The sequence below is a fragment of the Cryptomeria japonica genome, chromosome 5 (genome assembly GCF_030272615.1).
Source record: "Cryptomeria japonica chromosome 5, Sugi_1.0, whole genome shotgun sequence".
Taxonomy (NCBI): domain Eukaryota; kingdom Viridiplantae; phylum Streptophyta; class Pinopsida; order Cupressales; family Cupressaceae; genus Cryptomeria; species Cryptomeria japonica.
This window is the reverse complement of record NC_081409.1, coordinates 104,031,441-104,103,529: the sequence shown is the minus strand read 5'-3', so window position 1 is coordinate 104,103,529 and position 72,089 is coordinate 104,031,441. Positions and strand designations below refer to the sequence as shown.

The 72,089-nt window shown below is 37.4% G+C and overlaps 1 long non-coding RNA gene across 1 annotated transcript; it reads right to left on the bottom strand.

The window, feature by feature from the left end:
- Nucleotides 1-23,809: 23,809 nt before the first annotated feature.
- On the bottom strand, nucleotides 23,810-45,018 carry LOC131067518 (uncharacterized). Its single transcript, XR_009111822.2, has 4 exons — nucleotides 44,863-45,018; nucleotides 44,660-44,732; nucleotides 29,999-30,104; nucleotides 23,810-24,462 (listed from the first exon to the last, which is right to left on the bottom strand). It is a non-coding gene; the product is annotated as an uncharacterized LOC131067518 (long non-coding RNA).
- Between the last annotated feature and the right edge of the window lie 27,071 nt (nucleotides 45,019-72,089).

Here is a 72,089-nt window from a genome sequence, read left to right as displayed (position 1 = left end):
CCTCACATTCTTTCACCTTCCTCGGTGTATCCTCATGTTCTCCTCTTTCCTCAACTTCTCTGACCTCGGGTCGTTTTCCCCCTCCTCAGTCCTCCCCCAATCTGCTCCCTATCAACAACTGGGAGTCAAAGCTAGTTGTCAACCTTTCTCATGTCGTCAATGATCCTCTCGCTTTCAACTTTCTCAAGCGTGGTCTTAACTTTGCCTTGGCTCCACGTTCTATTCCTCATGTTGACTTCCTTATTGATATTGAGAATGCGGCACTCCCCATCGAGGTTGCGGAAGAGGTTAGACAAGATTGCATTGTGGCTCTTCAGCATGCCAAACCCCCCAAATGTAACATTCCCAAAGATGAGATTCTTGCCTTCAAAAATCTCATGAGCAATAATGACCTCATCATTTCTAGAGCAGATAAGGGTAACGCCACAATCATTATGAGCAAACTAGATTACCTTTCCAAAATGTGGGACCTTCTCTCAGATTCTAGTAGCTACAAAATTATTGTCCGCAACCCCGGCCCCAAGATCTTGAAGAAAGTTAAATTGGCTATTTCTAACTCCCCCTTTGATGACACTACCAAGCTGCATCTTCTTCCTTCTAAGTCACCCCCCGTATCTATGGGGTTCCAAAAATTCACAACGCCAAGATTCCTTTGAGACCCATTGTTGACACCATTGGGTCTCCTACGTAATTACAAATTAGCCTCCTTCCTAGCCAAATTAATCTCTCCTCTTGTTGGTAACTCCAACTCTTACGTCAAAGATTCCAACCATTTTGTCTAGTTCATCAAGGATACCATGTTAGAGAGTCATGCTATCCTGGTGAGCTTTGACGTGGTCTCCCTCTTCACTAAGGTTCCCATTCCTGATTCCATCGAGATAGTCAAACGCAAGGTCAGTGCGGAGATCACTTCCTTGGTAGAACTACACTCGAGGTCCACTTACTTTTCTCTCCAAGGCGTGTTCTATGAACAAGTTGATGTTGTGGCCAAGGGCTCACCTCTCTCACCTGTTATAGCCAACTTATACATGGATCATTTTGAGGAAATGGCCTTGCAATCCTTTCCCCTCAAGCCAAAGTGGTGGAAGTGGTACGTGGATGACACCAATGTTTGTTGGCCGCATGGTTTGGACAAGTTAGAAGACTTTCATGCTCACCTTAACAACATTTCTCCTTCAATCACCTTCACCAAAGAGCTCGAATCCAACAACCAATTACCTTTCATTGATGTCTTATTCCTCAAAAAACCTAACGGATCCCTCGATCGTTGGGTGTTCCGCAAAGCCACCCATATCAACTTATATCTTCACTCTTTACATCACCACCCTAGCCAAAAAGTTGGGATCCTCCAAACCCTTGCCTTAAGAGCCCATTGAATTTGTGACAATGATAACTTAAACCAAGAGCTCCCCCATCTTCACCAAGTCTTTAGGTGGAATGGATACTCTAACAAGCAAATCACCAGAGCCTTCCACCAAGTCAAATACCATTTCCTCTCCATCTCCAATCTTGTGGCCGCTCCACCTTGTTCACTCCCCTATGTGTCCTTTATGTTCAAGGCATTTCTCACAAGATCTCAAAAATCCTTTCGGAAAATGGTCTTCGTTGTGCTTTCAAACCTTGCTCCACGTTAAAGAAGCGTGTCCCCCCTTCCCCCTCTTAAGGACTCTAGGGATACCTTTTTACAGTTAGGAGTCTACAAGGTCGTTTGCTCTTGCGGCACCCCCTACATAGGTGAAACGGGCCGATCTTTCATCACTAGAATCAGAGAGCATGGTGTTGACACCAAGCACGAGCGGGTCCTAAATCACCCCTCATAGAGCACTCCTTAACTACCAAGCATCATATTTGCTTAGAGGACACTCCGATCTTGTGTAGGGAGGACAACTTATTTAAAAGGAAACTTAAGGAGGCTATCGAAATCATTAATCATATTTCCAATCTCAATCGCAATGATGGATTGAACCTTAGTCTCTCTTGCCATATGTTACTTTCATTCCTCAAGAGCCATCAACGTCCCCCTTTGTGACCTCTCTCATCCACTTTTACTTCGCCCCTCTCCCTATTTTCCTCTATTTATTTGGTCATTTTTGTTTAACTTCCTCTTTTTTTTGTTTCCTTTGTTTTTATTCTATTTCCTTCGCTCGCTCTCTCGTTTGCCTTTTCTTTGTTGTCTTTATTTATATACTTTGTGTATCACTACACGTATATACATACATATATACACATATACCTACATACATACACACATACATACATACATATATGTATGTATGTATGCATATCTATGTATATATATGTATATATATATGGCTTAATTTATTATTATTTTGTATTAAATTCTTATATTAGTAATTATTTATTTCATTTATTTATTTTTGGTCCTTTTTAATTTTCCATCTTTGGTTGCTCTTTGCTTTTTTGTAATATCTCTTTAGTTTATTAAGTTCTCCCCCTTAGTCTTTAGTTTATATATATATGGTTTAATTTATTATTATTTTGTATTAAATTCTTATATTAATATGATTTATTAGTATTTATTTATTTTTGGGCCTTTTTTATTTTCTATCTTTGGTTGCTCTTTGCTTTTTTGTAATATCTCTTAGTTTATTAAGTTCTCCCCCTTAGTCTTCTCTTCTAAATTTGGTTTTTAGTCTTTCATCTTGTAGGTTGTTGGTGGTTTATTTTCTTGGTTTTTTATTAATTCTTCTTCCTTGCTCTCTGTGCCCTTTCCTACCTTCCTCCCCTTTTATTCCTCCTCAGATCTGCAACTCACCATCTTTCATCTCCTCTAATTTCTTGATCATCCTAATGATGAATCACAGAGAGTGATTCAAAACGTTGATAATAAAAATTGCCCACACAATCGAATCCAAAAACATTTTAAGTGTATCAAAAAATGAACTGTGGAAATCTCATAGCTCTAAACATCAATTTGAGCAGCAACTTTCAAGGACCTTGATGCAGAGGCCTACCCAAAACTCCTAATAGCAAGCCCAAATCAGGTTAGGCTAGTGACCCTTCAACTACTCACAAGGGCCCTGCAAGGAAGGACTCTACACCTTGAATGGAACTACATACACATTCCCTAGTCTTAGGCCTATTCAAGATGAGTAACAGGCTTCAACTCTTCAAACAGGCTTTACCGGTGATCCCCACTCCTTGGGATTTGGAATTTGATCAACACACAACATCTAAGACATCTTTCAAGCACTGGTTTTGATCTTGGGCATCAAATCCTTATACCTCCTTTGTAAACCTACCCCTTCGGCTAGTAGCCCTTCTAGACTGGTGTTTTGGCCTTAACTCAAAAATATTCCACACACCCATACAAACAACTTAGCATTTCGGACACCCTTTTGGAAGATATACTGATCCCCAAAATTGTTTGGTCAAATCTGTAAATATAAGGTCTCCTCCTTCAGAGACTAAGAGACCTAATAGGGGCGATTAGCCCTTTTTTCCAAAGCAACTACCTTTTCCGGTAGACCAAAGGAAAAATCAACTTAATAGGCATGTGGGGGGTAGTGAGAAACTTCTAATTCCAGGGTTGCACGCCCGGATTCCATCGCTAAGACAATTTATGATGACTGTCCTAAAACTTGTCCTAGGTAGTCACATAGAGATGCCAACCTAAACTTGTTCATTTCTCCACACAACAAAATCTTCCCTGCAACCAAACATGAAAACACTAAAATACAAAGGCTTATCTTGCATCCCTCCAAAGGGAGACTCTTCTAATGGACCAGACTGCAAGATAAAGCCATTTTGATTCAAAACCCTCTCCAAACCCTAAATTTTCGGGTTACAATTAGTAGAATGAAGGTTTCTCTCTACTCCCGAACAATTAAGACCTCAGACCACCACCAAAAGAAAACTAGTTCATCCTCCTATCTACTTCATGGATGGTGGAATTCAATTCAATCTGTACAATCACGTACAACACCTGAAAACTCAGAATTTTTGGGAAAACTGATTTGTTTGAATATTATTGCTTCATAAACTCCAACTCCAACAACAGCAACCTTGGGAATCGAGCCCACAAGGCTTATACAACTCTCCAACGGTTGCCCACAGAATTTGGAGTAGGTTGGAGCCGTTGAAAGGCTTCCCCCAACCGAATTACAAAAAGATGCAATTTTTGCAATTTTGCTCAAAAAGTTGTCATACTTCCTAAGGTTGGTATCCACACACATGGACCAACTAAACACACACAAAACATGTCTAACACCTATTAAACATGAATATAAACCATCTATTACCCCTCTTTACCACATTGTCCCAATTGGCTTCTCAAATTGCCTAATTGGTGACATTGGCTTACATGGTGGGGTTTATTTGCATACATGAAACACAAGACACATTAACACATCCTAATGATCTTAGTCTTCATCCTTAGGGTCATGAATAGCTTGTTGATGAGGTGCTCTTGCACCATACTCCCCAAGAGAAGAGATCCCAAGCCCACTTGAGATCAAGGTTTGTGAATCTGCACCATGATTGGATATTTGCTCACTTGTCATCCAAACCGCCTCAGAGTCTGGTTTATGTTGTCAAGCCACCAAGTACTCAATGTACTCCTTGTTCCTTGTCTTCTTTGTGACTCTAGTGTCAATCACTTTGCTCAACTTAGGTGATTCCTGCCTTGGAATGTCATTGTCTGCTGCAACCTACATTGGTTCCTCTTCTTTACTGTCAGTACCTTTGAAAAGTATCAGATCACACACATTAAAAATAGGTGATAATCCAAGATCAGGAGGAAGTTGGATCTCATAGGCATTTTGTCCACACTTCTTCAATATTTGACATGGTCCAATCTTCCTCTGCATGAGTTTGGTGTATTTGCCTTTCGGTAGTCTTTCCTTCTTCAAATGTACCCATACCAAATCCCCAACACTAAACTGTACATCTCTCTTTTTCTTATCAGCATGAGCTTTATACTTCACTGCAGATTGTTGGAGATGAGACTTGACTTGGTCATGCACCTCTTTAATGGTTGATGCAAAGGCTTCACCATCTGCATTAATGGCTTCTTCTTTGGGTAAGTCTCTTAACTCCAAGACTCCCCTTGGGTGTATGCCATAAACAATCTGAAAAGGAGATTTACCAGTACTTCTATTTATCGTGTCATTGTATGAGAATTATGCATGTGACAAAATGTTATCCCACTTCTCTCCATGTTGCCTTGTTAAACACCTTAATAGGTTTCCTAATGACCTATTGACAACCTCAATTTGTCCATCCATTTGAGGATGGTAGGCTGATGAGAAAGCTAGGTTAGTTCCCAACTTCTTTCAAAGAACTCTCCAAAAGTGACCTATGAACTTCACACCTCTTTCTGAAACAATGTTTAGGGTCAATCCATGTATCTAGACTATATTTTTTAAGAATAGGTCTGCAACATATGATGCATCACAAGAAGTCTTACATGGCACGAAATGAGCCATTTTACTAAACCTATCCACTACTACAAAGACACTGTCAAATCCTCTCCTTGTTCTAGGCAAACCCAACACAAAGTCCATACTTATGCTTTCCCATGGCCTAGAAGGAATGGGTAAAGGCTGATATAAACCTACATTTGTAGACTTCCCTTTGGCTTTTTTATATATGACACATGTCTCCACAAACCTTCTCACATTTGCCTGCAATTTAGGCCAAAAATAGTGTCTCTTCACAAGGTCTAGGGTCTTGTCAAGACCGAAATGACCTACCATAGCTCAACAATTCTTCTCCCTAATAATATTAAACCTCATGGAACATTTAGGAATACACAACTACACTCCCTTGAACAACAATCCATCTTGTATCAAAAACTCAGAAAACTCAATATGATATCGGTCACTCAAAGTTTTACATGCCTTGTATATTTCTCCAAAATTTTCATCAGCAACATACATACTCTTCAAGGAATCAATACCAACACTTTCTATTTTGGTTTGGTTTACGATCAAGACTCTTTTGTTCAAAGCATCTGCAACTTTGTTCTTGACTCCCTTCTTGTGTTTGAGGGTAAATGCGAAAGCTTGTAGGGTCTCTACCCACTTCATATGTCGGTGATTAAGCTTCTCCTAACTATTTATGAAACTGAGTGCCTGATTATCAGTAAACACTATGAACTCCTTAGGCAATAAATAGTGCCTCCACTTGTTCAAGGACTGTACTAGAGCATACATCTCCAAGTCATAAGATGAGTATCTTTTCTTAGCATCATTTAGCTTTTCACTGAAAAAAGCAATAGGCTTCCTTCCTGACTGAGTACCGCTCCAATTGCCATGTGACTTGCATCACATTCCACCTGAAATATCTTGATGAAGTCTGGTAAGGCAAGGACTGGTTGTTCGGCAACCTTCTTCTACAATGTCTCAAATGAATCATCTGCCTCTTTGGTCCAACTGAACCTACACTTTTGTCCTCCTTTTATGGTGTCAAACATGGGTGCACAAACATGACTAAATCCTCTTATGAACTTCCTATAAAAAGTTGCTAAACCATGGAAACTTCGGACATCATTCATAGTCTTAGGTGTAGGCCAAGACAATATAGCACTCACCTTCTCTTGATCCATTTTCAACTCACCTTGGGAGATTACAAAACCCAGGTAGATGATCTCTTCCTGCATGAATAAACACTTATCCAAATTGATCATTAGTTGCTCTTCATATAACATCTTGAGAACCATGTCTATGTGTTTGAGGTGCTCATCCCTTGTGTGACTGAAGATCAAGATATCATCTAGGTATACTATGACAAATTTTCCTATGAATTCCACCAAGACTTCATTCATTAACCTCATAAAGGTACTAGGTGTATTGATAACCCAAATGGCATGACTTTCCATTCATATAACCCCTCATTAGTTTTAAAAGTAGTTTTTCATTCATCCCCTGGCCTTATTCTAATCTAATGGTATCCACTTTTTAGATCCATTTTTGTAAAATATTTAGCACTCCCTAAGCAATCAAGCAAATCCTCTATTCTAGGGATTGGGAACCTATACCTTATGGTTTTCTTGTTGATGGCTCTTGAGTCTGTACAAAGCCTCCAAGTGCCTTCTTTCTTGGGTGCAAGGACTGTTGGCACTGCACATGGGGCTTAGACTTTTGCCAATCAGTCCTGATTCAAGCAATTCTTCAATCTATCTTGCCATTTTTGCATTATGGTCTAGGGTGAGTTTGTAGGCTGCTTTGTTCGACAATATAGATCCAGGGATCAGATCTATACAATGACTGATGTCCCTCATCGATGGTAGGGATCTTGGCATTCCATCTATACAATGACTGATGTCCCTCATTGATGGTAGGGATCTTGGCATTCCATCTGAGATGATGCCTTCATACTTATCAAGCAACTGTCTGACTGTCGAGTCTAGGTGTTTTGGTCCTCCTTTCTCTTCTGCAAACTGCTATTTCCTTGTCACCTTGGGACTAGGCATGAGGGCATAGCAAACTGCACCTTTCTCTGCAATCTCCTTCATGAACTGTTTACCTTCTATTACCAGCACTCTTGTATCCTTCCCTTTTGATTCCACCTCTTCCTCTATCAGAGGCAAGAGTTCTATCACCTTACCATCCTTAGTGATTGAGTAGGTGTTCCTTAACCCCTCATGATGAGCTTTCAAGTCATACTGCCATGGTCTCCCAAACAAGAGATGGCATGCATCCATTTTGGCTATGTCAAATAGCAATCTATCCTTGTAAGATCCAATCTGAAACTCCACCCAAGCCTGCTCTTCCACCACTGCTTGTTGACCTTGGGTGAGCCATGAAATTTTATAGGGATATGGGTGAGGCAGCTTCCTAAGTTTTAGCTTCTCTACCATTTCAAGTGATAAAAAATTTCAGTGGAACCGGAGTCTATCAGAACCTTGCATGCCTTTCCTCTAGCCTTGCAAGAGGTTTTGTAAAGAGATTTCGTTTGTGCAGGCTCCTTGTCAGGTACCTTCATGGTGGTTACTGCTCTCCTCATCATCAGAGCCTCTCCTCTTTCAGGATATCCATAGCTATCAGGAGCATTTAGACTTTGATAAGTGCTTGCACTTGCCACACTTTGACAATCAGATTCCTGCACCAAATTGCTTCTCCTTTCTCCCATGGAGCTAGAAGCCTTCTCCGGACACCTATTGGCCATATGCCCTTCTTGATTATAGTTGTAGCATCTAGGAGGTCCTCTGCCTTGGGATCTCCCTCTAGAGGGTGGTCTTCTACCTCTAAAGCTTCCTCTTGGATTGTAGCCTCCTCCTTAATTGTAACTATTCTCTCCTCTATTGCCTTCTTGATTAGAGTCTCCCTGATAATCAAAACCATTTCCTCTACCTCTAAAAGGGCCTCTTCCTCCTCTATGTTGTCTCCCTTTACCTTTGCCATTCTGTCCCGCCTTCTCTTCAACTTCTCCTCCACCTTGAGTGCCAATTGAAAGCACTTTTGGACTGTCTCCGGGGTGTGGAGATTCAAGTCTTCTTGGATTGTAAACCTCAACCCATTGAGATACCTTGCCACCTTCTCATCTTCACTCTCTTTCACCTTAGTCCTCACACATAACTTCATGAACTCCTCGGTATAGGAACTCACGTCCATCTCCTTTTGTTTCAAATTCTGCCTCCTCCTATGCAATTGAATATTGTAATACATTGGGACATATGCTTCTTTCACCAAAGCAATCATCTTCTTCCATGTAGCTACTCTTCTCTTTCCCTCTTTCACCCTCTCATCTTGGATGAAAGTCCACCAAGTTAGTGCAGCCCCTTTCATTTTGGATTGGGCCCTCTTCACCCTCTGGTTGTCTGGTATGTCTTCACTTTCAAAAAAAGTATCCAAGGAGTCTATCCACTCCATCACTGTGTCATGCTCCATCTTGCTTGCAAATACTCGCAGATCCATCTTCACATCCATTGTTCTTCTCTCCATGGACTTGAGGACACTCATCAGGGGTCTCTGGTCTGCAAGTACCTCTAGTTCTTCCTGCATAGGGATCTCCTCTTCATCCCCTTCTTCTCCAGAGTCTTTCTCTCCCCTCTCCACTCTGTCCTTCAACCGGTCCATCTCATTTCTCAAGGCCTGATTCTCAGCCCTGACTGCTCTGCTTTCTGCCATCTGCTTCTTCACCAGAACATTCAACTCTGCATTGGTCATTCTAGAAGGTGCCTCATGCGATCCTTCTTCTTATGACATCTTGTCTTCTACTTCTCTTCCAAAGGACACTCCTTTGCTCTGATACCACTTGATGCAGAGGCCTACACAAAACTCCTAATAGCAAGCCCAAATCAAGGTAGGCTAGTGACCCTTCAACTACTCACAAGGGCCCTGCAAGGACTCTACACCTTGAATGAAACTACATACACATTCCCTAGTCTTAGGCTTATTCAAGATGAGTAACAGGCTTCAACTCTTCAAACAGGCTTTACCGGTGATCCCCACTCCTTGGGATTTGGAATTTGGTCAACACACAACATCTAAGACATCTTTCAAGCACTGGTTTTGATCTTGGGCATCAAATCCTTATACCTCCTTTGTAAACCTACCCCTTCGGCCGGTAGCCCTTCTAGACTGGTGTTCTGGCCTTAACTCAAAAATTTCTACACACCCATATAAACAACTTAGCATTTCGGACACCCTTTTGGAAGATATACTGATCCCCAAACTTGTTTGGTCAAATCTGTAACTATAAGGTCTCCTCCTTCAAAGACTAAGAGACCTAATAGGGGCAATTAGCCCTTTTTTCCAAAGCAACTACCTTTTCCGGTAGACCAAATGAAAAATCAACTTAATAGGCATGTGGGGGGTAGTGAGAAACTTCTAATTCCATAATTGCACGCCTGGATTCCATCGCTAAGACAATTTATAATGACTGTCCTAAAACTTGTCCTAGGTAGTTACATAGAGATGCCTACCTAAACCTATTCATTTCTCCACACAACAAAATCTTCCATGCAACCAAACATGAAAACACTAAAATACAAAGGCTTATCTTGCATCCCTCCAAAGGAAGTGTCTTCTAATAGACCGGACTGCAAGATAAAGCCATTTTGGTTCAAAACCCTCTCCAAACCCTAAATTTCCGGGTTACAGTCAGTAGAATGAAGGTTTCTCTCTACTCCCGAACAATTAAGACCTCAGACCACCACCAAAAGAAAACTAGTTGATCCTCCTATCTACTTCATGGATGGTGGGATTCAATTCAATCCGTACAATCACGTACAACACCTGCAAACTCAGAATTTCTGGGAAAACTGAATTGTTTTGAGTATTATTGTTTCATAAACTCCTACTCCAACAACAACCACCTTGGGAATCGAGCCCACAAGGCTTATACAACTCTCCAATGGTTGCCCACCGAATTTGGAGTAGGTTGGAGCCGTTGAAAGGCTTCCTCCAACCGAATTACAACAAGTTGGATTTTTTGCAATTTTGCTCAAAAAGTTGTCATACTTCCTAAGGTTGGGATCCACACACATGGACCAACTAAACACACACAAAACATGTCTACCACCTATTAAACATGAATCTAAACCATCTATTACCCCTCTTTACCACATTGTCCCAATTGGCTTCTCAAATTGCCTAATTGGTGACATGGGCTTACATGGTGGGGTTTATTTGCATACATGAAACACAAGACACACTAACACATCCTAATGATCCTAGTCTTCATCCTCAGGGTCATGAATAGCTTGTTGATGAGGTGCTCCTGCACCAGACCTCTTTGTAAATTTTAATAAATTACTTTCTTCATTAACTTTGAATCCTTTAGAAGACTATTTGTTTCCTCTCTGAATGTGCATTACCATTTCCTCAGCAGCCACAGGCCAGTAGTCCCCATCAAAGTATGGCAAGCCAGTTGCAGCGACTATAGCCTTCCATTCACCAGTAGACATAGAAAAGTAATCATACAGATTTGTTACATCCACAACAATGTCCTCATTGCCTTACATGGCATCGTAAGATACCTAGCCCATACACTTCTTCCAATTAATCTTTATATACTTTTGCCAAGATAAATAGTCACAAATTATTTGGAATTCACATTATGTATTGTTAACGTTTCATCTCATATCAGACAGTGGCAATACAATACACACAAAAAGATACAACATAGCCATGAACCTCTGGGAACATGTTAAGAGCATAAAGATACAGATAAATAAGGCAATAAACCATAAAGATAAATAGAAACATCACATTGAGAGTCAAGAGCATCCTTGCAATTATTGATTATTATAGGCATAGGATGTTCTTGCTAGCTTTAACCAAACTTGCCAGAATTTCATGATATAAAAAGGTACGAAGAGCTTCGCCTTTGATAGTTTTCACATCCGGCTTAAAATACTTCACAGAATACAAGTGGGAGAGATAGATGCGTTGCTAATTTGGATGGGAGCATTCTAACCTAAATTCTTGCACGTACATACCAAAAAGACAAACTTCTACACCTTCAATTTTTTGAAATAACCGAAGGACCTGTAGCCATGTGTCAAGGAATATTAGTTACATAGAAAAATATTTTCTTTCACTACAGCTAATAATTATCTATCCTAAAGGATAAAGGAAAGAAAAACAAAGATTCTCATTTTATAGCAACAATGTGATGACTCCATTTCTGGGAACATTCTTGTTTTGAGGCCATTGGTAACTCCATTGGCAACTTCTTGAAGGTTGATGATGCCACGTTCTCCATGGGTCAATGTCAGCGGGGAGTTGGAAGCATGTCCATAAGTACAGCAAACTAGCTAATGCCTACAATAGGTTTCATAAGTCAAATGATTCCAACCTCTAGGTTAGGAAAATCTCCCTCTAATGGAGTGGGTTATTCGACTGTTAACTACATAGGAACCACTCCACAGCAAATTACTTGGGATGCAAATGGGCACTTCTATAAGAATATGAGTGGTCAAATGTGTGTTAACAACATGGAGTGGAAAAATTCTTCCTATGGTTTAGTAAATGGAAGCATGAATTGCAGGATACATATGGCAGAAAATAATCAGAATTTGATGAATGGTACCCCAGCATTATGCAATTCAATTATCCAATAGAATTATTCTAAACATCCGCATTGCAGCTGCAACGACCAATCCATGTTACTTTAGGAATAAATATTTAGCCTTAGGAATAAATATTATTAGGTTGCAAAGACCAGCAGAATACCTAGGAAGGCTACATGTTACTTTTCATGTTTGATACATGTTAACATAGACCAGCTATCATTACATCAAAAGTTCAAATTGTTAGTGAGAGCACCACAAGAGGTTAGGGAATTGGGAGGCCTGAACACAAGGATTGAGGTTCGAATTTGATAAACAATTTAATTTTTGGAAACAAAAAGCTTCAGGAGTGACAAAAGAGCTTGAAACCCTAGTTCTTCCAAGGGGTGGATTCACAGCTGGTCCAAATTTGTGAAGTCTCCATTAGAAACAAATTTGTAGTAATAAAGATATTGCCAAACTTAGGTACTTAATGCTTTTATCTCATGCTTTTATCTCAGTGAGAAATAAAGTTAATGTTTTCTGAATATTAAAAAATTTTGTGGGATATACATCACCGATATTGGATGTCGTTTATTTTTTGCCTAGTTTTCACATTCGTGAGATCTATTTATAAATAATAGCTATGAATCAGCCTGGGTACCTGTTGTGACCATTTCACACATCGCCCCATTAGAATGGGTACCCCCTCTTTTTCTTAGGGTTCTGTTTTCCTTAGTTAGGTTTTCTCTCTCTGCTTGTTGGGTTTGGAGTGAGTGAGTGGTCGCCTGGGCCGGGTAGATTAGGATTTCTCTTTAAGGGCTCGTCTTAGGGTTTCTTTCAAGCTAAGTCCAGCCTAGTTATGGGAGGTCATTAGTTGTTTGCCTGGGGCCCTATGTTTGCCTTAGAAGAGCTTTTCCTTTCAGGGGAATGAAGATGGATAAGTTGATTAAAGAAGTGATAGGTCTCAGGTCAGGGTAGGTCTGGATTGGTGGTTTTCTTGTCAGAGTATTGTTTTCCTCCCAGTCAGAGTCGATTAAGCAAAGTCGGCGGTCAGAGAGGGATGGAAGTGGCGATTTCAAAAGTTGATGAGCAAATGCACTTGCTGATGATTAAAGGAGTTTTGAAAGGATATCCAAGGTTTGAAGTGTCAAAATAATGGAAGTCAGCCTGGAAGAAGATTTTCGCTCCTGGCCCTTCCAAAGGGTCCAGAGCGAAATTCTCACCTGACCCCCAATTTTGGCCTTACACGTACAAAATGAAGTTTTTTGAGTCAAGTGGACGGCAAGTAGACAGGATGGTACTAGGGAGAGATGAAGTTGATCAAGTCTGGATTGAGAAGGAGTGGAATTGAGTGTGAAATCAGCCTAAAATAGGGATTTCGCTTCTGACCCTTCCGAAGGGTCCAGAGCGAAATCTTCCTTTCTTGCCCTCCTTTGGCCTTGAAAACCTAGTTGGACCTTGCCTAGACCAAGTTGGATGATGAATTGTCTTGATTGTGAAAGGAGGAAGTTGATTCGATCAAGTTTGGAGGAAAATGAAGTAAACCTAGGTGAGAAACTAGTCAAGAAAGGGAAATTCGCTCCTGACCCTTCTAAAGGGCCCAGAGCAAAAATTCCCTTAAACATCAATTTCTCACTTGTCAAGGCCAGGATCATATCTTCCTTGGGCATGGTAAAGGCAATTTGACATGTTCTAACCTTAGGAGGTGAGTAAAAGGTGGATGAGGTGAAGATTTTAGCCAAGAATGTGAATTTCGCTCCTGACCCTTCCAAAGGGTCCAAAGCAAAATTCTTGAAAGCACTCATTTTTTCCTTTAGCCAAAGTCAGGACCAATGTGGAAATGAAAGGAGTAGTCTATGTTTGCCTCCCAGGGAAGATTAGAGTTTGAAAAATCAGAATCAAGGTCAAAACATGATTTTCGCTCCTGACCCTTCCAAAGGGTCCTGAGCGAAAATCATTATAGCTCTTGATTTCTTCCTTGTTTGGGCTAGGTGTTGACATGATGGAGGATGAATGGGTATGTTCTTGTCTTGAGAGGGAGTCGAATGCTTTGGATGATCAAGATTTTGCCTAAGAGATGAATTTCGCTCCTGACCCTTCCAAAGGGTCCAGAGAGAAATTCACTATAAACCTCATTTGCTACCTTGAATGGGCTTAAAACTTGGTTCCTCTAGTGGAAAACGATCTATATTTGCCTCCAGGAGAAAATTGAAGTTTGAAAAATGAACAATCAAGCCCAAATTGTGATTTTCGCTCCCGACCGTTCCAAAGGGTCCAGAGCGAAAATCCTCCTAAGGCTCATTTCCTCCCTAGTTTGACCAAATTTTGATTTACAAGGCATCTTGAAAGGAAGGATGCACATCTTTTGCCATTGGAAATGTTTGAAAACATTGAAAAATGAAAGATTTTGAGCCAAATAGTGGAATTCGCTCTTGACCCTTCCAAAGGGTCCAGAGCGAAATTCCTAAAAACACCTATTTTTCCATTGCAGGAGGTCTAGTCCTTGGATTTTCATGGCATGGATGGAAGTGGGATAGCATGTCTTTGCCTCTTGAGGTGGTTTGGAGTTGGAGAAGTGGAGAATCAAGCCTAGAAAATGATTTTCGCTCTGGATGGACTTCATTGTCTTCCTTGCTAGGCCAAGCTCTTAGTGTCCAAGGCATGTTGGAGGAAGGATAGACATATTCTTGCCTTGAGGAATGATGGAAAGTAATAAAAAATGAAATATCAAGCCTAGAATGAGATTTTCACTCCTGACCCTCCCGAAGGGTCTATAGAGCGAAAATCAACCTACGACTCATTTCTTTCCTTATTTGGCCAAATTTTGATGTCCAATGCATGTTGAAAGAGAGAATGGGCATATTGAAATCCTTAAGGATGTTTGAAAGCGTTGGAGAATGAAGGTTTTAGCCAAAAAAGGAATTTTCGCTCCTGACCCTTCCAAAGGGTCTAGGGCGAAATTCCTTGCAAACCTATTTTTTTGACCTTGTTTTGGCTTAAGACCTTATCCCTTGGGTGAAGAATGATGTTTAGTTGCCTTCTAGAGTAGATTGGAGTTGAAGAGATGGAATATCAAGTCAAGGATGAGATTTTCGCTCTTGACCCTTCCAAAGGGTCCAGAGCGAATTTTCTCAAAACCTCTCTTTGCTCTCAACTTTGTGCTAGATCAAGTGTGGGCTAAGATAAAATCAAGAAGGAGATGTCCCTAAGAGTGACTTCAAGTTGGTAGAAATCATTGAAATTGAAAGAATTGAGCCAAAAAGTGAATTTCACTCCTGACCCTTCCAAAGGGTCCAGAGCGAAAATCTTAAAATCACCTTGTTTTCCTTAACAAAATCAAGTCAACTTTGAGTCTTTATAGTTTAGATGAGTGTGAGGAGAGGTGTTCTCGCCCTTTTGAAGTTGATTGAGGTCAAATGATGGAGGAGTAAGCTCAAACCAAGGATTTCGCTCCTGACCCTTCCAAAGGGTCCAGAGCGAAAATCCTAGGATCACCTACTTTCTTCGCAAGACAAGTTCAAATTTTGATTTTTATGGCCTAGATGGGAGTGAGGCGATGTGTCCTTGGTCTTGGAGGTGAATTGAAGTTAAATGATGGAGGAACATGCTAGAAAACTTGAAAATCGCTCCTGGCCCTTCCAAAGGGCCCAGGGCGAACTTGTGCAAAACCTACCTTTTCCCTTAAATATAAGCCAAGTCTAGTGAGGATTGAGATCAAAGAAGGCCTTAAGGATGGCTTCAAATTGCCAATAAAAAATCAAGTTTGAAGGAATTGAGTCAAAATTGGCATTTCGCCCCTGACCCTTCCAAAAGGGTCCAGGGCGAAAATTCTACAATCACTTATTTTTCCTTGCAAAATCAAGTCAAGCTTGGGTTGGATGAAAGAGGAGAATTTTTTCATTGCCTTGTGAGGTGGATTCAAGATGAAATGATGAAGGAATGAGCTCAAAAACAAGATTTTCGCTCCTGACCCTTCCAAAGGGTCCAGAGCGAAAATCCTAAAACACACCCTATCTTCAAAGAGTTTGTGCCAAGTCAGGCCTGGATCAAGTGAGGGATGCTCCTAGGATTGCCCTTGAATAGTTTGTTGCCTTCAAATATGCTAGTTTCAAGCTAAAAATTGAATTTCGCTCCTGACCCTTCCAAAGGGTCCAGAGCGAAATTCTTCCAACCACATTTTTTTCCAAGATTTGAGTGAAGTCAGGCCTAGGCTGGAATGAAAGAAGCTATTTGGAATTCCTTGGAAAGATTTTTTACCACAAAGGATGCATATTTTGAGCTAAAATTGGAATTTCGCTCCTGACCCTTCCGAAGGGTCCAGAGCGAAATTCTGGATAGGTCCTGTCCCTGGCTAGGTTTTTGAGCGAATTTGACCTTTTAGGCCTTGTGAAGATCAAACCAATGTTGCCAAGTTGGGAAATAGATTCAATATGAGGGAGTCCAGATGAAATGAAGTGAAGAAAGTGAAATTAGGTGTGAATAGGCAAGCAAAGAGTGAATTTCGCTCCTGACCCTTCCAAAGGGTCCAGAGCGAAATTCATCAAAATCACTATTTCCCCTTTGTGTCAAGACAAGATTTTGATTCCTAAGGCAAGAAAAGACTGGAGGGAGGTTATTTAAGCCTTGTAGGGTGAATTGAGGTAAAGAAAGTGTAAAATGAAGCCTAAAGAAGGAATTTCGCTCCTAAGCCTTCCAAAGGGTCCAGAGCGAAATTCCCATTATCACCTAATTTGCCCATATGAGAGGCTAGAAGGATGGATCCCTGGACTTTGCTAGGCCAAAACAAGTATATGCACACCTTTAAGAGGATTTTGGAGTAAGAAATGAGTCAATTAAGGCAAAATCAAGGAAATCGCTCCTGACCCTTCCAAAGGGTCCAAGGCGAAATCCTTGAGAAAGCCTATTCTTCGCCTTGTTTGGGCTAGACAAAGAACATGAAGAGATGGCAAGCCTAGGTGGTGAGGATTTTGACTGATGGAGTGAATAAGCCTAGATGAAAAAGTTCAAATAAGCCTCCTTGAAGTAATTTAAGCCTTCCTCATATCTTAAGTATTTTAGTGCCTATGGGGAGTGAGCCTTCATCAAACCATGATCAAACTTTAGCATCCACTGAGCTTACTTATATCTTTTCACCAAATTTGCTAATTAAATTTCATTTGGGGGACTAAGACAAATTTGCATGAATTAAGGCACTTATAAATTGATTAATTAATTTTTCTAAGCCTTAAAATAAATAAAAATCAACCTTTGGGCGTTGAAATTATCCTAAATTTAAAAAATCCCCACTTGAGCACTCAAAATTTATTATTTTCACCTATTTATTAGGTCGGCCATGCTTGTGGAGTGTTTTTTTTTTTATTTAAGCCTTTACCAAGTCGGCCTAGGGGTAAAGTGAGGTGAGTGCCCTATATAAGGGAGGTGTGTTTTTGAAATTTTTAAATCATTCATTCATTTTCCCTTGTGCGAATTTAAAGAGCAGATTTGGAGGTGCGAAATTGGGTAGACTGCAGGTTAATTTCCCGATTGTGGAGAATACTTGAAGGCTGGTTGAAGGCGAACTCCTTGCTAGAAGCTGATTGAAGGTTAATTCATCCAAGGGGAGAGTCTAAAATTCAGAATAAAGACCTCTTATCCAGCAAATTCCCATTTTCCTTATCCATTCTTTTCAAGGTTGATAGTTAGAATCAAGGAAAAGGTATGTATGATCAGATTTTTGAAAGCTTATTCAAAATTTAATTTGATTTCCCATAGCAATCCTTTGTAAGGTTGGGTCTTGCACAATCTGATTTAATTCATAATTAGTATTAATTCGAAAATTCATAATTCTAAAGATTTATCATATTATTTTCAAATTGTAATCTTCTTATTTCCTTGAAAGGTATCTTAAATCCCATACCTTAAGGTACTATGCTCAAACCTAACTTTAAGCCTTTTGTGTAGGTATCAAATGACGACCCCCAAGGCTAGTGGATCCACTACCCGACAGGCTCTCATCAAGGAGGATCAGAAGAACGATGAATTGGAGACCAGGATCATGTCCAAGTGGAGCAATATCAGAGACACCAATCTAGGAAACTTCAATGTGAAGAAGTTTCGGGAAGCACCCTACATCGGGAAGCCGTCACCTGTTGCGAAGAGGATAATTGAGAGTGGCATCATCAAGGCCGCAGGTTTCCCTCCTGCAGTCAAGTGTCACGAGTTGATGATCGAATGTGCCCGGCACTATGATTCACAATCGAGGACAATCGTAGCTGAGGATGGAACTGTCTTAGCGTACCTTTCGGAGGAAGCTATAAGTGAAGCCTTTCATCTCCCAGAGCAGAGAGATATGATCTACAAAATTCTAGAAGGAACTAGGTTTGTGTACGAAGATGATCCTGATTCCTGTCTTAACTTCATCAACAAGAATTGGTTGCTCAAAAGTCGACCTCGCCTGAACAAGATTCCCAATACACCACACAGGATTGATTTCGAGGAAGAGTTCAAGGACTTGATAACCATGCTCAATCGGGTTACTGGTGCCTCTCAAGCCGCCTTCTTCGACAAATGGATGTTCTTCTTCATACAAGTGATTGTGCAAGGAAAAGGAAAGCTCAACTGGGCTAGAATCATTAGTAATAACCTGGGCGTGCAATTGAGGAGGCTAGCCCCTACCAAGTCTTTTCACATGAGTTCATATGTTATATATTCCTTAGTCAGAAGTTTTGAGTACGTAGAGCTACCACACAGAGGAGTTGTTGGGAGAGGACCCAGAAAAATAAGAGTTTGTGATTCTTATATTCAATTACATCATCCACCAAAGAATGATTACAAGCTAATCAATGATACCTTCACGATGTATATCACCAGGACATTGCAAGGAGGGATTCACAATCGATTGTCTCTGGAAGCACAGGAGCTCGTGAAGAAGCATGGTGCATGGTTCATTCAGTTTCCAAAATTCACATACATCAGAGTTCATGGATGTCCTTCACCTCCCTACATGTTGTCGAGATATCCTACAGACAAAATAATACTACTTGAAGTGACTAGGCAGTTGGCAGCTTATGCTAGAGCATCAAGACACAAGCATGGAAATGGAATTCCCATGCCCATCTTGCTGGGAAATTCAATTGAAGTGTGTCCTAATTCTCAAGCCGCGGAAGATGCAGAGAAGGAGTTATCTCTATATTCATTCACATCCTTTGCCTCAAGGGAGAATTTCGATCCTCATGGTCATATAGAAGAGATAGTCGAGAAGAAGTACAAGCATGAGTTTCAAGTCGAAGACTTCTGGATGAATATTCAGGATGATATAGAAGAGAAAAGAAAGATGCATTCCACGTTACCCTTCGATCTCATCAGGAAGTGTAAAGTTTACAGAGTAGCCGATCAAGCCCAAGACAGTGGTAGATACCTCCAATCATCCTATGAGAAGGAAGATAAAGAAGTGAAGATAGATTGGAATGAGCCAAAGGTTTCAGACCTAAGAGCATTGATGGCTTCTGTGTTAGCTTGTACTCCTAGATGGGTAGACGTACAACATCAGAAGTTGAAGGAGCAAAATGTATCCATGACATTCACCCTGGAGACAAGAACAGAAGAAGGAGAGGCAAGTGTGAGTGAGAATACTTCTCATTCCAAGGGTTCAAAGAGAAAAGAAGGACCTGAGAAGAGAGAGCCTCCCAAGAAGAAACAAAAGGTGAATCATGATCGTCCACCAAGTACATCTTCTAGGCCTGAAAAAGAAGTAAGTCAAGGAGAAGATCAAAGGCAGATAATGTATGAAATTGATGAGTCTATGGAATCCATGGTGTAGAATGATAATCAAGGTAAAGTACAGGCACCTCAACATTCATCTAGTCAATCTCTTCAGGTTGGTGCTGATGAACAACAGGAAGGAAAGAATGATGATGAAGCAACATCTCCTTTCAGGGAAGATAGACCTCTGCCTAAAGAAATACAAGTTAGGGAAAGAAAGTCTTCTATTCCAGATTGGCTAAAAGAGAGGCTAACAAGGGTAGTTGTGGTCGAAGAGGAGGAACAAGTGTTCAACTTGGAAAGTCTCATAGGAAGCTCTCATGAAGAGGTCAAAAAGAAGAAAGTCACCAAGATGTCAAAAGTGATTAGAGATGAAGCAGGATCCCGAAAGGTCCAGATAGCTACACCATTGGTAGAGAAATATGAGGATGAGATTCTAGCAGAAGAATATGATCTAGATACAATTGATCTTGGCCCACTTACCTCCAAGCAGGCTATGGAAGAAGCAACTGATTCAATGAGAGCACTTAATGACAAACTCAAAGAAGAAATGGAAAAGAATAAGAAACTAGAAAGAGAGGTTAGTGCTTGGAGGAATTATTTTAGCCATCTTAATCAACCTTTGAGACGACAGGATCCAGCAATATCTCCTTTGCACGCACTTCCTCTTGAGTCAGTAAATGAGGCAGAAAGAATGAAGAGCTTAGCTTAGATCATGAATTATTGGATTGATGAGTCTTACAAGGTTGCCATTGAATTTGCAACAAGGATGATGAAGACGGTCCACCGGGCTATCCAAGTTCTTGAGATCATCCATAATCTATTGGTAACTGTGGATGCATTTGCTCACACTAGAGATGTTGTCATCCCGGTCTTGCAAGTGATAAGAAGGACACCAAGACAGATTCTAGCACAAGAGAAGATGATGAATGGAGAAGCCCATAGTCTTCTGCAGTGGTCAACTTTGCTCCAGATAAAGGAAGTTCTTTTTGAAGATATCAGTTCCAGGTGCAGCCAAGTTGAGGGAACCATCCACCCTATTCAAGACAAGGTATTTTAGGTATTGTGTACGATCCTTGGCAGAAGAATTGAGATCGAGACGGATGTAGACATCTAGGAATTGGAAGACAAGATCAAGGTCATCTTTTGCAAAGAGGAGAACATAGTCACCGAAGAGCAACGAAATCAGATGTATGCTACTATGTTCCTGATTGAGAAAACAAAAAAGATAGAGCTTGGATGGGAGGCGACTCTTCTCACTGCCTTTGATCAAGTCCTTCACTTGGAAGAACGGATGAAGAATCTTCCTGAGATTCCCATTGCTGAGATTGAGGAGATCACGACCAGATTCATTGAATATGCTAGAAAAGAGCATAGAAAGGGGAACAAAGTTCTAGATGAGAAGTTGTTATAAAATGATGTGGCAACTTAATTCCTATTGGTTTGTCTCCTCGTTATTTGTGCCAATTCCTATTGGCTATGGATTGATAATGCTTATCTAAATGGGGACTTTTTTGTAACAAACCCTAATTAGGGTTTAGGTGTCAAAATCTTAGCCATCGATCTTCTTTTGATCCAGGTGGTTCATTGTACTTGAGAGTGCTATATAAGCCCTCACTCATTTCATTTTAAGGAGTTCAAAAAAAGTAAGAGAGAGAGAGAGTTAGAATTTTTTTTAGTTCAATATTGTCAGCAGCATAGAAATAAGTAGTGAAGAGAGAAAGTTGAACAATTGTTGTTTTATTTGAATATGAGATCAATGAAATATTGAAGTTATGGTATTTTATTGCAATCCTTGTGGCTATTTTCATGGTTGTTTATCTTCTTGAATCACTCCTAGTAGAGATAGCATTTAAAGTTTTTAAGTTTGAAGGACGAATGTTGTGCTTGATCTTTGATAAGACTCATATTCCAAACCACTATCTCCTTACTGATTGTAAGAACGCCCTGTGTGGTCAACTGGAAACATCGAGATTGTTTAAGAGTTCAATCATTGTTGGAGGCATTGATATGTATCTTACTGATAGTATCTATCTCCTTAGTGATTTGAAAAGCATTGAATCCCCTTAGAAGATCGCACCAATTCCAGTGGAGTTGTAACCTCTTGGCAATACTGAAATTGGTAGAATCCTATCAAGACCAATCATCACTGAGTCATTCTTAGGATTAATTTAGTCTCACCTCCTCAAAACCTTTATCTTTTGATCTTTTTGAAACATCAGTTAACATTAGGAAAATCTTGTTCCCTCATTTGAAAAGTAGTCACACGAACAAGCTTTCTCTAAAAGTACCTAAGGCCCCTTGAAAAACAATAAACACAACGACCACTGGTGCTTATCCACGAGTAGAGAACCTACATAAAAGAACCTTGAAGTTTCACCGATTGATCCTTTTTTACGATATCTTCAGCATTCGGAAACTTTACTCAAGAGAGGATAAGATACCTCTAGGTATTTTATTCTGTGTTTGGTCGTGTACAAAATACACATCAACAGTACCCAAAAGAAATAAATAAGGAGTTTCGTTTATTTTCTAAGGTCGTGGGTTTGCAAAGGAAGGAAATAAGAGATGTATTTAATTGGATGATTCAGCGATAATACTAATCCCAGCATCTATTTGATTTTGTATTCACCATGCGTATTCATTTCTAAGGGTGGAAAAGAGGAGTTCAATATGTGAAAAAGATATATTAGAGTTCACTTTCCTATGCTTGGCATGAGTCGAATTCTGAAGCACACTTTGGTTTGAAGGTTTTTGTGACAGTATACTTGTGCAGGTCTAACTGGAACTAGAGCCAGCATTTCTGAGGTCTGTAGAGGTATCATCGGTTGGACGTGATTCCTTCTGGAGCGACTCTTCTCTGTGACATCTGTGAACTGAGGAGTGCGGATAGTTCAGTAGTTATATCGTTTGTTATAAATAAGCCTCGCGCCTCTAAACGCAGACTTATCATCTTGCCTCTATCAAATGTAATCTCAGTCTAGACTGCTTCAATAAGGAGGTCAGACTATTACCACTTTCATCATCTGCAATATTTCTTATTCTGGAATTATTTGATGCATATGGTGGATGTCGGTAAAAGTTTGTTTGATTATTGATTTGATATATATTATATCACTCTTGCATTGAACTGTGCATACATTTAAAAGAAGCTCAAATTCATAGACCACAAACAGTTTGAATTGAGAGCTGTGAGCAATCAGAATTTGGTGGTTTTAAAGAAAAAAAGAAATCACGGGAGCTGGTCTCTTTCAAAACAATCGCAAATTTTGTTAACACGGACAGGATCACACAACACCAAATGCTTGAATTGTTAGTGAGAGCACCATTGGAGAGGTTGGGGAGTTGGGGGCCTAAAGGCAAGGGTTGAGGGTCTCGTGCAACAATAGTTTACCCCTAGGAGCTGAGAGGCCCATACTGGATACAGTCAACCATAAGGTGAGCAAGTTGTCAAGGGCAGGAGTCAAACCCTTCCCAACAAAGTAACCAATTTTGTTAACACAAACCAGCTCCCACTACACTGAAAGCTCGAACAGTTAGTGAGAGCACCACTAGAGAGGTTAGGGACTTGGAGGCCCAAAGGCAAGGGTTGAGGATGTCGCATGACAACAATACCTTTAAATTCAGTCTTGGTGTAGAAAAGCTAGTATGAATGTTACTATGCAATATACTTTGATGTAATATGTTGTCAATTGCTAAACAAAAAGAATATCTAGTGTTTTTTTAAATTGCAACTGAGTTGGCCTATTCTTCATATTTACCCATCTTTATATTACTTTCTCAATAAACACTACATAGGACATAATTAGACATCAAAAAGATTGCTTAAGGTGGAAATGAAGACAATATAGGTTCTCAAACCATATAAAAAGGTACCAAATTTGCAAAATCCCAGAAGAAACAAGAAAAGGCCCATAAGAAACAATTTGATAGCCTTGAACATAAAGTGACTAATGATTATACAAATTCATCAACCAAAAAAATCCTATTTATTTGGTAGTGTATCACACAATAAGAGCATAAAGTTAAAACAAATGAATAGTTTTTTATCAAAACAAAGTATGGCTAATGTTTTCATAATAAGAATTGTGTATTGAATATCAAATGAAAATGAATTTACTACTTTTTCTAACAAATATAGATTAATATGCTTGCATTTTCTGCTTGATGATGTCTTCATAGTTCATACTAATGGCTAGATAATTACATTATACACCAATTAATAGGAAGCAAATATCATCCTAACAAGCTCTCATACAGACCTACTAATACCAACCCACTATCGCAGCCCTTAAACATGTTCCCTTATCTACTTAGGGGTGAAAAGCTCTGTTAAAGAAACACCTTTAATCTTTGGCTTAGCAAATTTTTCTGAAGCTGAATTATCAGCGAGGGGGATACCAATTATAGTTTCATGTTTATCCTGCACAACTTCTCGCTTAACTTACACAGGGACATTTCCAATATAAGGCATTGCAAGTTCTGCCTTGACCTATTTCCCTTGTATATGCCCATGTTCAGCATGTAAACTTTGACAAATATCATTCCTGAATTCCCCAGATTTTTGGCTAGATCCTTGTTGTGGACTAGCAGACTACTCTATCTTCACATATATTGGTTCTTCTTTAGATGACTTCAATACATAAGATATTATCATACCTGCATCATGTTCACTTGGCTGAAAATCTTGAGTTTGCATTTCAATAATTGCTTGCACCTCACTTGGACTTGTCATATCAATACATAAGATATTATCATACCTGCATCATGTTCACTTGGCTGAAAATCTTGAGTTTGCATTTCAATAATTGCTTGCACCTCACTTGGACTTGTCATATATACCATTGCACTTTCAGCTTCTCGGTGTTCATAATTTGGAGAAGAACATTCAAACTTTCTTCTTTTACTTGGACGCTATCCTTCCTATGTTTAGTCATGTATAGAAGCTACAAAACTTGATGGCAAATTTATTTTAGTTCCACTATGATTTTGACACAACATTCAAACAATCTATTGCTCCAAGATTTGATGATAGAGCATAGCCATTCACATGATGTTTCATAATATAATAGCAAACAGGTCCACAAATAGGGCAACTGTTATTATGGCGTTGTTGATAATGAATTAGAAATTTTTGAGATCCACGACAACATGGATAACTACACAATGTCACAGCATGTGGTAACATGTGCCCACAGCTCTTATCCTAAAACGAAATTAGGAGTTCAGCATTCTGGAACTCTACATCTACTAACATGATGCAAAAAAGGCAGCCACATTTGTTGTAATTCCCCTGGTTTGGAGAAACAACTCTATAATGTACCAAGGTGTTTGGAGGAAGGTTTATTTAAAGAAGTTACTTCATGTAGACAGTTATTAAATAACAATTGCTTGTAAGATTGTTGACCAAAATTTCAGTTCAATGTGCCAATATAGTTCTATATGGAATGGCTGTTTATTCATGAAAGAAACTATCTTCAAATACCCCATTAAAAATTTTCCAGTTCTTATTAAATCTCTAGTATATTTTTAGGTAAAATATGAACAGTTTGAATAGCATATCACCCATAAGATGTGTCATGTGGTCAACTGCAATCAAATCTAACTTTCAATTGTTTATTTGTACTTATAATTACCATCGATACAATATTCAATTTATTTATTAATTTTTTTAGATTGTTTGGGAAGAATTATTCGTTTCCTATACATAATAAGCATTGTGCCATTGTACTTTTGTCATGTGTGAATGATGCTCGATAAAAAGGTGCATTATTGTCTAGTCTTTCTTGTACAAAGCAATGCTCAAGTTGACACAAGAAAAAAACATTTGGACTAATTAATTTAGATCCAGTGCTTAAATTCAACTCTTGAAAGGCATTGTTGCAACAGCTCATTTGCTTGTTTTCTTTATTGTTTAGAGATCTAACCTGGCTAGATCGGTTCCCCTGCCACAAATGGAAATCATTGTTTTTTAGGTGAATATGAATTCTGCCTGAAGTCTGAGATTTTATAAGTTGACAGCTAACCATTAATGTGTGTGGTCAAATGATCTCAATATGAGGATATCAAGAGCATTTATCAGCATTCCACAGGCCGTTCTCCATTTTTAGATAACTTGGAAGTGACATGTGTTTCTTTTGTTTGATTGAGACTGTCTCTCTCTCTCTCTGCCCCCTCCTCCCAGCCACCCGATCCTTAAGGATCTGCCAAAAGATGGTACATCAGCAAGTGGAGTCATCTCTGAATTTTCAGGTGTAGAAATGTATGCTAGGAATCAACAGTAAAAAACTTTGAGATCCAATGGGTACAGTTTTGAAACTGCTGATTTCAAAACTACTAGATCCCTGAAGGGGCAATACAAAATTGCTGGTCTGCACTAAGGGGCAGCATCCCCACGACAACAGAAATAGGAATATGGGGTGAAAAATTTGATGTTCGCTCTTCCAATTCCCACTTTAGAGTATTTATGTAACAAAGGAGGTTTGATTGTATCAATTGGAGACATTCCATAGCAAATGTACCGTCACTTGGAGTATTGGGAACTGTAGATAGGAATCTGGAAATCATCAAAGCAAATGGGAATTTGGCCTAGTTCAATCACGAAAAACTAAATTGCAATGACCAATCCTAATTACACTCAATGAAAACATGAAAACAAGACATTCAAAATGAAAACTAAGCAAACCAAATGCAGATGTCTCCTTCATGTGGCTCCATTGTCCTTCTTTCTCCTTCAAATAGCTTTTCTTTTGTGGATCTCACCTACAAGTGCATATGCATGAGATGAAAGCAAGATTGACAAGATAGCATGACAGCATAAGGGTACTAGAAGCGTGATTGATTCGACCAGGAGCTTTGATTGAAGAAATTCATCCAATTTATAGACAAATTGGAGAAAAGATTAGATTAGCATGAAAGTGATTCGAATGGAAATTCAAATCAAGAATAGCAAAATTATGACAAGTGTATGACAAATTGCTATGTAAGGGTTTATGACAATTTATAACAATTTATGACAAATTGCTATGCAAGGATTATGACAAGAATTTGAAATAGAAATAGACATTTAGGAATTAAAAAATTAGGTTAGAAATGATGACTTGGAATTTAGGAAATTGATGAAAATTAGGTAAATTAATTAATAATTTTTCATTCATTAATTAATTTACAAAAATAGGAGGAATTAATTAGCCAATTAAATAAACATTTAATTGTGACAAGAAGACTTAGGATAAATAAATAAATTATTTAACCTAGAGGGAAAATGGAGAGAAAATGACAAACAAGGTTAAATGAATAAATCATGAAACCCTAGAAGATAAATTAGAAATGCAAGGACGACAATTAGGTCTTGATGTAAGATTGATTTGATGTCGATTCGATCATGATTTTGAATTGATAAATGATTTGATTGATAAATGCGCCAATTGACGAGGAACAATGACTAATTGATCCAAATTGACATGATTAAGAAGGACGACGATCGATGACAAATCGATCGCAAAATTAACGAGATTGACAAGGATGAGGATCAATGACAAATCGATCACAAAACGACAAGATTGATAAAAGGACAAAACCCTAATTCAAAAGCGAGAAGAATGAGGAATGCAGAAGGAGGACTCGATGCTCGCAAATGATAAAGACCAAGTGCACAACATAGAAGAAATGTTAATGCGACGCAAGAACCCTAAAATAAGGCAATGCGCAAATGTTAAAGTATGAATCGACAAGCGTTGACCATTTTTAGATGTCTACAGGAACAATCTACCAAGCACAGCGTGAGAGTACAATACATAAAAAAGGAATTCCAGGCAAGATTCACAAGTTGTAAGGTTGCAAGTATTCAAAGCTAGAGAGCACTAAGAATATAGGAAACGAATCGAGTAAGTTTCCCATACTTGTAATTATTATCAGTTCCAAGGAAATGCTTGGAAGATGTACAAATGCCACTTCCGACTGGTTTTAGAGGGTAAAATCCATTTTTCTATATGGTCTCGTGTATTTCTGGTTTTCTCTCTACTTTGATTGCATCCTTTTAACCATGTTTCAAGTAGCATGGCATATATTAAAAATTGTTTGACTGCTAACATACACTACCATAATTTTATAGTCAATTATGGTGTAATGATCTGCACTTGGATTCTGTAATTGTTTGACAAAATTTTCAATTTTGTTCTGTGCTGACATGTATTTACTAAACTTACTTTCCTTGATAATTTGGATACACTTCTTCAAACATTACCAATACTTAAAAAATGGGAATATCATACACAAGTTTCTCAACATGGCAACATGCCTCAATGTCAGCGGGGAGTTGGAAGCATGTCCATAAGTGCAGCAAACTAGCTAATGCCTACAATAGGTTTCAGGAGTCAAATGATTCCAACCTCTGGGTTAGGAAAATCTCCCTCTGATGGAGTGGGTTATTCGACTGTTAACTACATAGGAACCACTCCACAGCAAATTACTGGGGATGCAAATAGGCACTTCTATAAGAATATGAGTGGTCAAATGTGTGTTAATAACATGCAGTGGAAAAATTCTTTCTATGGTTTAGCAAATGGAAGCATGAATTGCAGGATACATATGGCAGAAAATAATCAGAATTTGATGAATGGTACCCCAGCATTATGCAATTCAATTATCCAATAGAATTATTCTAAACATTCTAAACACCGGCATTGCAGCTGCAACGACCAATCCAGTGGTTCCATTATCTGGTAATGGTTATGCAATGAATGCAGCCGATCTTGCTGGTTCTGGAAACTTATATGGACCTGTATCATACAGTGTACTTCCAGTAGCACCTAACTTGAATGGGAAATCCTTTGGGTTACAATCAACAAAAATGATACCTGTCCCTAGATTGCCTTCACAGCAACAAATATTGCCAGCACTACAGCAATACCAACAGAATCAATCACAGAAAATGAGTAGTCCGCATGGGTTATCTTTCTTGCCAAAGGGGGGTCAATCAATCAACCAAAGCAGAAGAAGCTAGGGTATCAGCAAAACCAGAGTCACTATCAGCAACAGCTACGTACATATCAACAGACATGTGCATCAACAAATACAACAGTCAACAATAGCAACTACCTGTAGAAAGAAGAGGTGCACTTCACAATCAATCTGAATTTATGGTCTCTGGTCAGAGACATTCAGGTACCATAACACATCAGAATGGAGCACTAAAGAAAGAATTGGAAGAAAAAAAAACTCTTTCACTACCAACAAGCCAACAACAGCAGCGTACTGTCAATAATACAACTCAGCAATCTGAGGAACTGAATGATAACTCTAAAAAATTTCAACATCTCAGTCAAGTACAATCTCAGAAATTGCACAAACTACAGGTCTCATCAAGTCATGATCAACAAGAAGCAGAGTCTAATAATGTTTATAATGATGTTGCAGCTCAAGTTAAGCCAAAAGTTTGGCTGCAAGGAAAGCAGGAGTTGCAAGCACAAGAGAAGCATCATCATACACAGCAATTTTCTAATATAATAAAGCATCAACAATCATCCCAGGCGGAATCGCCACAGCTAATGGATTAAGATGTCGTAAAAGAACAGCAACCATCACAAGAAGTTTCAAGAAATGCTATTACTACAACTCAACATCCCAACCAAGGCCTGGGAATGCTGGATCTGCTTCTAGCAGTATGCTGCCAGTGTTAGTTCTGAACAACACCAAATGCAAAAATATAAACAACGAATGTGGTTGCTTTTTTTGCACTGTCAGTAGATGTAGAGTTTCAGAATGCCAAACTCCTAAATGCATTGTAGGGCGGGAGCTGTGACACGCAGTGTAGTTATCCATGTTTTTTTGTACTATATCAGTAGATGTAGAGTTCTAGAATGCCAAACTCCTAATTGCATTGTAGGGCAGGAGCTGTGGGCACACGAGACAACATGTTGTGACAGTGTAGTTATCCATGTCATGGATCTTGGAGGCTTCTAATTCATCATCAACAATGCCAAAAAAACAGTTGCCCTGTTTGTGGACCTGTTCACCATTATATTACAAAGCAACGTGCAAATGGCTATGCTCAGAGGAGCAATAGATTATGTGAATGTTGTGCCAAAATCTTCAAATTTTAACAGTACAATTGGAACTAAAATAAATTTGCCAGCAACTTCTGTAGCTTCTATACATGACTCAGCACAAGAAGAAGAACGTCCAAGTAAAAGAAGAAGGTACAAACCTCCACTCCAAGTTATGCACATTGAACTGAAATTTTGGTCAACAATCTTACAAGCAACTATTATTTAATAATTGTCTACATAGATATACCTTTGTAGTAGCTTCTTTAAATAAACCTTCCTCCAAGTGCCTTGCTACATTATAGAGTTGTTTCTCCAAACCAGGGGATTTTTTACGCCGTTTCAGAAGTTCAACTCTGGACAAAAGAAAACACCATTAATATATTATAAATGGCAAAAGAGATTTTGTTGAAAAACATTGAAAAGAAGCAATTTATTCATGAAATTTGCACATCATTACAGATAGATAAATATACTGAAAACTCAAAAATATGTTCATTCTGCTGCCACACTTAGATGGAGACAACAACAACAACAACTAGCACATTTAACAAGATATCACAACAGTCTATTGCTTGAAACAGTCTTTACAAGTCAAAATCATATGGGTCACTTGGTAAGGTATCATATGTCTGGCACGCCCAATTGAGACTTTCAACACTTAACAAAGCAAAGGCAAGTTGGAAGTATACTAAAAGCTTTGGATAAACCCAGAATAAATGCATGCCCTAGTTCCTACACACACATGCTCTCACTGATGGATTTTTTTTTGCCTTTGGGCCATTGTTTACTTACATTTTGTCTAACATACAATTTCACACATTGGGCAAATCACTGCCCCCTTTCCATGTCCTCCAAGAGCCTCCAATATGCAGATAAACTGCTTCCATTCTGTGGTGTCAAGCCACGTATCTGTCCTCCAGTGTCACCACAACCTGTCTGGGAATGTGTGCTTGAGCCTGCATTCGGATATACTTTTCCACTAGAATTCTACAAAAGTTCTAACCAAGGCTGTCAAAGAGCAGAATGTTACAACCAGTATCTCCATTGTCTAATTGATACTGAAATACAGAAGGAATAGCAAGAAGTGCATTTCAATTTACACAAATCCACATTTAACACTTCTTCAACACCAATCCATTTCTAAATCACTGCCATGTTCTTCACTGCAATTTCTTCATCTTCAAGCTAAATGAATGGAAATTTGCTATTAGCTTCCAAAATCCCAAAGCATTCCCAAAAGTCTGAATAGGCTTAGCTACTTCTTCCATGATATTCTGGGCCTCTGTTGAGCTAGTGTGACAAGGTAAAGGATGAAAGATAAGAAAATTTCACTCCTCTCCTTGCATTGTTCCAAAAACAGAGCTTTCAGGCAGGGTGGCTTGTCTTCTGAAGAGCTGAAAGACAAGTACATATTCCTGCATTATCTCCATTGTTATCTTCCTAGAATTCTTCCTCAAAAACATTTCTGCAGTGACCATTATGCATTCTGCTGCCAATCGATTATGTTCAACTGTTCCTCCAAACAACAATCAAGCAGATCAAAAAATACATATTTCCAAAACAGGGTTAGTAAAACCCTTATCTCCAATTTGGCCTATAAGACCCCAGAGCTGCATTCAATAGCTTGATTTGAATTTATAAGCAGCATCTCTCAGAATAGCACCCAATTTAGCTCTAATATTGCTCATTTTGCCTTTCATTTTGTCCAATTTGGGCTTCAGAGGTGAGATCTGCAAGGGTTTGAAAGAAGGGTTTTATTTTGGGCATCCACAAATCATTCAACATCTTGTGTATTTTGGACCAAATTGAACCCTACCATTACATCTGAAATGTCCAAAAACCCTAGGATTGCTTATCTATTCAATGGCATCTTGGACATTTTGTATCAAATATGCATCTATATTGTTAGTGCCAAATTCAAGAGGTATCAGTTCAGTTTCAAAACCTTAAATAAAAATATATATTGCACAATTTTTATTATTGAGGAGCATCAGTTTTGGTGTGGCCCCTGCAAATTTAAGGCATAACCTATGGCAACTTTGTTAAATCAACCGTCTTTGTTATAGGCTTGCATGGTAGGGCAAAACCCCTTTTGATTTGGGTCCCATGTTTATAAAGTGACAGCCCCTATATAATCATAACCCTATTGGGATTCTTGAGTCCCATCCTTCTACGTGTCTTCACTCTATAAGCCCACTATTTATAACTAGCACTTGCTCCAAAACGATGTGCAATGGTTGCGCCGATAGTAAACTATACTTTGAATAATATAGTGGAGTATAAAAATCTCAAATGTAAAAACTACGTTTATTTGTGGTAATTTTATTTAGGTCCTTACTTTTATTTTCAAGTAGTGATAAACTCTTCATATAATATTTATATCCTTAGTGCCCCCCCTCCTTTTAATGTTAAACTCACGTGATGTCTTGAAATGATATCTTAAAAGAGGCCCTAATGGCTACGTTAAAAGGGTTCTACTGACTAGCACTTACATCAAATGAAGGTGCAATGGTTACACCGATAGTAATATATGCTAAAAGATTTGGAGTTCTATAAGATGGGGGATGACTAAAATGAGGGATACTTGGTTTATTGAATAGCACTTCTCGCTTTCATAAAAGTCATGGCCGCCACCATATTTTCAAGGCGTTTGACCACTGTGAAACCCTCAGATCCAAACCGAAGTTGGAGACCATATACAGTGAATAAATTTTTAGGAAGCATGCATGAATAGGCAAAATTGATCTGCATTCAACAAATTGAATTAAGAAAATTGCTTACTTATCCTTTGAACCAACAAACACAAAGAAAAAGAAAAAACCACCAAAGCTCACCATGTATTTCGAAAAATGATGATTTTTTAATTTATTTACATGGATCCCAAATTAGTTATAATTTTTGATAGCCTCACAAAATTTCAAGAATTGCCAAAATTCACAGATTTGTGACATGTTCACGAGTACCAATTAAAATCTTCATCTTCGAATACAATGAAACAATATTTAAATGCACTAATAACACATGAAATCATATTTTTATTACAGCAAAATTGAAATAATTTAAAAAATGAAAAACAATGATAAAAAAAAATTGCTTTATCTCCTAAACAATATGTACAACATATATGTAAATTGTTAAATTTAAATATGCAAACACCATTTATAAAATGAGAGATTTAATTATTTATTTGCAATATTGTATGCTTCACTTATAGGATGTCAGATATAACTATGTCATATAATGTGAAATTTACTTCTTTCAATATTGCTTGTTTTAATTATATCATATTTCACATATATTTTATTTATATATTTAAAATTGAATTCATTCATTTATTCTTTAATTTATAATCCATAATTTCTGATCTATAATTTATAAATATGTTCTAAATTTATTTGATAATTTGTATTTAATAATCTTTATATATTAATTTAATTTATACTATACAGAAAAAATTAAGTTCAAAGTAAAAAAACGACAAAGAACATTAGACACAAATAACAATAACATACAACTAATTATTTCTTTGTGACATTTTTAGAATATTAATTAATTTTGACATTCTCTTCAAATCAATTTTTTTAGCTTAAATTCTTTCACATTCCCTGAAAAGCCTCAAATATTATATTGGACGATATTAATACTCTTTTAGATTGGGACAAATTTATTTGTTAATGCACTTTTAGATTTCGTACTTATTCTGATAAGAAGTTTGATCGTTTGATGTGAATGCTATTAATAATATTTAATTACCATGGAATGTTTAAAATCCAAATATTGTTATTACCATGGACAATTTTAAGTCCAAAAATTGTTAATATTTATATTTACCATCAATCGATGGTGAACAGGTGAGACAAAATAAAGAGCTATAATATAACATAGTTTGCTTCCATCATTGTAAAAATAATAAAGAATTACTACGTGTATGTCCCATTTTCAGTTTGCTTCCATCATTGTATAAATAATAAAGAATTACTAAATGTATGTCCCATTCTCTCTCTCTCTCTCTCTCTCTCTCTCTCTCTCTCTCATTCTCTCTCTCTCTCTCTCTCTCTCTCTCTCTCTCCAATCTCATTAGCTATCTTATTTAGCAAAATCCCACATTGCAGGAAGGAAAAACCGATGCCCATTGAGTCCACAGGCGTTGTAGCATTGCATTGAAAATAACCACTGCTGAATGGATTTGTCACAACTCCAGCCAAAATAGTGGTAATGTTGATGACCATTCCAGAACAGTGGTAAGGCACGTTGACCAAGGTGAAGCTTCTGTAACAGAGCTCTCAACCAGAGAAGCTATGTTAGACCTCTTTAATGACTTCCCCCGGGAATACGCTTCATCAATTTTCTACTTCCAGTTCCCAAGCCTTGCAATGCTCACAGTAGCCTGATTAGAGGCAGTGATTTGGTACTTTTCAGTATACTTTCACCAAGAATTAACAGAAAGCATCTGTAGGTAATGCGCCACAATGGACCGCTAAACAGGGGTAAACTTTCGATAACAGACCACATGAACATCAATGGGGACCGTGGAGAGCAGAGATACATTGTCATTGGTCACGATGTGCCTGTTACATTTATACACAGTAGCTTCTGCAAATTTGAATGGGTGTCGGTGCTGCTCGCTTTCCTCCTTTCCCACTCGTAAAAAACTTGGCATGATAAAAACCAGTGGAATCCCAATGGCCTTTAAGCAATGTGTTTTTTTGCACAAAAACGAGGTGCAATGGTTGCACGGATAATAAAATATACTTCGAATAATATAGTGGAGGGTAAAAATCTCAAATGTAAAAACTACATTTATTTGTGGTAATTATTTATACAATAAATGAAGTGATTTTAATATATATAAACTTAAATACTAATGAATCAAATTAATTTAGAAATCTAAACTAAACAAAATGTATTTACAATAGGGGTTCACCTCACAACGCAATGACGGTTGCAACACCATGTTAATACGGTGGTTTGCTGTTTGAATCCCCTCAGCCTCGGTGGAATAGTGTATTTACAATAAGGTTGGACTTTAGCATAGAGTAGATTATTAATTTACTCCAACACAGTCTAAAACTTAAGACATAAAATTTGTCACCAAAAATTTATGATAAAATTCAAGTGTGAGATTAGCCGAGAAAACAATCCAACATGAAACATCATGCAATTCAAGTGGGCACTCCCACCATATATAGCCTATCGACTAATAATAAATTGAAATATATATAATAAAAATAGATAAAATAAAATAAAACAACATTATAAAATATAAATAAAAAATTAATTAAGTTCAATGAATGGTCAAAAGGCATGAAATAAAGAGTTATGACTATTGAAGGATTAAAGGTACAAAAGGTAAATCATTTCTTGAAAACAAGGTATCAAGAGGAGAGAATGGAGTATATGAATCAAGAAAGGATTGCTGAAAGATGAAAGAAATGGGAAGAAGATAAGGAAGTTACTATTTCGAAGGGCATAAACTATGAAAGGTTGTACTCTTTCAAAGGGTAGACATGATGAAGAAGTGTGACTTCTCCCTCACATTGTAAGATATAAAGGGGGGAAGGTTTCATTTGAAGAGGGGATAGAAGAGAGAACAATTTGGAAAATAATTTGTTACCTCTCAAAGGGTAGCAGTGGAGAGTGGTGACTCAAGTCTTATGACAGGTTGTGACCCTTTCACCAATAAGTATAAAAGAGATCATTCCAATCATTCAAGAATCACTTATCAATCATCACTCGTGAATCCACAAAAGCACTCGTCACTTATCAAATCAAGCAAACAATCAATCAGCAATCCACTCTATCAAATCAGGATTCATTCATATATCATTCACCAATATATCAAACCAGCATTCATTACATCACCACTTATCAATCATCTAATCTCACCAATACCTCAAATCACACAATCAAAGGAATTCATTCAATCAATCAATTGTTCATACAAATATCAATCATTCAACAACAACCGAATGATCAAGTCTGATTTGAATAGATTTTAAGAAAAAAGTACAGCAATCTATAATATTAAGGAAAGTGATTGGTATGCAATATTATTGTATTTACTATTTATTTATATATAAATCTGTTAAGGAGATGTAGCAGTGCTGGTCTTCCCTCATCACGCATGCCACCTTGAGCTGGATGGACTGGAGGTCCTGCCATGCTTGTGGGTCAAGGGGCCGAACAACTTGGAAGCTCATTTTGTGCCCTTAAGCTTGGTTGAGGAAGATAGTCTCCCAATATCCTAACAAGAAATATAAGATTAGTAGTTATTTATCTGATTTCCATCAACAATCATATCTGAAATCAATGTGAAATGTTTGATAGGGAGATGTAACAATACTGATTCCCTCATCAAGTAACTTCTGTCTATGCAGCACCCATATTGTATCATTGACCGTATTTTTTAATTAATAATTAAACTTTAACCAGTGTTTATTTATCAATTAATTATTAAAAATGATTAATGGTACAATATGGGTGCTGGATAGACATTGCCCATCAAGTACGCCAACCCCAAGATGGATGGATTGGAGGTCCTACCATTCTTGTGGGCCAAAGGGCCGAATGACTCGGAAGCTCATTCTGTACCCTTGGGGTACTGATCTTCCCTCATCAAGCATGCCACCCAGGTTGGATGGACTGAAGGTCTTGCCATACTTGTGAGCCAAGGAGCCGAATAACTTGGAGGCTCATTTTGTGCCCTTAAGCTTGGTTGAGGAAGATAGTCTCACAACGTCATAACAAGAAATATAAGATTAGTAATTATTTATCTGATTTCCATCAACAATCATATCTGAAATCAATGTGAAATGTTTGTTAGGGAGATGCAGCAATACCAATCCCCTCATCAAGTATGCCAAACCCAAGATGGATGGACTAGAGGTCCTGCCATTCTTGTGGACCAAGGGGCCAATGACTCGAAGGCTCATTCCGTGCCCTTGGACTTATTTGAGGAGGACAATCTCTAGGCATCCCAACAAGCTTTTCCAATAGATTCCTAAGATGGTTGGCTATTGGAAATAAGCTATGAAATGGATACAAATGAATTCAGGATATTTTGTTTTCAATAGGGATTATTTGTATATGATCATAGATCCTTGATATTTTAATGCTTGATGTTAATTAATTACACTTTTCTCTAAATTTAATTGCAATTATGTAATTTTATTATAGAATACTATTTGTAAATAAATTGTATTATTGTAACTGTTTTTTTGGACAAAAATCAAGTATATCCCCAGAAGGGGGCATCACACACCACTGACAAACTAGAAATAGCACCAATAACAAGAAAAAGCATGAGATAATATTGATATTGAGAATGGCTTGCAAAGCATGATCCACTCAATGAGGAAGACATGCACAGGGAATCCAATTTCACTATAGCTGCTCAAAGATCATTGCCAACCTTTCAAATGCCTCTCATTGTCCTGCTCTCTCAAGCGCTGCTGCTTCTATCTCTTAGAAATTTTTTACATTCCAAATATCAAAGACAATAGTATGTTCATTTCAGATCAAACATCCTGCCACAATACATACCAACTCCTTTGTGGTTATCCTACGCTATGTCACACTCGATGCCTAGATATTTATTATCTCAATAAATTACTATGAGATATGGGCCAATTTTGAATAATTTGATAACATGCTACACTCCTTCAAAGCATCCTTTAGCAAACTGCCAACTTTAAATGCACACCAAAGGAGATGCCAATGTATAAAAATGAACACTACACAAGTGAGAATGTTTTCTATATGAGATGCATACAGATACTTAACCATCAAGAGATGGTACAAGACTAATGCATACTCCCAAAAATCCAATGGAAGCGGCTATTCTCCATAGATTCTCCTCATCAGGTAATTCATGGTGAATGGTGCAGTAGTTAATTTGAGAAGGAAATCAATTCTCCTATCTACACCAATAAAAGGACCCAAGGAATATCAATCCCTCAATGATCTGAAAACAAGACGTAGGTACCATTTCCCACACAAAGAAACAAACTCAAAATTTGATGGAAAGGTCTCAATCCATATGCTCGTGCAAAATTACAACGTAGGAAGCACTAGCACTGACGCCCTACTACTCTTTTTATCTTGTTTGGGTAATAACTGTTAAAGATTATAACTTCAGTAGATATCATGCTGCCGTATTAATGTAATTCTCGTGCTCTTCATTTTCGAAGTTCATAATTGCTATCTGCCCTAGGGTTCTGTGCATATTTACTGACAACTTCATGTGTTGAAGCTCATTGTAAACTCTGTTGATTATAGCCTAATCTAGATAATTTGGTTGCTGGGTTTTTCCTCCAAGAGGGAGGTTTCCCAGGGTACATGTGTGTTATGTGCATGATTTACTTAGCATTCTGATTTTCCAAGTCGGCTAGCATGAGGAATTACAAACAAATGCATTGAGGTGGCGCCAAATTAGGTCCACACGTTACAAGACCCCAACACGTTACATCAAGATAAGGATAATAGGACATGACTAAGGCCACGGGCCCATTAGTCATCCAAACGTGCTAGGTGTGCTAGGTTGGCACTAGAAGGGCTCCGACCTAGCTACATGTATCAACACTCCCTCTTAGCTAGGAAGGAGACCTTCTCAAGATTCGAGATACATGGTTGTTCCCATAAAAATGCAAATGAATACAACCTCCGTGGCTATTCCCATGGATGACGTTCACCATAGCTACTCCCAGAGGGTGAACAAGCACAAGTGCATCATGGAATGACATCCATCATGCCTACTCGCAGAGGATGGAGGAGGGCTTTCACCTCAAACTTCTCCCAGAGAAGTGTGCATCACCACCATACCTACTTGCAGAGGGTGGATCCACCATACCTACTCGCAGAGGGTGGAATGAGGGCTCTAACCTTAGACTTCTGCCAGAGAAGAATGCATTACCCAAAAGATGAAGCTTCCTCTGAAGCTGAAAGAAACCGGCTCCCTTTGAGCTTGACAAGCTACCTCAGAAGCTAAAGATGTCAAGCTCCCTCTAGCATTTCCTCCTTTTAGAAAAGGAAGTCTTCATTTGACCTTTGCTCTTCCTGAGATGTCCCTATACCAACTATGGCAGAAGAAGCAAGGGGAGTAGACCTGAGTTTGTAATCAGCATAACCGTGCCTTCTTCAGCATGAACAATAGACTTAAATTCGCATTAATCAGAGCAGAGTCGCATCCATAGATCAGGTATCTTCACACCAAAGGAGAGCAGATATATTTCGCACTTTTATTGCAGATCTGATTCGCATATATAATAATGAAGAAGGGCCCAGCCCTATAAGGATTCGAGTGATACCTTAAGGCAATCCGAATCCTTTTTATTTTCCTATCCTAGTTACAGAAAAAAAAAAAAACACTCCCTCTTAACTAGGGAGGAAAATAAATACATAGCCAAATTCTCATGGAAAAACCCATGGCATGAACATTTACAAGGTTTAGGATTAGGGCCCAGCCCTAATAGTACAATCAATATGCAATTTGTGATTTGATCACGGAATTACATTACAATGAAACTTTACATGATCTTCTCTTGCAATGCCTGCAGAGGATGAAGCCAACTCTTCATTACTTTACACTTTCTTGGGGACCTGCATGTAACACCATGATCTTTCATCATGCATATCCGCAGAGGATGATAGAGACCTTTCCATATGCACACCTGCAATAATTAATACTCAAGGATATATATATCCATACAACACAAATCATGCACAACCGCAGAGGATACATAAGCTTCTTCACTGAGAAGAACAACCTATCACCTTGCACACCGCAGAGGGTGAACTCACCTTGCACTCCGCAGAGGATGAGAAATAACCGCCACCTTGCACTCCGCAGAGGGTGGAAAGAACTGCCACCTTGCACTCCGCAAAGGGTGGACTCACCTTGCACTCCGCAGAGGGTGAGTGAGCACTACCACCTTGCACTCCGCTGAGGGTGGATGATACACCCAGTGTATCATGGTTAGTATCATCATAAATAGACATTTTGCAATACACAAGGAATATGGATTAGATATATATTATCAATTCCTCTATTAAACCATAATGATTAGAACCCAAGAATGAAATGAGATATTAAAAGATATCAAGACTCCCTCTAAAACCCTATCTAAATAAAGAATTCACAGACCTGATGATTCATTCTTACTTACGAAGTGGACCCATAGCATCTTAAAAGAGAGAGATGAAAGGTAGACTTTCAGAATTAGTCCGATGACAATATTTGATTGAGGTAGGGCTTCTCAGGTCATGCATGAATGCTTTCTTCAGAGAGACATAATCTGAAAACATTATCTGAGATAGATATTAGGTTACCTTAGAGACATGATATAGTAAAACAAAACACCAACCCTTACAAACCCTCAACACACAGATTCAGACATATAGCTAGAAGACATTTACCTATACTCGGATCCTAATACACATCCATATATATACACTATCACTATTCAGCCATGAATACATTGAATATATAAGTGATAGCAGGTATATATAAGGATGACAGCAAGTATCAAAATAAGGTAAGTTTTAAGGTAGCTTCAAATCACCTACAACTTCACTTACCTATCTCCCTTGAAATAAATTGAGATTCATCATCTTTGAAGGTTCTAACATACTAAGAGGATGAGGAATCCATTGATGCAGATGAAGGACCTTGACTGTGCATGTAATCATCTGAAAACCCTAGCTGTCACAGAGAAGTCCAGGCTGTAAATCTGATCACTACACATGCAAACCTAGGCTCTGATACCATGTTGACTTTAAGTAATCAGATTAGCAATGTAGAATGAAAATCAGAATGCTAAGTAAATCATGCACATAACACACATGTACCCTGGGAAAACCTCCCTCTTGGAGGAAAAACCCAGCAACCAAATTATCTAGATTAGGCTATAATCAACAGAGTTTACAATGAGCTTCAACACATGAAGCTGTCAGTAAATATGCACAGAACCCTAGGGCAGATAGCAATTATGAACTTATCTGCAATACAACTGTTGCTGTGACAAGGAGGAAGGCAGATTGAGGTTGCTGTCTACAAGGTTGATCTGCTGGCCCTTAGATAATGTTCGCTGCCTTCTACAGACCAGTTCGCAGTCCTTCAAGAGAGTTCGCTGTGTCTTGACAAGGTTCGCTGCCCTCTAAATGCAGTTCGCTAACCTCTGATTATAATTCGCTGATCACCAAAGTAGTTCATTGATAGGATAGGTTTGCTGAGTGATAATGTATATATTAACAATGAATGCTGACTTGTATATATATAGGCGACTTAGCCTTTTGATTTTCCAAGTCAGCTAGCATGAGGAATTACAAACAAATGCATTGAGGTGGCGCCAAATTAGGTCCACACGTTACAAGACCCCAACACGTTACATCAAGATAAGGATAATAGGACATGACTAAGGCCACGGGCCCATTAGTCATCCAAACGTGCTAGGTGTGCTAGGTCGGCCCTAGAAGGGCTCCGACCTAGCTACATATATCAACAACCGACTTGTATTATCTGGAAAACGGTTCTTTTCTTAAAGTCCGCCAGCTCATTGAGTATGTCAGTGTGTAACTGACACCGTTATTTATGATTTGTCTTTCGCCTTCTTCTTGAGGAGTTTATCGGGTTTTTGTAACATGTTATTTATTCATGTGCCGTGGGTCATTTAGAAGATGATCGACATTCTTTGAAAGGTCTTCTGCTGCGACTTTGTATCTGCTCTTATTTTCAGAGTTGATCATTTATGTTCAGCGGTGAACATTTGGGTGCGCAGATTCATTCTATTGCATCTTCTTCTACTTTATTTTGTAAGCAGATTTCTGATAGTCAACTTCTATTTGAGTATTATCAAGCATTGTTAAAATGATTGCCTTCTAAGTGTGAGAGATATGTACTTATTTTGAGACTTCAATAAAATCTATTTTTTGGTGCTGGGTTTTTCACCCTCAGGTGGAGGGTTTTCCCAGGATAATTTGTTGTGTTCTTGTTCTCTTAAGCTTTCTCAGGATCTATTATCTGTGTTTTTAGCATTCTGGTTCTATTTTTAACAATAACAGAGCTCATTTTAACATCAACTATGCAGCAGTACTTTCCTCCTTCCCTTCCATATAACACATTAGTCAACAAGACACTAGGTCTTTATGAATCTTGCTCGTAAACAACCTCTTAAAAAAAACAGCGTTAAAGCCACATTGAAGGAAAACTTGGTGAGATGTAAAACCAGAGACAGCTTGCGTAATAAACTCCTGCTATGGTATCTGATGCAGAGATTTCTTCAACTGTGCTGCTCTGAAACCATGAAAACAATCACAGGAATTTAACACAAAAAAAATATTCTTCATTCCACAACTCTCATAATATGAATTACAAACATATATATAGGAGTTTTCACATCCTATTATTTAGGAAACTTCATAAATGAACTCACTAAATATATTGAGTTATTTTAACTCAATAAAAAAAAATATTCGTACCACTAATATAAAACAAACTATAACAAATCTAATATATAATTATCATATGCATCCTATTATGCAATATTCCTAACACGCCAAGCCAATTTTGGATCTGCCAAGCTCCAAATGCATTCTAGGTCATCAAAAGCTGCATGTCTTAACTGTATGACAAAGGAATGCATTCAGAATAGTGTAGGAAGGATGTTGTAACCAATATCTTTTGTAATGGATGTCACTGTGGCTATTTATGGTGATTCAAGAAAATATGTAATGAAATGGTGTCATCATTAATGTCTAATTATGTAGATCAAGGTTTCTATAGAATCTATTGACTTAAAAAAATTTCAAACTACTCTTTTCATACAGAAAACAAAAATAAATAAAAGTACTTCTTCTTGAAGACACTAAGACCTAGGGTCTAAGTTACATACTATTACTGTACACAAAAATAAGTTATAACTGTAAACTAAATCCAATTGGTTGCTCCAAACATGTGGGTATGTATTGGCAACATCAATAAGAATTAATGGGGTTCACAAATATTCAAACTACAATTTTCAGATGTAAAAAAAACGAAAAAACTTCTCTAGTAGGTACAGTAACTTAGGTTTTCAAATACATATATTTTGCATAATAATATAAAATAAAAAAATAAATTCCCTTATTAATGGGGTAATCAGAAAAAACGAAAAAAAACCTTGCAAGCCATCAGATTTCCCCTAAGAAAGGTTTCTTAAAACTCAATTTCACTGAGGCTGCTAAAAGCAATCTGGGACTTGCAGAACAGGAGGTCATTATCTGTTCTCTCATGGGATCATTTGTGAAAGGTAGTTTTTTCTTCCTTGGCCATAAATCTAATAATGAAGCAGAGGCATTAGCACTCATGAAGGTTTGAAATTAGAGAAATCTTTGAATTGTAAGCATTTGGATGTCAAAGTAGATTCTCTTGTCATTATTAATGGGTGCCTTGAGGATGGTTTAAAAGATTGGTAGTTAAAAAATATCATTGAGGAAGCAAAGCTGATCGGAGACAGTTTTAAAGATATTCGGTAAAGTTATTACTTTTTCATTGCTTTAGAAAAAGTAACCATATAGCAGATATTTAACCAAATGCTGGTGCTTGTTGTGAATTTCCCTTCTGGTCTAGCATTAGTGTCAATTATGGCAAATATCAGATTGGAGACCACCTTGCAGCCAAAGTGTTGTTATTTTTCTGCCACCCACTCCTATCTTTCATACTCCATCATTTTGATGTATCATATTGCATTGGGAAAGTATTATGAGAACCTGGACACCAATAGTACTTCATATAAAGCCTTGCATGTAGAGCTCAAAGGTCCAAATGTAATAACTATGCTACTGTGGTGTGTGGTTTGTGTGAATCAAATATTAAATAAGCTGAGTTTGTTTGTTTTCTTTGCATCAGTTTGGCTTTAGCTCTTTGTTTTGCCGTTTCCATTTGCAGTTTTGCTTTGGTGTTGCTCTCTACAATTTTCGTCAGTATGCCACAAGGGAAGCATGGTCAGGACTTACCGTACAGGTGTCTGAACTCGGGCTGAAACGCACTTTCCACATTAGGGATTGTGCTTTTCTGGCATTTGTCAAAACAACTCATGGTATTGACATATTAGGCAGCATTGGTGCCTTGCACAGATGGCACCAATAGCAGGAGACTTTTGATTCCATGCTTGAGATGTGTGTCTCTATTCCTTTGGATTATAATAAATCAGATATTGTAAACCACAATTATAACATCTTTAAGCCTTTATGCATATATTTTTTCTCCAATGGGTGTGGAACTCTATAGAAACCACAATCAAATCAGTAGAAAATAATTATCCAGATATTATAAACCAACATATTTTCAATTAGCTGCTCCAAATATGTACAGTAGATAGGAACCACCAATACAATTTACTGTTCAGAAAAAGTACTATTTTGCATACTCTGTGCGCCAAGGGTTCAATTATAAATTTATATACAACTGTCGTACATTATAATAATGTTCTCAAATGTAAACTAGAATCTCACTTAGCTGGTCCAAACATGTTGGAATGAACTGGCACCATTAATGTGCTGTAAGATAGGGATTCATTTGCCTACACCAAAAAATGTGGTAATAATTTGAGAGTTGTACACTACTCCAAACATGTGGCAATAGGTTGACAGCTTTAATACGGGATGATGTACGCTAGGTTTCGATTCATCTCCATATTATAACAATTAAGCTGGAACCTAGGCTAGGGTTTCAATAACTTACTCCAAACGTATGGAAAATCATTGGCATCATTGGCCGATGGAACATAGGGTTTTATTTGCACTAATAACGAATAAAAATTTATAAAAATCAAACAATAGAATTCAATTTTCGGGGCAGATACTAAACTCCAAGACAAATAAAATAAATTTTGCCTATTCCTAATTCTGTCTAAAAATTGAGAGCCATAAATACCTTTCTTTCTTTCTCTGCTCCTCCTATTTGTCCCTGTATGTACCCGAAATCACTGAGCTCTCATAGCCTTAGTCTGCAACATTTAAACCAATTCATATAAACACCAACGAGATCCATAATACATTGTGGAAAAGGTAGCGATTTGAACTTCAAAAAAAAAAAAATCGATGGCCCTCAAACGGCACACACTAAGCACTGAGAACCTTTGAGTTCCCATAACATCATTTGCTGTTTCCGTTTTAGCATTTCCAGTTCCATAACATCATTTGCGGTTTCCATTTTCTCCCATTTGCTGTTTCCGTAATCGCACTTCCAGTTGCCGTTACCATTCGCGTCCATGTTGGGTAGGTGAATATTAAGTGTTACAATTTAACTTACATAGTTAATAAATTGTAATTTTAGAATTGAGAAAAATATTCTTAATATTATTAGTACCTAGTCTATTTAATCTATTTTTGCATAAATAAAAAATGATTATAATTTTTGTTTTTTAAATAAACATGATTTTTGACCTGTTAATGGTTTTCTAGGGTAAATCTTAGTGAGAGTGGTGTCTTTGATGGTGTTTGGATAAAATCAAAAAAAGGAAGGATGGGTGAAGATTAACTTGGATGGTGCCTCAAAAGGTAACTCGAGTATTTCAGGAGTCGAATGTGTGTCCCGTGATGATGAAGGGAAAATTTTGTTCAAAAGTGCTCAGAGGTTGCAAAATGGGACAAACAATGAGGCGGAGGCTCAAACGGTGTTGTTGGTAGTTGAGCTAGCATGTAATTTCAAAATTCCTAAACTTCATCTTGAAGGGGACTCTAAGATAATTACGGATGCAATTTTGAAGGGTTCTGCCATGTGTTGGCACATTAAATGTTCAAAACTAAGTGCCTTCCAAGATTTTAAAATCTCGCATATTAAGCGGGAGGGAAATAGAGAAGCTAATGCCTTGTCCAATGTGGCATGTGACTTGGACCCCCAAATGATCTGATGGTGGGACAATTCAGATGTGGAGGTGGTTTGGCAAACCTAATTGGCAGTTGTCATCATTTGTTTTAAGATTTCATAGTATTGCAACCTCATTTTATTCCCTCCTGCTTTGCTCTCTGGGTCGATCTTACTCTCTCATTATTAATTTTTATGTCATCACCTTAAGTTGTCTTTATAACTATGGTTTTTGGGATTGGTTGTACATGAGGTGACACATTTTATGACATGGGAAGAGGCTGGATGCATTTATTTATTTAAAATTTTCCATATTTTGCTGGCATTGTGAAGTTTGTTTTTTCGTTGTATGGGTGTGGTGTTTAGTTTTATCCGTTTTGGGTGAAGTTTTTGGGTTATCTTTGCTCTGTGTGGAAATGGAGGCCAATTTCACTCTCCATTCCACCAAGCACCAGCCGGCTTTCCTTGGCGCCATTTCCAACAAGAGGTTGGGTGGTATTTTTCACTGTGATGAGGAGGCCTTCCTTGAAATTATCAAGTGCCTTCTAGGTCGGGAGTATTTGGTCTTTGAATTCAGATACAGGAGCAACATGGAAATTATGTCGATGTTGGTGGCTTTGGGTTTGATGTTTGGCATGAAAGATGAGTTTGAATGGGTATTGAAAGCTTGTGTGTCGATCCATTCACTATATGGTCTGGTTTCTTTGATGGGAAGGGTCATTCCGGGGCAAGGACTAAGGAGACCTTTTGGGGAGGGAGTGATGCCAGACAAAATTAATGTAGCATATCAGTCATTTCTATTGTGGAGGGATGTTGCGGACCGTGTGAAGAGGACCAATGAGGCTCGTGAAGCATGGGAGTATCTGATGGTTTATGTTCAGTCTGTGGAAATTGAAAGGGATATGGTGCGTGAAGCAAAGAAAAAACATGACCACAACTTGAAGATAAAGGCAGAATTTGCAAAAGGGTCAAGGTCTGCGTCTGGTCAGAATGTGAATTGGAAAGATTGAAGGAGGTGAAGGTTGGCTTTCTGCTGATGATGGCCCGAGCACATATAATGCCTTATGCCCTATTTTTGGTGTTGCAAAGATTTCGAGTGTCCTGTTTTTATCTATTATGCGTTGTTATGCCCTGCTTTTTGGGGGTTTATATCATGTTTATTTCTGGTTTTATTTATAAATACATTTATGTATTTGGGTCTATAAAGCAATAAGTGTAGGCTTGGTGATCAAGTTGGGGTCACCAATTTTGGTTTGGTAATATATGTATGTATGTAGAGGTAGTTGTGTAGCTGGCATTTTGTTTATGGGACAACTGTATGAAGGTTGTACTGGGGTGGTGGGGTTGCAATAACGGGGCTGGGTTTGATTGCCTGTGCAATTAGGCTTTTTGAATCTATTGTAAAACTTTATATTTGCTATATTAATAAAATACACATAACACCGATCCAAAAAAAACATGATTTTTATAAAGTTGAGATTTATATTTTTAAACTAAAAATTATTTATCGTGTTATAAGAATATAAGAATGATAGGTTTTATAAATTTTTTAAGATTGTTTTATATTTAAAAAATAAAAGCCTATTTTAACTATTTTATTTTTATTTTTTATTACGTCGAGAGGCCTATTAGGCTCACAGACAGATATAAGATTCTTCGTCAATAAAAACAAGTCATTTAAGTTGACGTGCATTTGGCCGTCAACCGAATTGTCAATTAAAAAAAAGCATTATCTATATTTTTTTGTTTCTGATTTCATATTCCATGTAAAAATAAAATAATAAATTAATAATAAATAAAGTAGAAATATAGGCATTTTTATATTTATAACATTTGATTTCATATTGGATTTGAATTTTTTCTAATTTTCACTTCATAAAGAAAAAAATGGATTTGAAATTTCACATTGGATTTGATTTATTTTTAATTTATGATTTTAATAGATTTAGTGCAACCATAATAGGCAATTAAAGAAGGCAACAAATTCGATTAGGAATGTTTGAGCCAGTTGTGCTTTCAAATTTTCAAATCTGTGCGGTTCTTAGTGGCAACTTTACCTGACTCCTCGGGTAACAAAAAAAAGATTTGGAAATTTAACATTTGATTTCATATTGGATTTGATTTATTTTTAATTTATGATTTTAATAAATTTAGTGCAACCATAATAGGCAATTGAAGAAGGCAACAAATCCGATTAAGAATGTTTGAGCTTTACTCATGGGATAACAAAAAAAGATTTGGAAATTTACCTAGTAATTTGTAAACTCTTTGCTTAAATTTTAGCATTTTAATATGGCAATTAGGATTTGTTTCTTAAGTATTTTGACAGGATTTGAAAGTTGATTTGGTGGACAAAAATACTTTGAGAATAATAAAGAATAGAAATTAGGATTTGTTTCTTAAGTCTTTTGACTTAGGATTTGAATGTTGATTTGGTGGACAAAAATACTTTGAGAATAATAAAGAATAGAAGGGTAAATGATTCTGAACCTTTCCTCTGCACTTTGGAAGCGATTCGACCTTGTAATCTATGTTTTCATTTCTCTTCTCTAAATGGAGTTTTTGTTAAAAACTTTCTGAAAATTGTTATAAATTGTTATGAACTTTCTTCGCTTGGCTATGCTTGGAAGTTGGGTTGAATACATGCCTTATGATCACAATCATGTTTTTTTTCTTTTTGCTATTAACTTTATAGATAAAATGATGTTTTTAACTTTTGGGGGCTTAACTTAGAAGTGTTTCTAGTAAATATCGGAGTTTTCGTAAATGAGCAAAATAGATGAAATATCAATTGAAGCAATTGCATGCATGGTTGAGCACAAATTATTTGAAATCTTCACTAAAAAAGGGCATGTCTAAGTATATGGATTTTGTCACTACTTTCATAAAGAATTAGAAATTTGGTTTCTTTCTCACTCTTCTTGTCTTGTTTGTAGAACAACCCATCTTCAATCTCATTGGACTTGGGATAACCTAATGGAAAAGATGATTCATTACTAGAAAAACCCATTTCTTCAAGATTAATGGAAGAATGAGATACAAAAAGTAACATGTATTGAGGAATATTAGCTAAAAAACAATTGCCAGAAATCGTTGTTCATATTGTAAAATGCTTAAAATCTTTACCTGAAATGTTTGGATATGAATTTTTTCAACAAAATGTGCAATGTATTCATTCGAATAGAGATAAAGAAAAAATGATGATTTTATTGAGGGAAGATATTGTTTGCATCTAATTCGTTTAGGGCCATGAAAATTTTGGTAAGCTGAAAAAATCATTCCATTCTCTGCCATTTGGAGGAGTTTTATATTAATTATTAAAGATAATATCTAATGATGTTATCGAATGGTCGAAGGCCATAGATATTTGTAATTAGTTGTACAAATATTTTTTTCTTTCGTCTTCTATGTAGTTTTTTAATTTTGAATATAAAAATCTAACATGTAATAAATTAAATAATATTTTTTTAATTAAAAAAAGACTATAATAAATTAGATTTTTTTTTCAATTTAATAAATTAATTTTTTTACTTTCAATTGATTTTTGTCTTAATACATTTAATTCTTAAAATAGAATGTTTTTTCAATTACAAATTAAAAAAAAATGAATATTTTATTTCAATTAGATAAATAAATTTCTTTTAGAGTTTATTTTGGTTAAACTATGACCTCTATAGGCTATCTTTTATAGGTTTTTACAATTAGAATGTGTATACCTGAAAGATGGTTAGATGTCAATTAAGAGCAAATAGAACAATCATACCAATGAAACATTATATGAAAGATCTATCAAAGAAAATAAGTTAAATAAGGCATCTCCTCAAACCATTCCATTGTTCTCTATCTCCAAGGATTCTTTAAATCAAGGTTGCTCTCAGATCTTTGAGCACTTGATCCTTTAGAATGACAACCTAAAGAATGAGGGATGAGTTGATAAAATATCTATATGCAAATGCAACTAAGATCTATGATATGACAATGAAAGCTTAGTTATGGTAAAGGCTATGCTATGATAATGAAACTAAATATACTATGATATGGATATTATGCTATACTAACATGCTATGATATGGATATTATTATAATATTATATATGTTATGCTAAAATGCCCCTAAATGCTTAAGCTTGCAAAGAGAGGCAAATGTGGATTCTTGATAGACAATAACCTGGATGCATAAAACTTGGATGATTGATAAAGAGGCAAATGAGGCCTATTTATAGAAGAAATGGGCAAATGGATGGTTAAGATTGAGTAATCTTAATAAGGGTTAGGATTGAAGGATAATCAATCCATGTGACACTTTCAAACCAATCTCATATTGACAAGTGTCAATATGAGAAGGCTTGAGAGGGGAGAGAAGAGGCATTAAATGCCCAAGGAAACATGAGGGTCACCCTAAGAGGGTTTGGTTAGGGTTGAGCTAGTAGATAAAGCTTTTATCCAAAGGATAAGCTCGTGTGCAAGAGTTAAATGGATAACCATGGTCAAAGCAATTAATGCTTGAAGAGACGCATGAGTTAAAAGGATGGTTAAGTTAGAAGAAAGTCTCTAACCCATGGTAGAAGGTGAATTAACCATTAATGGTTATTAAGACTTTAGAGGTTAACTTGTTGAAGTGATAAAGCCTTTAATGGTTTATGAAGACTTTGGAGGCTTTTGAGAAGTGACCATTTTCTTAAGGAATGTCTAAATGTTTAAGGGGTAATTAGACTAAAATGGAAGTGATTAGAAGAATCTAGAAAGGGTTTAGGTATGCAAGTGGATTTGTAGGAGAATGCAAGTGGGAGGGATTTTTAAGATTTAATTGAAATAAAACTAATTTATTTCAATTTATTGGTGCATCTTGCATTTGGATATATATTTAAATAAATATTGATTTATTTAAATGTGAATGTGAATTTTGGATTTTATTTATATAAATCTTAATTTATTTAAATGAGAAAAAGGGGGATAAAGCATTAAATGCTTGAAGACTTGAAGGAAGTCATTAAAGGCTTAAGAAGACTATAGAAGGAAACCATTAAAGGCTTGAAGACTTTGAGGGAAACCATTAAAGGTTTGAAGACTTCAGAGAAAGCCATTAAAGGCTTGAGTTGATGGGTTTTGGGTTAACCTTTGGTTTAGGAATGTGCAAACCATTAAAGGGTGATTAGGCTAATAATAGAGGTTTAGACATGATTGGGAAAAATGTTAACTTGCAACTTGCATTTTCTAGAAAGTGCAAGTGGGGGAGGGATTTTAGGGATTTAAATAAATATTAATTTATTTAAATGTGAGAGATGGAATTTGAGGATTTTAAATAAATATTACTTTAATTAAATGTGAAGGAGGATTTGGGGATTTTAGTGAAGAAGGTTTTAATTAAACAAATATGATTATTAGATTAATGGTCTGAATTTGGTTAAGTGAATTAAATCAAATAAATTAATAGAAGAAGGGGGTGGGGTGAATTAATTAAATATTAATTTAATTAATAGTTGAAAAAGGGGAAAGGATTAATTAAAAATGAATTTAATTAATAGTTGGATGAATGATAATTAAACAAATATAAAATTCATTTAATCAAGAGTACAGATTTGGGTGTCTAAGAATGTTTTCATGCAATTAGAATGGTTTTTTGGAATTGAAAAAAAAACATAAGTTTATGTTAAGATTGCTTATATAATATTAACATGATAATTAATATTTAGTCTCCATCCACTACAACATAGTTCTGCACCATTGCCCTGATAAACAAAAAATCTTAACTTCCAATTTAGAAAAATCAATAACAACTTTGATATTTCAAAATTATAAATATAAAAACATAATGTTTCTAAATTCAAAAAATTGAGTTAAATGCATGCACAAATATTTGAAATATAATATATAACTTTTAATTTCTAATTTAGACAAATCAAAAACCATTTATATGTTTCTCACTTTTAAAAATAAAAATATCGGTGGGTGGCTCCGAAGCGGGAAAAATGGTTTGTACAGGCATCGTAGAGATGCACAGAGGGGCTAGCAGGATCAAGAGAACATATTCTATAGAGACTGGCAGAGGGGATGGCAGACCCATGAGTTGGGAAAAGCTTGGCACATGTCACAACAGGGTCAGGCTTGAAATGAGTATGTTGCAGAAAATCGTAGGGCCCCTCTTCACCAATTTACCAAGCCTAACCAGTTGCCTTTTCGTGGGTCAAGAAGACTGAACAGAGATTGTCATGAGGTCTTTGACATTTGTGCTAATGATAGAGCTCCACATCATGCTCACAAGGAAGATAAAGGGCACTTTCAAAAGAATCGGTGGAGTTTTTCAGACTTCTTGTCTTTCCCTAACAATATTCCCTTGAATCTGAGACAAGAGGGTTTTCCAGAGTGCTTGTCTTTTCCTAATAATATTCCTCTGAAGCCCAAACACACATCTCTTGGTCGTGGGAGTTTCTCCAATCAAGGAATCAGGGGGTTCCCCACTTTCCCAAACAACATCCCTGTGGGAGCTCCCCTCAAACTAAATAAAGCAGTGGTCTCTCCTTCACACTTTCAGGCTTCTCCTCTGGGAGATTATTTGGGAAGCTTGAAATGCCAAGGCAGCAAAGAGACTCTTAAGGTCTGAGTCTAAAAGATCTTAGATTACCCTTTAACCAAGGAGCCTGTCCAGGCTTTACCAAATGTGGGTAGAAGTGACAAAGTGGGTTGTCATAAGATAAAGGTCCCAGATGAGGCTTTACTTCCTCAGATTTCCTAGCTAACACAAACAACTTGATTGGTAAGTTTTCTAATTTTACTGTGCATATTGATGATTTACACAAGTGGGTTTTTCAGTATTGGGTTGGGATCAAGGACATTTTCTATATTGATAATGGAGATGGTTTCTTCATTGCTATCTTCTCTTCCAAAGCAGATCGTGATAGGGTCCATAGTAAGAAAGATTGGTTTTGTGAATATTTTTGGTTATTCACTTTGACATGGTTTCCAAACTTTAATACTAAGACCATTAATATCAAATTTGCTCCTAAATGGGTTTCTTTCCCCTCAGTCCCTTTGGAATATAGGGAGTTGGATATGATTGAAGTTTTTGCTAATCAATTGAGAATTTTTATTAAACATGATTTAATCCCCTATGAATGCACTGAAAGGCTAGTCCGAGTGTGTATTTTGGTTGATTTGTCCAAACCACCTCCCACTAAGTTAATTATCTCTTCTAAGTATGGCTCCAGGATCCAAGATGTGATTGAGGATGACCCCCCATAGTGTTAAGCCATATTTTACAATTAGGGCACTATGCATCTCAGTGCTCAAGAGTTAATCAACCCTCTATTAGGGTTTGTGATGACTTTTCCACAGATCCTCTTCTCTGTAAGGAAAGAGTAGCATTCTCACAATTCCCTTCCCAAATGCTTCTAGAGTCTCACCATTGCCAGCATATATGTGAAAATATGGATTCTATTCTTGTGAATGAAGACTCTCAACTTAGCCATCTTCCATGTCAGGATTCAGTTACTATTTCATTGCAAGTTAATTCCTCTTCTTCCTCACTCATATCTTCTGGGGTTATTTCTCAATCTCAAAAGTTAGTTGGTTCCATCCCCCTAACAGTCTCCCCAAATCTTGAAGCAAATAAGATTTTTTTGATGGATCTCAAATATGCGTTTAAGGCAGGTGATCTTGACAATATTATTGAGGATCAATTGTTGAAAGCTTGTGCTCAAGTTGTAGAAGAAGAGATAGTTAAGTATGGCCTTATTTCTGACCAAGTCACTCTGCTCCCCACGGTCCCTAATAAGTCTGATGCTATCATTCTAAATGCTTCTTGTATGGGCAAGGGAAACCTCATGAGTTGGGAAAGTCTATCTCAGCGGCCTATCCCCAGGGCTACAAGATCTCCAACTTTCATTATAGAACAGTGGCTTAAAACTTGTGGCCTGGTTTTAGAAAAGAAGGCAGTTAAGAATGGTTTTTTATGTGATAGATTGGCTTTTCCTTATAGGAACATTGAAAAGGTGATTGCTAATTAAAAGGGGAGTGAAATTTTCTTGAGATGGGAAAACTTGGTTTATGATGTTAACTCCATGGTTCTAAACTCCCAAATTTTCACACAGAATTGGAGGATTCCTATATTAGTACTTAACTGTCAAATCAATTCCTCTCTTGCCAAGTCAGCAAAGTTAGCAGCTTCTACCTCCAAACTAAAGAACAATAAGGTTGGGAAGTCTATGCTCCATGAATCGGTCCCTTTATTACTTCCAACAACTTCTTCCTCCAAACTAAAGAACAACAAGGTTGGGAAGTCTTTGCTCTATGAATCGGTCCCTTTATTACTTCCAGTAGATGATGTTGTAGTTGTCTCCAGTAAAAAGCCTCCATCAAACAATCATTGCCAAGTAAGGAGGTTGTCAGTATTAAACCAAAGGGTAAAGTGGGTAGACCTCCCAAGAAGAAGAGGAGTGCAATTAAAACTAGAGCAAAAATTCAAGCGGGTACTCAAACTACCTTAGATGAAAAAATGTACCCGAGGAGAGTTTGTGGCTCTCCAGGCCAAGCATGAAGATTATTTCTTGGAATGTTAGGGGCTTGAATGCCCCTAACAAGAGACGCCTCATTAAGTCTCAAATTGACAATTGTGGGGTAGATATAGTATCGTTGCAAGAGACCAAGTTATCCAAGGTTGGACAGGACCAATTGTTTAAACATTAGAAGTTTTGGAATTTCTTGGGCTCTCAGTCCATAGGGGCTTCAGGATGACTAGCGGTTTTGTGGAAGGATAAGAGTGCTTAAATTATACCAATATTGATCAAAGCAAATTTCATGCAAGTTGAAGTTGTAGCTTGAAATGCCTCCTTTCATTTATTCTTAGTATATGGTCCCAATACAACCATGGGGAAAGCTCTTTTATGGGAATCAATTTTGCTCTCTTTAGCAAATCTCCCTGATATGTTAGTTATGATAGCAAGAGATTTCAATGTAATCGTGTCTTTAAGAGATAAAATTGGGGGTATTACTCCACCTATTAAGGCTATGAAGGATTTTAATGACTACTGTGAATAATGCATTAAAAGACTATATTTCATCAAATGGGAACGTGACTTGGACCAATAGGAGACAGGGTATCCTTCACATTGTAGAGAGATTAGATAGATTTCTTGTTAATCCATTATGGCTGGCAAATTTTGGCTCCCCCCTGACTCAAATCCTACCCCTAACTGGGTCTAATCATTTTTCTATTCAAGCAATTTCCCCCCTTGCACCTTGGTTCCAAAAATGTAAGTGTGTGCATGTAAAATTCATCTTATAAAATATCAATTAGAATCAAAGGGAAATCATGAATCCCTATCTAATCAAATAATTCTAACAAACAAACAATGAAATAACACAATCAAGCAAAATAGGAACTATAAATGAAATCAATTAAAGACTCCCTATTTCGTGACTGCGTATAACTTCCATTGCTCTTCTCTTCTCTGTGGTATGATGGCTCTCGGATATTGCGCTGGCAACCTGCAAGTGACACAAAGATTCAAAGTTCGTGATTGTTGAGAATGGAGATTGAATGCTCAATTTATAAATTTTTGGAGAAGATTGATTGAAAGGTGGAACGAATTGATCAAGAGGTGGAACTCAGGTGAGCTCACATGTTGATTGATAGTTGAACTGTTGATTTAGAGGTGAAATAGAATAGATTGAATAGATAAAAGGAGTCAACTGATTGAGAAAAAGCTAACTGAAAGAAGAAAAAGAATGATTGGAGGAAATAAAGAAGATGACAAAGAGAACTAGAAGATGAAAATAGGGACTGGAGAGATAAATGATTTAATTAATCAATTTAGCATGTGCTTGCACTTTAACTTAGATTTTCAATTTAATCTTTGCATGAGATTTTAATTCAAATATTAAATTTATTTAGTTCAATTTAGTATTTGAATATATTTAGAACTTGACTTTGATTTTCAATTTGGTTTTTGAAATCATGCACATGCAATTGAATTTAGAAGAAATTAGAAGAATTAATTAAATGAAATTAGAATTTGGGGATTTGGAAATGGAAGAATTAATTAGTTAATTAAATAATTTAAAGAAACTATTTAATTATTTAGAAATTGAATTTAATTAAATAATAAAGATTATTTAATTTAAAGGATGAAATCATAATTAATTAAATAATAAATATTTAATTAATAAAAAGGGTTAATGATTAGATGATAATAGGATTGAGATAGAAATTGAGAATTAATTTATTTAAATAATAAAGATAATTTAAATTGGGGAATTAATCAGAATTAATTAAATAATTGATATTTAATTAATATTTAGAAAATGATTAAAGTGATTAAATGATGATAGAATAAAATAGAATAATTAGTAAGATGATGAGGAAATATGAAATTAGAAGAAATAGTTAATTAAATTAATTAAAGAATTAAAGAATTATTTAATCAATTAGAGGAATAATTAGTACATGATCAATGAGACATTTTTAGGTGTCTACATTTGCCCCTCTTTGAGACAAAGTCGAAACGACATTGTTTCAAAGAAAACGAAAAATTCTACCCCAGTATGCCCTGGTACTGTTGTATAGTGTAAATATGCCCCTCGGAAAAGGTAGTCAGAAAATTCAAAAAATTGGGACCATGTTTTCGATACCAATGTAACGAGAAAGCGTGTGAAATTTCATTCGATTTCGAGATCGTTTGAGCAGGCTACAAGTTGTTTGAAGCTGGCAAGGACCACGGGCGTCGAGCTGTCAAAAAACCCTAATTTTGAGCTATAAATAGAGATTTTAGGTTTTCATTTGCTCATTTGGTATTTGGTAAGTTCTTTGTTTTCTCTGCAAATTTTGTGCTTTCTTGTGAGTATTTGATCATCATGGCTGGTTGTAGAGCTCGATTGCACCTGTCTGACCAAGTATGTTCATATCAGAGACCTCTTGGGATTGGCGGCATGGTATTTTTCCAATTTTTTCTTGATTTTTTGTCTGTATTTCGCTATTTTCCAAAAAAAATTTAGTGATCATTTTTTTCTTTGCGTCACACATTAGCATATCGATTTTCACGCATTCGCCTTAACTGTACCACAAACGCCTTAACTATTACGCAATTGCTTGTAGCATTACGCATTAGTGTAGAATGTACCGCATTCGTTCATATCATCATGCATAAGTGTTTAATGTTACACATGCGCTCATATCATTATGCATTATCTCTAAATGGCACACAAAAGCTATAAGTGTACCGCATTAGTAATAACTATCATGCATTCGTTGTATGTGTAAATTTTTGTCATGCGTCTGAAAATATTTTAGTTTTTTCGTGATTCGATATTTGATATTTTCAACATTTTCTCGTTGCAGGAGAACATTGGAGTGTTATACTACCGACAGAGCAGACCCAGTGGATTTGATCTTCGTGCTGACTTACTTGATAAGGAGATTGAGCATATCCGCCAGCTTGGTTTATATCATGTATTACACTTACCAAAGGTTATGACCAACAGGGCCATGATTACAACTTTGATAGAGCGGTGGCATTCTGAGATGTTCATTCCATCTTCCGACTAGGGAGGCATCCATTACATTAGAGGATGTATGGCGTATACTGCATATTCTGATTCATGGTGAGAGAGTTGTGTATGACTATGACAATGGCATTGTTGGATTGTGTGCATTTTACAAGTGTGAGATACAAGATTTGCAGATCAGTGGTCGATATGACAGCCCTTGGGCCCAGTTAGATTTTGATGACATGACTATTATACTATGCGGTGTTGTTGGCGGTTTGTTGATACCTGACAGACGAGGTCACAGATTTCCAGTGGGATGGGGTAGAGTGCTCCATGATATGATTGTTCATCGACGAGTATATGCGTGGGGTCCATGTCTACTGGCCATGTTGTATTATCAGATGCATGGGATTGTATATCTTGGATATCAGTCTATCAGTTGTGGTGTGACACTGCTCCAGACTTGGGCATGGAAGCATATTTCTATTTCGAGACCTGTCATTCATGTTGATTTGTAGCCTGGTGAGCCTTATGATTTTAGGTAAACAACATGTATCAGACATAGGGGTTTAGGTAACACCTTGTATTGGAGACATCAGTTGGACATACTGCAGCATTTTATTTGGAGACCATACGTAGATTGCCCCGGTTGGGCGGATGACGTGGTACACTTTCCTTTCTATTGACAACAGAGGTATCTAATCGGTAGGACTTTTGAGACACAACGGATTATAGAGATGTATCTCCCAGGTCAAGTATTGAGACAGTTTGGAGAGGTACAGGTGACACCAGTTGTTACTGCTTACTTTGCTCGTGTATCTCGGGAGGTATCTGATTGGGGGGTGTGCATACAACCACATGTTTCTTTTGCTGAGTTTGATGCTCTTCAGCCATTACTCTAGGGTTGGGGTAGAGGTGCAGCGGATCCAGGGACTACGTCGGAGTATGATGCATGGTTTGCCAGACACAGGCCGATTCCACTTACTGATCATGTTGTTCCAATTACAGCACAACAGATTCGCCATCCTAGACAGCGCTTGAGGATAGACGTGGGGGAGAGAGTCAGAGGAGGAGAGGAGGGTGGATCTGAGGGAGGAGGTGAGGGAGATGAGGGAGCAGAGGGAGAGGATGAGATAGGATATGAGGGAGGTGGAGACGAGGATGTAGACATCGGTGGAGACACCGAGTCTATCAGCAGTGGGGATAGCGATGCTTCTTCAGAGTCATCGAGCAGCAAGGATGGAGATGACGATGATGATATGTCAGAGCTAGAGGACATGCATGTTGCAGAGGGTGGAAGAGGACAGGTGGGCGATGAGGATGATCCGCAGATTCTGAGCGTGGATCCAGAGTTTGGAGGAGGTCGCTAGATGAGATGTCGAGCGAGAGGTCTACCATGCAGACTACAGTGCTTTAGAGGCTGAGAGGGATCATCTCTAAAGGGAGAGAGATGATGCAGTTGGACGATCACATATGATTCGGGCTGCATATGACTAGCACTTTGCTCTGAGTACCGATACATGGAGTGAGTCTGATAGACTTTACTACGCTGCACAAGAGACTTTTTACTATCGACTTCATCGTAGCGTTGTTCCTGAGGGACAGAGAGCTCCTAGTTTTAGTGTTGTTAGAGGTCATTTTGGTTCTAGTAGGACTTCCACATGGAGGACCAACAATGGTGGTGTTATGGGACCACCTCGGCATCCTGGGACAGAACCTAGTGGACGGGATCCACCTGTTGACAAAGGCAGTGTTGGTTGAGACATTTTTTATCATGTTATCTGAGCCTTTGGGCCTGTTTATTGTATTCGTACACATTATCATTTTTGAGTTATATATATATATGATATGCAGGTTTTGGCAGCAATCTATTTATGTTTTGTTTTCCATGTATGCTTATATGATGCTATGAGTTTTATGATGCATATCTATTTGATTCCATATGATTCATGAATGCAATGGTAGTACATGTATGTATCAATTATGTTAATGAATGCAATGGTAGTTATATGAATGCATATTAACTAATATTTATGATGCAGTGGTATCTATATGAATGCAATGGAATCTTTATGAATGTTTAATGGAATCTATTTTTGTTTTTGTATGATAATGTCAGAACAAATTTTTAACTCAGATACACTGTGAAGAAATGTTAGTCAGATGATAGAGAGAAGAGAGTGATGATAGAAATAATGTTAGAAAGAATGCGATTTAGAGAGAAGATGAGAAATCAACAAACTATCAATAAACATATGATATGAGAATGAAATTGAAAGAATCACGAACCCGTGTCACATATTTTATTGTGCAATATATATTCATCACTGAGCCTTATTATTGAACAATGAAGCTTAGCACATCAGGGTGTAAGGAACCAAGATGTAAAGATATCTCATTGTAGAAACAAACACGTAGCAGACAAGGAGTGAACCCTCCATTCTGGGAATTACACTAGGGGTCGAGGTATGTGTGGCATCCAATAGCTGAATGCTCCTATCACAGACACGCACTAGAGCAATTTCCCTAGAATTTCATCAGTTCACACCACAAACAGCAAATAAAGAAAAAGATAATGCCCATCATAGCTCCTCTAGTCACTTGTGGACATCCCTGAGTAGCATAGGAACATAATATGTCACCAAATGATAAAAGATAAAGACTTACCCTGACAAAATTTTAATAGCTATACTGACCTTGTGCCTTCATTCTCAGTTGCTTGATGTGATGGTTGATAATGTCTGATCTCAAAAAGTTGCGGACCCCATTTAAGACTGACCTCTCTAATTTCGAGTGTATCCTCTTCTGTTTAAGACAAGATAATGATCACTTGATATGGATATAATACGATAGATAAGACAATTTGATCAGTTGATTGCAGATGTCTGACTAGATAGTCGTATCCTTTGTTAACTTCGTGCGAAGTGTTTGTTGGATATCTGCTAGGGTATTTGTTTCTCACAAGACATTTTATTGCAGGTTTTTCTGATTGATTGATTTTCGATTTTTAGTTCTTTTCCAAGAGCTTTTTCGATGTTTTTGGATTATGTAGATCGATATTTGAATGTTTTTAATTGATTTTTTCAGGATATTTTGCAGATGTTTTTGGTTGATTTTTCTGGACATTATATGGATGTTTTTGGTATATTTTTTTGGGGGTTTTCACTGTTTTTGGATTTTAAGTTTTTCAATGTTTTTGGATTTTAAGTTTTTCATTGTTTTTGGATTTTGAGTTTTTCATTGTTTTTGGATTTTGAGTTTTTCATTGTTTTTGGATTTTGTTGAAGGACATTATATGATTTTTATGATTTTTTCAAGACTTTATATGATTTTTAGGATTTTTTCAGGACTTTATATGATTTTTAGGATTTTTTCAGTTATGCCCCCAGTGTGCAGACCTGTATGACATGATGTTCTGCAGAATGCATATGGAGACAAATGAATTTTTGAAATGACCTATTTTAATGCAATATGCATGATGAAGATGCCTTTCCTATTTGAACAAGGTTGATTGTGTTTGTTTTAGCATTTGTAACACACCAATTGAAATGGAGGTGCAAAATATTTCATAGATAAGCAGTCAATCGATCCCTAAGGTCCTTTGGAACATTCAACTCAACACACTTAGTGACTAGGATTTACAAATGGAGACGCGGAAAACTTCTTCATTGGTTCTTGAAACTTTGATCTTCTTTTGCCCATGTGTGTGCAGATGAGTTAATTCCTGCTCTTGTGTTCACTAAAGATCCTTAACATCCTATATGACTAGCTACCTGGATTATCCTAACTTCAAAAGCATCCTGAATAGAGCCTCGCTGCTAGCAAGCCTTGAGAGCTTCGACGAGGTTATAGACTGTAATTTCTCAAATATTGATCTGTTGCCAGTAGGCGTCCATAGCCCTGATGGAGTTACTTGCATGTTCCCATAGTCAAGATTTTTGTTGCACTTGCGTGAGTGATATTTCAGTTATATATCATTGCTCTTTTGCCTTGAGATGAATATTTGGCATGACTCTTTTTCTTTTTATTTTCTTGCCTTGACTTGTAAGTAATGAAACCTACTTGGGTGTGACAATTACAATGACGCTGAAGTAGAATTTTAGATTTTTCACTAGTCATATGATCAACTAGGTGTCTAGAATGAATTAGAGATCTTCTTAATATGCTTTGAGATATAGCAATTGGTAGATTTTGGGTTAACAAGTCTCAAATAGTGAAATCACTACCCAACCATAAGTAAAGTGTCGTCACAGGGTAATGTTGAAAATGAATGACCTTAGAACCCCAAAGACTTCATGTCTGAATATCTAAGAAAGGAGATGACCCTTGCTTCTCTTGAATGGAAACGAATGATAAACTTGAATAGTTGCCTTGTTTTATTGCTGTTGCTATATGAAAATGCAGAAACTTTTGAGAATGCGATGCATTTAAAAAAGAAACTATATGTAATGCAATGCTTTGAATAATATGATATGCAATGCGGAAAGTAAAACCTAAACTAACCCAGCCCTTAGGTATAATATCATTTAAGGTGCATGTTGTTCATAGGGCCAGAGAGTGGATCTCCCTCCATGGTAGCCAAATTATATGCTCCATTGCCTATAACCCTTGTTATGATGAAAGGACCTAGCCAGTTAGGTTTGAATTTCCTTGGCTTTTCTCATTCCTCTAGGTTCCTTTGTTTGTCTTTAAGAACTAGATCTCCCACTTCAAAAGTTTGTGGGCGGACTTGTTTATTATAACTCTGTCTCAGTTTGTTTTGATACCCTTGTAGATGATTGAACGTTGTTTGTCTTTTTTCATCACATGTTTCTAGTTCTTGTAACCTTGCTACCCGATAGTCTTCTTCTGATATGATGTTCTATAAGGAGACTCTTAGAGACGATATTTCTATTTCAATGGGGATTATTGCTTTTGTACCATAGACCAAGGAATATGGTGTTGCTCTTGTAGGTGTGCGTACTCCTATTCTGTAAGCCCAAAGAGCGGGATTTTACTGGAGATGCCAGTCCCGTCCTCTGTTAGTAACAACTTTCTTAAGAATTTTCAATATTGTTTTATTTGTTGCCTCTACTTGTCCATTGCTTTGGGGATAATATGGCGTGGCAAATCTCTGTTGTATGTGAAATTTGTCATACAACTCTTTCACTTCCTGGTTTTTAAATGGACGTCCATTATCTATCACGAAGCACAGTGGAATCTCGTATCTACATATAATGTAGTTGAGCATGAATTTTGCTATCTGTTTTCTAGTAGTGTATGTAAGAGTAATTGCCTCAGCCCATTTGGTAAAGTACTACAATGGTTGTTAAGATGAACTTGTGCCCATTAGAAGAAGTAGGGTTGATTTTACCCACTAGATCTAATCCCCATTGTGAAAATGGCCATGGTGACATAATGGGTTGAAGATCTTGTGTTGGTGCATGAATGAGGTCTCCATGCATTTGGCATTGCTTACATTTATGTACATACTTATAAGTGTCCTTTTCCATAGTTAGCCAGTAATAACCTGTTCTCAACAACTTCTTTGACAATGGTGGACCACTTTGGTGAGCCCCGTAAATTCCATCATGGAATTCCTTTAAAGCAAGTTGCACTTCATTCTCATCAAGACATTGGAGAAGAGTTCCATCAAAGCCCTTTCTGTACAAAGTATCAGCTATAATGGTGTATCTAGATGCCTAACGAATAAAGGTCTTCTTTTGATTTCTGGATAGATCCAGTGACATGTACCAAGTATGTAAATATGTATATATTTCATTGTACCAAGGTGATTTTGGACCCACTATTGCACATACATATTCTGTTAGGGGAGTCTCATATGCCGGTAGCATCAACTGTTCTATGATGGACTCAAACTGAGTTTCATTAGCAGGCATATTAAGAAGAGATCCTATGGTAGGCATTGCATCTGCTACCTTGTTTTGTATCCTTGGGATCTGTTCAAAGGTAATTTTGTTGAAGTGCTCCTTGTAATCTTCTACCAGCTTCTTATAAGGCATGAGTTTGTCATCCTTCGTGTTGTAATCATCATTGACCTGGTTTACAATCAATTGCGAATCACCATAGACCTGTAATTCTTGTATTCTCCACTGTACAGTTGTACGAATCCCTAAGAGGAGAGCTTCATATTCAGCTATATTGTTTGTGCATTGGAAATTGATCCTAAATGACTTAAGTATAGAATCCCCTTGAGGGGTGATGAAAAGAATCCCTACTCCAGATCCATGACTTGTATATGACCCATCAAAATATAATTTCCACATTATAGATGCAGTCAATGTAAACACAGATTCGTCTGGAAAGTCTATCAGCAACGGGTGACTGTCCTATAAAGGAGCCTCTGCTAATTGATCTGCTATAATTTGCCCTTTGATGACTTTTTTTTCTATGTATTTTATATCAAACTCACTCAGGATCATAACCCACTTAGCCAATCGCCCGGTCAATGTTGCTCTGCTCAATAGGTACTTGAGTGGGTCAAAGCGTGCAATGAGTTGTACCTTATGACTTAGCATGTAATGTTTGATCTTTTGGGATGCAAATATTACTGCTAAGCATGCTCGCTCTATAGGGGTATAATTAAGCTCATAGTCGATCAGAGTCCTACTTATATAATAAATGGCTCTTTCTTTTCCTTTTTCGTCATGTTGTGCCAACAAAGCTCCTAGAGCTGAGTTTGTTGTTGATATGTATAACAATAGAGGCTTTCCTGGAGTAGGTGATACTAACATTGGTGTGTTTAAAAGATAATCTTTCAGAGCTTGGAACGCTTCTTGGCATTGTTCTGTCCATTTAAAAGTAACTCCTTTCCTAAGTAAATGCTAGAATGGGTGACACTTATCTGCCAACTGTGCTATGAATCTCCTTATGGATTGCAGTCTTCCTTGTAACCCTCTTAGTTGTTTAAGTATTGACGGAGGTTGCATATCAATGATTACCTTGACCTTGGCATGGTCTACTTCAATTCCTTTGTTTGACACTATAAACCCTAACAGTTTACCTGTTGTTACGTCAAACACACACTTCTTCAGGTTTAGTCTGACATTATACTGCTCCAACCGACCAAATATTTGTGCAAGGACCATAAGATGACCTTCTCTTGTCTATGATTTAGCCAATATGTCATCCACATAATCTTCCATTATGTTGTGGATCATGTCATGAAACAGCGTTGTCATGGCTCTTTGGTATGTTGCTCCGGTGTTTTTGAGACCAAATGGCATCACATTCCAGCAGTATGTTCCCCATGGGCATGTAAAGGTTGTTTTATGTTGATCTTCTGGCATAATTTTAATCTGGTTGTATCCTGAGAAACCATCCATTAAGGATAGCATTTCATTTCTAGTTGTTAGGTCAACTATCATATCGATATTGGGTAGCGGGAAGTCATCCTTAGAACAAGCTTTATTTAGATCCCGAAAATCCATGCAAATTCTTATGCCTCCTGTGGGCTTAGTCAAAGGTACCAGGCTGGATATCCATTCCGCATAGTCAATAGGTCTAATGAAACCTACATCTAACAACTTTTGTAGTTCTATTTTAACCAGTAACGCAATACTTGGATGCATTTTTCTTAATTTTTGCTTGTAAGGTTTAACTCTTGGTATCAAAGGTAAATGATGTAACACTAATTCAGGGTCCAAGCTTGGCATATCTGCATAGGACCAAGCAAAATTGATAGGTCATTGCTTCAAAAAGTGAATGAATCTGTCCTTTTCTTCTTTGCTTAGTGATTTTGCCAGGTGGATGTTATGTACAATCTCTCCTTCTACTATGTTTACTTCTTTTGTTTCTTCTATAAGCAATGCTGAACTTTCTCTTTCAATAGGAAGGTTACCCAACTCGCTCTTGCCATTATGGGTGGTTTGATCTTTATCTTTTGTTGTAGAGGTACTTTCTTCTCCAAAGTATGTTGTTCTATCTAGGTCTACAACAAACCCTGCTTTGTGATCACCTTGTGGAAACCCCTCTCTAACTCCGAGAAATTTTGCAATTTCTTCGTCGTTTTCAAACCAATCCAGCATTGGTTTTCCTTCTTGCCCCCAATCAATCAAGTGTGAATGTACAAGGGGTAAATCATTACTCCCTTCCATAGTAGACTCTGATAACATGAAGACTTGATTGTTTGAATGACTTTGTGTATTTTCATCTTGTATAGGATTTATTTGATACCTTAATATGACACTTGCTGGTGGGCTAGAATCGTGGAGTGATAAGAACTCATAGTCGTGAGAGTCTGTCTGACTTTCAATGTATGTGTGAGCTATCATCACTTGTTTCTTCTTGTTCCTGCCACTGATTCTGTTGTAGATTGACTGGTCTTCTTTGGACAGTAGTTACCCTTCTTAAGCCTGGTATAAGCCTTTGCAATCTTTCTTCATCCGATTCGTCAGGTTGAGACTGAGTCGTTTCCCGTGGTAGAAGTAGTGATAATAACCATGGATTAGATTCATTTGTTGGAATTAAGCCTGCATCTATTGCAACATTAGCTTATGTTGTTGTGTCAACAACTACATTATTTTGTGACTCAATGCTAGGTTCTTGCGGGAGTTGTCTCATGTCTTCCCCATCTGATTCCGCGCTAGGTGATGTGGGTACTTGATTACTTGTTTGAGATGAAGAAGGAAGCGACCACATGGAAAAATCCCTTTATAGTATGTAGTCTAACAGTTTCATTGGTCGATTTAGTATATCAAGGGTACGTTGTCTTGCTTTTGTGATATGTGGTACATGCTTATACCCCAATCCTTGATTCCCTGGATTATCCATAGGAACAACATGCTCTAGTCTTCCTTGTTTGTATAACCCCAGGCCTATGGTACCATCATATCCATGTCTCTGGAGTATTTTGAATCCATTGCCATACTGATATGTGGGTATTATGGGTATTGTCATATGATCTTCTTCTCTATATATCCAATGGTTAACATCTTCATTCAAGGATTCTTCTTGTAAGTCACCCCATCGAATGAAAGAGCATGAGTCTGTGTATCTGACAATTTCTTTTTCTTTGTCTTGTTTGTGTACTGTATTGCGAGGTTTCCCAAAAGACTTAGGAGATAGAGACAATTGTTTCCCACTTAAAGTATTTGCAATAGAATACTCTTCACAACCCATATCTTGTATTTGTAAGGAGGATGTTGTAGGCATATCTTTTTTTGTTTCTATGATTGTTAATGCCTCCAGTTGTGTAGTGAGAGGTGTTGCTTGATTAATAGGTACCTGATTATCCACACTTTCTTTCAAGTAATTGCAATGTTGGAAGGGATTTGGATCACCCTTTATGGTGATTTCAATACCATTATATGGGAATTTGACACACTGATGAAATGTGGATGGTACTGCTTGCATGGTGTGGATCCATGGGTGGCCCAATAACATGTTATATTCCAGTTCTCTGTCCAAGACTTTAAAAGTGACCTTTGTTGTTATAGGTCCCACTTGCATGGGTAATGTTACAATGCCTTTTGATGGGCGTTCTTCATCATCATATGCCTTGATATTTATCCTTTTGGATGAATCAATGTGAAGTTCAGAATATCCTAGTGCCTCAACCAGTTTTAAAGTACAAATGTTGAGACCAGCTCCTCCATCTACGAGTGCTCTTCTGATTCTTCTCTTATGTATGTAAGCTTCTAGATGTAGTGGGTCATTATGAAGCAGTCTATCACTATGAATATCTTGTTTTGTCAATGCAATACGTGTGCCTTGTGTCAAAATTCCTACCATAGACTCGAAGGCATTTTCATCTATATTTTTGTCCACTACCGAATCTTGAAGTGCTTTGTCCAGTATAGCTCTATGAGTGGGTGAAATACGCAAAAGTTTGAATAATGATATCTGTGTTGGAGTTTTCTTAAGTTGCTCAACAACATTATAGGTCCCTACTGTTGGTGGATGATTTTGTGGTATTCCTTGTAAAGTTACCTTTGATCTGTGAGTAACTATTGCACAGTCTCTATCTTTGGGAGTTATGATGATCGTAGCCACTATATCATATGACTTACAAGTTTTGTCAGTATCATATGTTATGTTATCAAGATTTATGTTAAATCCCTCTTCATAGTCTTTATGTGTATGTTTGACATCCATGATGAATTCTATGAGCTCATCTTCAAACCAACTTGAATGAGATGGTTGATCATGCCCCCAGTCTCTGAGACAAAGATTTCTATCATCATCGTATTTTGGTGCCTCTGATATCGTGCAAATTTGGTTATCATATGTGTGAGTGTCTTGATATTTCTCATCTTGATCAACTGTTTCTTGTGAATCATTGTTTACTATATCTCCTGAGCTAATGGAATGAATAGTGTAGTCGTATGAGACCTTTGTGTAGTTAGTTGTATTGTCTTGAGTACCTGATGTGGTAGCTTTCCCTTTGTCATTATTAACAAATGGATCCTTAAAAATTGTATGATTTGTGTTTGCTGAGGTTTTATCGGTATCGATTGTGATGTCCCCTTGGTCTATCATATCTTGGACCAAGTTTTTCAATTTGTAGCAACTTGTTGTTTTGTGACCTTTAGTCCGATGATAATCACATAAATCATTATCATTCCACCATGTGGGTTTGAAAGGACCTGGTTCATATACTCTTATTTCTGGTAAAGTGATTGAATGTTTGTCTGTATTAACTTTTTGAGTGTTGACTCAATAGGTTCTCCTAGAGGTGCGTAATTTCTTCTTGGAGCATTTACCTTGGGGTACCTTGTGTTCATGTTTTGTGTAGCATTTACATTTGTGGAGGTCGTGTTGTTCCCTAAATGTGGATTAGATGACTGACTCGTTCCCAAAGATAAAACCGGTTGAGTTATGTTTATCATTTTGGCGTCTACAATACCATCATTGGTCACATTTTTATTTTTCAACCAAAACTTGGATTTGTCATTGTTGTTGGTGTTGCCATACTTAATAAGACATTGTTCCACTAGTCCCTTCTCACATTTTAGAGCTTTTTCCCTGATTTATTTGAATGTGGTTAAACATTGCATTTGTATCGGATATTTAATCTTGGGAATCAAGTTTTCTGTGAACATATCCACTTGCTCTTTTTCTGGGATAACTGTTTTGCACCTCCTATAGAGAGCCCTCCATTGTTATATGAAGGATGCAAATGTTTCATTCTCATATTGTTTAGCAGCACATAATTCCATCAAAGTAACCGGGGTTTCAATGTTATGCGAGAAGTTTGCAATCATTTGATCAGCTAATTCTCCCCATGATGTGATGGTTGGTGGTAAATGTGAAAACCACTCTAAAGTTGGACCCTCCAAACTTTTAGGAAATAGTCTCATTAAGTATCTTCTATTGCAACCTCAATACATGCCATAAAAAACTATCTGATATGGTCTGTAGGATCACTCTTCCCTTGATATCTATCAAATTTAGGTGTTTCAAAATGTGGTGGGAAAGGCAGCATGTATAATGTGTGATTGAATGGATAAGGACGTAAGTCCTGCATTGTGTAGCTCTTTTTATCGTTACTGGTCTGCATGGTCGTCATTTGTTGTTGCAAATTTTGTAATTGTTGTGTCAGAATATTTGTTTGGGTCAAAGGTACACCTTGTGTTTTTGTATGTCCCACAAAAGGATTCGTGGTTGCATAACTAGGAGCTTGTTGGAAGGTACCATGATTATAATTTTGTGTGTTGTGCGTTCCACTAGGTACCGTGAAATAAGTGATATGCGAACCCATGTTTGGTTGAGTTGTACTTGTTGTATTGGTAAGACCTAGATTTGCATTTTGGTGACTATATGTCGATCCTATAGAATAGGAAACCGAAGGTTGGGTTGCACTTGTTGCTTGTGTTTGAATAGGTGTTGAGACACTTGATATTATCGGTATGCTTTGTGTTGGTATACTAACATTGATCACTGAAGATGATGCACTTGTTGCTTGTGTTTGAATAGGTCCTGAGACACTTGATATTATCGGTATGCTTTGTGTTGGTATACTAACATTGATCGCCGAAGATGATGCTCTTGTTTGAAAGTTTGCATTTGTATTGACATTGTTTGGATAGGTACATTTTGAGGAAAACTAGAGGTCGTTGCTTGAATTTGTGTTATGGGCGGTGTTTGACTGTTATCTTGACCTAAAGTTTTTCCTAGTGGTAAGATCTTTGTGACATCAAAATCTTCAGGTAGTTTTGCCCCATTTTGTAATAACAACAAGATATATTTGTCCCTATCACTATGTATAAGTGCATCTAAGATCATAAGGACACGTGGATCTTGTTGAGCTGACTCAATTTCTTCTTTTGTTAAATGTTGTTGTAATTCATTTAGGGCAGACATTGCCTGAGAACCTGATTGTTGACTAGTTGATATGTCCATATTCCAAGTTGGATTTACAGACTGGTCGTTGTTTGGGTCCATTATACCTTTTGCCTCTTGTGACCTTGTGACGAGCATTTAAGACTACTATATGAGGGTGGTTTTATGCAAGATGATGACTAGTGCTAGACTGTAGACGTATGTATGAGGTATGCAAAACTAGAGTAGACTCTCTATTAGGGATTTTGATGCGAGACCTGTTGAGCATTTCTGGATTTCTGTAATGCAAGTTTTTCCATGTCTTCTCTTAAACGTTCTACAAGAATTTCTCTATCAATCCTATGGGCAATTTTACACTCAATATTTATCTCGTATTCGACTCCTATATACTGAGGTCCGTTTCTCCTTGAATCCCAAGCTAAGTTAGCTATACCTTCAATGATTTCTCATTGACCGCCATTTGGTACTAGATTAGGTTGCTCGAAGGGGAACAAACCATCACCTGGTAGACCCATTACGACGCATGCTATGACTCTGTAAATGATAATGGACTAAGACAAACGTATATAAAATCTAGATGAAGACGTATATGAGGATGATAATGCGGACGTAAAATGAGGACTATGCAAGGATTTATAATGATAGTAAGGACGTAAGTGAAGACCTATGCAAGGACTTAGGACGATAGTAAGGACGTAAGTGAGGACTATGCAAGGACTTCCTAGGGTCACAAGTGTGTAAAACTTTGAGTTTTGGGTTTCAAAAATAAACTTTGTTTTCAGTAATATTGTGTGTAGGACAAGTTTTGTGGTTTTCCAAGTCTGAGAACAATTGTTTGGAGGTAGATATAGCTGACTGAACTAGTTTTTCAAACAATCTCAGAGAATTCAGAGATACGCAGAATAGGGCCTAAAATAGCTCAAATAATTGACTCAATACTGGTCTGATACAACGATACATATAAAAGCACATAATACAATCTTAGGCTGGAAAGTAGACACCATTCAATGAGGCCCCCGCAACAAAATACCGAAACAAGATGGACAGATAGAGAGTCTGCCAGCATTGGCTCCACTCCATGACACACACTTCTTGGGCATGCCAGTCTCTCTTACCCTGAAGATCTGAAGATCTTATCATCAAAGTATTTCTGTCTCATAATGTAAGGTACATGAGGGGTATCTATGGGGTACAATCTGCACTCTCGAAATCACTGAATGTAGGATTCTGGGCTACTAAATTGGTTCGTAGTATAAGGTTTCAAGGGGCCCTGATCAAATGACGAATTCTCAGAGCAAGCCACTTAAGACTTTAGTTGAGCTTATCGGTGCAGGGAAGGCCCCCACATATGTCGAATTCACTCAACACTCTAGCCGCCTGACCAGTATATTTATATAGCTGCTCGAAAAACCCGCTCGAGAGTATGCTGGGAGAGATGATATCCCCAACGCATCCTAATTCGAAGTGCCTCTGTGGGGTGATGAAATCCCCAATCAAAGATACCCCTCACTACATGGAATAAAATAAAATTGGATGTCGTTGTCACCTCCTTCCTTTCTCCCAAGACCCCGAAGGCAGGTGGAAAGTTAGTTAATGCAATAGTAGGTCCACCCCAAACACGATAAACATTCTTTACCTTAAGAAAATCAAATATGATTTAATCTAATGTAGCCTGATTCACGTTCATTTTATAGCCCAAATTGAGGTGTTGAATATGCATGTGCATGTCCATTTTAAACACCAAATTGAAATATGAAGGCATGCATGTCAATTTTAACCATTGTTGATTTTAAGCCCAAATCGAATTGTTATACATGCATGTCAATTTTAGTCAATGTTAATTTTAAGCACCAAAAGACGAAGTGTGAGATTATGAGTGCAATTGATCTAATACTAATATGATCCTTTCTGTAAATTCACCACAGGCTGCAAACAGATGATTAGTAGTAAAATCAAATCAACAGAAGACAGAAAATAAAAAAATGACAGAAATGAATGCGTGACAATACCTGCTCGATTGCGTGACACTGACAGAGCCAATGCGTGAACATAACATAGCGAATGCGTAATTCTGACAGCTCGAATGCGTGACAATAACATATCAATTGCGTAATCCAAATAGGACGATCGCGTGACAGACAGGCAGATAACACAAAAAAATAAAATAAAAATAAGCTAAATCCGATCAGAAACCTGCAAAACCAATTGTGAGGCCCTAGCTAAATCTCTCATCATCCATTCAATATTAATTAGATCATATTTAACATGATATGAGAGAACTAAGTTGTTATATCTATCAAAGGCTAGTTGATCTTCCCAATCTTGTATCTGCTTTTCTGCTTGGAGAACCCTTTGATAACGTTTGGCCCGTCTTCTTTGTTCCTTTGTCCTTATAGCACCTGAGATCCCGAATTGTACCTTTCGTGCCATAAATTGTTATAATAAAATCATGCAAAATAATCTGTTTCTAGATTTACTCAATTTTAGACAAAATTAAACATATCAAAGAACAGAAAGGATATGAGAATAGAAACAATCAAAGATCAATTTTCCCTACGAATGTGTGATTTGTAAAGGACGATTGCGTGACCCTGTCTGGTCAAATGCGTGACCCCGAAGGGTCGAATGCGTAACACTGTCTATGCGATTGCGTGATGATGTAAGCTCGATTGCATGATGAAAAATCTGTTCTCAAAATCCTTGCAAAATCTGTAAAAAATGAAAAAATCCATACG